The 72,089-nt window shown below is 40.7% G+C and overlaps 3 protein-coding genes across 8 annotated transcripts in view; 2 read left to right on the top strand and 1 right to left on the bottom strand.

The window, feature by feature from the left end:
* The window catches only part of NFYB (nuclear transcription factor Y subunit beta), a 21,429-nt gene extending 4,539 nt beyond the window's left edge, over positions 1-16,890 (top strand). For all 4 annotated transcript variants that reach the window (XM_030544698.1, XM_030544692.1, XM_030544683.1 and 1 more), the window contains exons 2-7: positions 6,445-6,538; positions 7,446-7,576; positions 10,521-10,718; positions 12,708-12,789; positions 15,481-15,560; positions 15,766-16,890. In XM_030544698.1, the coding sequence (XP_030400558.1) occupies positions 6,445-6,538; positions 7,446-7,576; positions 10,521-10,718; positions 12,708-12,789; positions 15,481-15,560; positions 15,766-15,798 (618 nt within the window). In that variant the 3' untranslated portion in view covers positions 15,799-16,890. The remainder of the gene's footprint in view (positions 1-6,444; positions 6,539-7,445; positions 7,577-10,520; positions 10,719-12,707; positions 12,790-15,480; positions 15,561-15,765) is intronic.
* An 11,659-nt stretch (positions 16,891-28,549) lies between these two features.
* On the bottom strand, positions 28,550-49,112 carry HCFC2 (host cell factor C2). Its single transcript, XM_030544662.1, is given in 16 exon segments — positions 28,550-28,982; positions 29,837-30,122; positions 31,107-31,292; positions 31,472-31,612; positions 32,432-32,508; positions 34,072-34,272; positions 35,021-35,180; positions 36,257-36,306; positions 37,016-37,195; positions 38,136-38,324; positions 40,692-40,795; positions 43,071-43,155; positions 43,754-43,854; positions 43,856-43,960; positions 46,278-46,438; positions 46,796-49,112. Coding segments are annotated over 16 exon segments (2,271 nt in total). The 5' UTR covers positions 47,015-49,112; the 3' UTR covers positions 28,550-28,956.
* A 6,531-nt stretch (positions 49,113-55,643) lies between these two features.
* LOC115641452 (C-type lectin domain family 2 member L-like) lies at positions 55,644-69,776 on the top strand. 3 transcript variants are annotated; one of them, XM_030544644.1, is made up of 8 exons: positions 55,644-55,940; positions 58,838-58,921; positions 62,568-62,728; positions 65,574-65,677; positions 65,974-66,122; positions 67,750-67,938; positions 69,232-69,396; positions 69,607-69,776. In XM_030544644.1, exons 1-6 carry the CDS (start codon positions 55,646-55,648, stop codon positions 67,881-67,883), a joined length of 927 nt encoding a protein of 308 aa, XP_030400504.1. In that variant the 5' UTR covers positions 55,644-55,645; the 3' UTR covers positions 67,884-67,938; positions 69,232-69,396; positions 69,607-69,776. The 3 variants fall into 3 exon arrangements, 1 of the variants encoding a protein (XP_030400504.1); XR_003998075.1 differs by lacking the exons at positions 65,574-65,677; positions 65,974-66,122; positions 67,750-67,938; positions 69,232-69,396; positions 69,607-69,776 and adding an exon at positions 56,441-56,593 and having other exon boundaries at positions 55,856-55,940; positions 60,971-62,654; XR_003998079.1 differs by lacking the exons at positions 65,574-65,677; positions 65,974-66,122; positions 67,750-67,938; positions 69,232-69,396; positions 69,607-69,776 and adding an exon at positions 56,441-56,593 and having other exon boundaries at positions 55,863-55,924; positions 60,971-62,654.
* Positions 69,777-72,089: the final 2,313 nt, after the last annotated feature.

Raw genomic sequence — 72,089 nt, 5'->3', positions numbered from 1 at the left:
CTTCAGATGCAGGAAGAACACAGGGCATCCGTTCACAAGCTGCAAATGTATAAAGACTTTAAACATTTTAATAAAGTAATTCTGTAGAAATTGATGGAATAATGTCCTCTCTCCCCATCCCATGCACATGCTTGTTAGGCAAAGTTTTTTACTCTAAATTGATTGAGTGGACTATTCAAGCTCTTGTCTAGTGGTTATATTACTAAGACTCTATGGTTTTCAAAATACAGTGAATAAAGATAAAGGGAAACCTCAGGATTTGGGTTAAATCAAGTACAGCAACTGAAAAAGATAAAGAAAGCTCAACAAACTTATTCTAGTCCCTTCCCTTCCAGTGCAGGATTATTGCCTATATTGTTTATTTTATTTTTTCTAGTTTAGTTTTAAATGTCATACAAGGCCTGCTGCTTAACTTCCTGTGGGAGATCATTCCAATCTTACAAATCACACTGCTAGGGAGTGTTCCCTGTTTTTAAGGCAGATTTTTCATTTCCTGTTATTCTTAGTTATGCATCTTTTATTGTACTGTGCTAAATTTCCTCTCCCCTCCTTGGTATTCACACTTCTCTAAAGCTTGTAGGTTTATGTCCACTGGGCCAAGGCACAAATATTCCTTACTCTTTCCTTCCAAGTAAATCCTATATCCCATTTAAGTTTTTATGATATTGAGGTGTTCTGAACTGAGTTTAGTATTCTAGGTGCAGTCTCAATAGGGCATTGCTGACAAGGAAATAATGCATATTGCTCCAGAACATCTTTATGTGCAGCCCAGAACCTCATTTTTTTTTAATGCAATATGATACTATAAGTTCACATCTAAACTAATTTGCTGTCCACTATTACCCTTGAGTCTCATTTAGTACAATTCTGAATGCCTGCCTGCCTTGCCTCCTTTTCTTGAATTGTCTTCTTCAGGTATTTTAATCTCCATTTTCCCCAGCAATTTCACTTAACTCCTGCTATTTTTAACTCTTTAAGATCTCTTTGCAATATTTCTGTCTTCAGTGGTGTTTGCAAAACATCCCTGACTATTTACATGCAAATTACTGTACTGTTTACTTCCAAATCATTGACAATCTCAAATCAGAATGGAACTAACCTGACCACTTCAAATTCCCAATTCATGACTCTCAGTTTGATACATTATCCCACATTATCTTTATTTGTGCTCGCTCCATTTGCTTGTGTTGCTGTCCAAGCCAGTCCGTTTTTTCAAGTCATTTTTCAAACAGGCTCTAGAAATGTCGAATGTAGCTGTATTTTTATTGCATAGGTATGCAATCCATTATACTAATTAAACAAGGAGTCTGATGGCACCTTAAAGGCTAACAAATTTATTTGGGCATAAGCTTTTATGGGTAAAAAAACCCATTTCAGATGTGAAGAAGAGGGTTTTTACCCACGAAAGCTTATGCCCAAATAAATTTGTTAGTCTTTAAGGTGCCACCAGACTCGTCATCGTTGTGGATGCAGACTAGCACGACTACCCCTCATACTAAATTCAGTGTTTTTGAGGCTCCATGTATGATGCCATTATTTGACCACACAAACAGGGAAACAGGCTCCTTTTTATTAAAAAGGATATCATATAATCCCACCTTGGTAGGAACACAGTAGAATTCCCCTTGTGCAGGATTTGAGTCCTTGAAGTCAGGACAGAGTTTTCAAAGATGCCAAGTCCCATTTTCAAAAAGAATTTAAATGCATAAGTAATCTTTGAAAGCGGGATATAGGCTCCTAACTTGCATAGGCACTCTTAAAATTATTAACCAAGGTCTAGTTCTCCTTTTAGAGGCTTATTGATGTTCTGAAAATTAGTACCCACTTGCAGCAATGGCATAGTTGCATTGTTGTTACCAGAAGTATCAGTCTGACAGGAGTCACTGCCCTTCTCCACCACACTTTGTCAATGAGTCAGATTGCTGTATGCTGGGGACATTTCTCTGGTACGTTGAACTCTGGTGCATTTTTAGAATAATTTCAGTTTAAAACTGGATGCTTTTGAATTATTTTGTAGCCGGTTAACATAGCTGTATACTGCAGTGCTTTATTGTTGCATAAATCAGGTCATGCTGTATAGAATACGAGTCTTGTACTGAGCTGACTTTGAGCGTGTTAAGTAAACACTTATGGTGATCTTAACCCCAATGACAGATTATTGTAAATTTAAATGATAATTTTAAACAAGTCTTGAATTTAAAACTCCAGTATTTTATTCTGACTATCCACTGTGACCGAACTGTTAGTAGCAGCCATCTTTAAACAGGCTCATGTTAATGTCAGGAACAGAACCAAAAGAAACATTAGTAGGGTGTCATGTTAGTGTAGTATCTCTTCTCTGGATACCTGGATCCAGATGGCTTAAGCAACAATTGAAATTTAGTTTTTCTTTCCCTCTACACCTCAAAACCATGAAACAAATAGTGTTTACTCCAGAAAGGTTTAGGAATGGATTAAGACAGGATAATGAAAGTCCCAGTTGAACTATGAGGGAAAATTCGAGAGCCTATGTCTGCTGTTCATCTAACTCTTATAAAAGTGAAGATACAAGGCCCTTAGCATAAAAATTCATCCATGAATAAGGAATATTCTTTAAAAAATTTTCTGTTGAAATGAGAACTATGAGAAGCACTCTTGATGTATTTGGGTAGAGCATCTAATTTAAAAGTCCAAATTCCACCAGTTCCAACCAATGGAATAAATTATCTTCTTGGGTCTTATCTACACTTTGACTTTTTTCTCAGAATTTCCTCCCCCCATTACTACCAAAAGTCAGTTGTACTAATCATATAATCAGTAAAATCATTTGTATAGGCACTGACATTTTATCCACTGTGTCCAAAAGACCTTGTTCTGAGCAGAGTTAGGCAACACTGCCTCAAATGTTGATGGCTTTCTTGTGCCCTTTCTATATGTTAATGCTTGCATCATTACCACAAGTGGGGTCATACAGGTGGTAGCAAGAGTAAGGTGGGGATTTTTTCCCCTGTGCAGGTTGGGGGAGGAGGAGGAGGAGAGTCTGTCATCATAAACTCCATCTTGTTTTGTGTGAATTCCACTTTTCAGGGACTCCACTTTTTATTGTTATCTTCACTTTGGAGTGTGACCTTCATGTGGTATTGCATCCTCTTATGTGGACTAGAGCATCAATGTTTGTAGTACAGACTTGACACAAATTGAATGACTGTCTGTGAAGATGGCACAGAGCAATCTTCAACAATCAGCCCATCCAGAAGAACAATGAACTCTACGCAGAAGCCTAGCTGGAAAAGTGGCTGATGATCCTTAACCTAGGCACATGGCCAAAGGGGTCAGAGACTTTATTCAAGAGGGAATGCTGTCTGTGAAAGGGGCGGGGGATGTCAGACTAGTGCCACACTCAAGAAGACCAGGCTAAGGAGAGAAGAGGCAAGAAGGGCTGCCCAGTCTAAGGATGCTGATCAAACCAGGAGTCGCAGGAGGGATGAGATCAGACTGGGCAATGTATTCAGTACTGTTGTTTTTCAAAGATCTGTAACTCAAGTGATTTTTTTAAGAGTAAAGTGTCTATGGTTAAGACATTCCTTTACTAAGTCTGTATTCCTTGCTTGCCTGCCTGCCACATTGTCTTGGAAAGGGTTGATACAGTGTGGTGGAACTCTGAGGAGCATATATAAGCACCTGAGGCATAGGTGGGCTGGGGTGTGAGGTCACTGGGGTGTGGTGGCAAAGTGCCCAAAAGAGGTGTCAGACAAGTATCTTCACCTTGGAGTGTCTGAAGACCCAGGCTAGGAACAGTAACCAGTCACTGTCCAGACCCAAATTGCTTAGAAACATGTTGTATCCAGTAGTTGTGTTCACTCACAATGCTCCCTGCCCAGAGAGAGGGACTCGGCCAGGTTGCGATAGACACAATCTTCATGTGGTTAAACTAGCAACATTATTAATCTTGTAATTCCTATCAACATAGTTACAAGGTTGCTTCTTCGTTTCAGGTTGGATTCATCCACAGTAGATATACTAGCACCCCTGTTACTATAACAGCCAGCACTGGTGCAGTTTGACCTTTCTAAGCTGCCGATGTAGACAGGTCTCAAACATTTTCATCTTGATTGCTATCACTAGTGAGAGTTATCAAGTATCTGCAATATTGCTGGTGGTTGCAGTAAGATGAGTACTCAGTCTGGTATAGAATATATACTTGAAGAAAATCCTTTCTGTGGACATAAAGATCCATGATGTGGATCCCTCTGTAGGATCAGTTGTAAGACTGCTTTTCATTCTCATTAAGGAGAAATCCAGATGTGAATGGTTGGGTTTGTTAGCCAATGACTATGTAAGATTAAACAAGAAACAACAGAAAAAAACCACAACAAACAAGATTAATTAAACTCCTGAAGGTAGGAAGCATTTACTTTAATTCCCAGATATGGAAATTGTGATATAGCGTGTATCTTGCTGAACATTAAATAACTGGAATTAATTTTTAAGTGAATATCATAGACAGCATCCCAGCTATCACACTTTGTCTAAAATGGTTGCCTGGAACTCAGCTATTCCTCCGTAACAAGGTGATGACAGATGAGTGTTTCTGCTTCCCTACAGTGAAAGCAATGAAGAAGTCCTAGTACACCAGTGTTACTCAATTGACCACCTGTGCACTCTACTAAAGTGGATTCCTTGAAATAATGCCAAATTAAATTTTAGAATTTCATACATTTTATTAATATTGATTAAAATTACCATACATTGTTTGCAGTGTAAGTCATATTACAGATGTAATCTTACTGTCATGGCTGCTAGCATATACTAACAGCCAGAACTGCTTGACATTTTTCAAATGAATTTTTCATTGAAATCAGCCTTTTATGCAAAGAGCATTTTTTCATGAAAACAGTTTCAAAATGTTTCATTTTTTTTTAAAAAGCTTCTGATGGAAACTTTTAAGTGAAAAGACTTTCTGCTTGTTTTGAGAAACTTTCATTTTGGCATGTTTTCCGGGGAAAGGTGGGAGGGAATCACCAGTGTTGCCCAGGCAAATTTTAATTCCATGATGGGTGGTGGGTTTTTTTTTTTTGTTCCCTCCTGCCCCCCCCCCAAAATGAAAAAACATACAAAAAATTTTAAAATAGTTCTGCAGAAAAATCAAACCATTACAACAAACAGAATGAAAGGCGCTTCTGAATTTGCAGAAATTTCAATTACTTTATTTGGTAAGCTCATGACAGAAATTAAGGTGAAACCATTTGGTCTGCATACAGCCCAGAGCTGCTGGTCTGTGTCTGCTTCAGAATTAAGCCAGCGGTCATTGAGACCAGGAAGCATACATGGTGCAGACAGAACATCCAGAAAATTATAAGCAAACGTCAAATCTGGACGTATTTTCATGGGGACAGCAAAAGAAACCTCTGTAGCCCCAGGACTAACTCCCAATCAAATTTTGAGTTCTTGCTCCATACCAATGAGGCTTTACAGGATTTCTCAACCAGTGGGTTGCAGCCCAAAACTGGGTTGCCCGTATGTGTCAAAGGATGGCAAGGGGGCCAGGTCCTGCTTCTGGGGGGAGGAAGAGGGTGAGAGATACTGGGGTAAGAAGTTGCAGATTTTTGCCCTGCTCTCACTCTGCAGGGTTGCATCCTACCGCTCTCGTCCTGCAGGGCCAGCTGAGCTCAGGTTCTAGCATTGAGTGTTGTGACTTAGTATGAAGGGCCACAGCATCACTCAGGTTTGCCCCAGCTGCTGCTCCACCATGATGATGGGCAAGCCAGGCCAAATTTGAGCAAGTGGTGCTGTGATCCTTTGCATCATTCACAAATTTGGCCTGGCTAGACCTGAATAGCACTGCAACCCCAGAGATTGCAATACCCAGAGCAGGGAGCTGAGTCCAGATAGCTCTGCAGGACAGGAGCTACTGCTGTGGTATACAGAGTGTATTTATTTAGTACTTAATATATATACTATATATCGTTAGTAAGAAATGTTTTAGTAAGCCAGATGGTTTTTGCACTAAAACTATTTACTGGGTCATGACAGGCCATAAAGATTTACAAATGGGTCCTGAGTTCAAAGGATAGAGAACCACTGCTTTAGAATTCCTTTTTAAAAGTTGGCAAAATTACCTATGTTTCCCTATTCTCATTCTCAACTGGTTGCAGAGTTTTTGCTGAAGCTTTCCTCCAGAAACTAGCCTGAGACAGAGGCCAAACATGGAAAACTTCAGCCCACACAGTTAAAAGTAGCTTCCTATAAGTTTAAATGTGAACAAGCTACCGAAGCCAAAGCATCTCAGATCAAATTCAGCCTTAATTGAAGAGCAATGGACACTGTTTTTAATAGGAAAGTGCTTGTTTATGCCAGGGCTGAATTTGGCCCCTTACTTTCAAGGTAACTTAAATGAATCTACTGCTAAGCAGTAGCATTTGTGGTATACTAGAGTACATGATTTTTTTGTTTGTTTTGTTATAGATGGACGGTGACAGTTCTACAACAGATGCTTCTCAGTTAGGAATTGCTGGAGATTACATTGGTGGTAGTCACTTTGTAATACAGCCTCATGATGGTAAGAAACCTACCAGTTAAAGTGGAAGTTTGTCTGTCTTAGCATAATACTATTGAGTATTATAATGTCCTGTCACTTCTTGTCTAGCTCGTCCATTAATTCTCCATCGTTCGTGAAGCTAAGCATTGGTATTTATCTGCATTCATGATGACTCCCTGCATATAATTCAGTCTTGATCAATTTGAAAATGGGTTTGCAACTTTCAATGTTAGCATTGGAGCCCCTTTGAAAGCAATCTAGTGTTCTGGGAAAAAGAAGTAATCCACAGGAACATGCTCTACATTGACCTGTAATGGGGTGGTGTGTGTGAAATATCAGAGGATGTTGCTTGCCTCTTTGCTGGAAGAGGAATGTCTCTTTTTTAAAAAAAAAATTAAAAAAAAATTTATAACATTGTTCAACAAACAAATTAAATCTTAGTGTTTGTGAAGTTGGTATCCAGAAGAACAATATTGGATGTGTCCATGTGTAATATATAAAAATAATACATATGGGTGAGGTGTTATAGAAAACAACCTTCCTAGGCACCACAATGTCATGGAAGCATGTGTTGATTTTTTTAACAACTCTGGACCTTTCAGGGCTGTAAGCAAGTGTGGTACTCACTTGGAAGTTGGGAATCTCCCATGTTAACTCTTGTTAAATCTTAAACCTCACTGAATATTGCTAGTCATCTATTTCAGACCAGTATCATTTTCTTTTGCTGTTGCAGATGAGGTTTGAAATTTCACTTTTGGGGGATGATAAGAGGGAACACTTCAAATAGCTGCCATTAAAAAAAGCTTGCTACAGAAGTTGATCAGAGGTTTGGAATATTAATAATCCTGGATTAATAAGTAGAACACAGTAAGATGATAGAAGGTGCTTGACAAATGCACCCAATACTAACTTTTCTTTATTTTGCTAGACACGGAGGACAGTATGAATGATCATGAAGACACAAATGGCTCAAAAGAGAGTTTTAGAGAACAAGATATATATCTTCCAATTGCAAATGTGGCAAGGATAATGAAAAATGCCATACCCCAGACAGGAAAGGTAATATCCATGCCTAAATCCAACAGGGCTGTTCTGCTAATGAGAACAGATTCATGTATTACGTTCATTCTTCGGTTAGGCAAACGTGGGTTCCAGTACAACATCTCCATCTTCAGTTGCTGAAACTGTACACTTGCTCTTTGAGAGCAATTTTTTTTGGCCAGGTTTCCCAAAATTTATTTTGAACTATATTTGAGTTACAGGAATCCAACAATTAAAAGATTAAAACTGCTCTTTTGCATAAAAAATATAAACTACTTATTTATTCATCCATATTATGAAGTCTATAGCGGTGATGTTTGGTAGTATTTTTTTAGACACGCAGATTGTATATAACGTCACATAAGAGCGGATTTATTTGGTCAAAAATAGAGGCTAATATTTGAGCTGGCTTGCTTAGACCTTATCTAAACACAAAGGGCAGGTGTCTAAATCAGTTTAAACTGGTGCAAACCCCGGCGTGGACACACTTAAACAGGCTAATGAGATTGCTAAATTGTATGACAAACGTAAATTACTGGAGTAGCCAGGTCCAAAGTAGGTTTTGTGTTTTATCTAGTATCTACAGTGCTTTACGTAGACTAAGAATATTTTTAAAATAGCCACCAGATGTTCACTCATAAAAGTTTTCAGGCATGATGGCAATCAAATATTAAGAACTGTTAAACTTGTAGGAAAGAGTTTTTTTTTTTTTTATTGGAGTGCAGGGAAATTGGAATGAGTGAGCCAGTTTGGATGAAATAAGAACTTCCTTCTCAATCATCTGAGGAAAAATCTACTTTTTCATCTTTGAACTTCTGTATTTCCAGAAGCAAGATGCCAAAATGCCATTACGTAGGATTTGGAGTATAGCTTATTGCTCTTGTCTTGCTGCAGAAGCTTTCCTTTTCATTGGTACAGCTTACAAAATAATCAGATAGCTTGCAAGACATTAAAGTATAACCTGGCATAGGCAAGCCATGGCAGTCATGGATGCTTTCAAAACCGCTGTGTGTTCCAGCGTAAGATAGTTATATTCATTAATCTTTTCTTTATGCCAGATTTTCAGAAGTGCTCAGCACCCGCAATTGAGGTCAGGTTTTCAAAAGAAGTTGGCACATTGAGTGCTAAGCTATCTTGAAAATCTGGCCATAAATATCACAGTGGGAGCTGCTGACACCAAGGTCTAGATGCTTGAAAATTATGTCAGAGAGAATATGGGGTTCTGAATAAAGATTACTCTGAGATACAAAGGTTTCTTCTACATATTCCAGCTGGAATAGATTTGTCACATATGAACAAGCATCAAATAAGGATAATCCTTCAGTGGATTCTTGCTTATTTACTTTTTTAAATACTCGGCTATAGCACCCCTCTGCTATTCTAAATCACACAATTTATTTTTAATGGGTTAAAAACTTTGACTCACTCAATTTATTCTTGGCAGGAGCATATCTGTTTATTCACTTGAATGCTTGTTTAGAAACCTTAAGAATATTAAAAACCACTACAGAGGCTTGCTGCCGAGCAAACTGAGTAAGCACAAGTTATGAATCTGATTAGGATAAAATATCCCTGGCTGAGCTGCAGAAACTTACTTCTGGAAGGCCTGAGATACAGACTCAATGGCAAAGTGAGCAAATTAAAGGAGAATAGAAATTCGGGAAGATGCTTTGTCCCACAAGACATCATAAAGTGCAGTCCAATCAGATTCATCGTAACTCCAATTTCATACCTTTCTTAGTTTCCCTTTCCAGAGGGCAGGGGCGGCTCTAGGTATTTTGCCGCTCCAAGCACGGCAGGCAGGCTGCCTTCGGCGGCTTGCCTGCTGGAGGTCCCTGGTTCCGCGGATTCAGCGGCGCGCCTGTGGGAGGTCTGCCAAAGCCGTGGGACCAGCGGACTCTCCGCAGGCATGCCGCCGAAGTCAGCCTGCCTGCCGCCCTCATGGCGACCGGCAGAGTGCCCAGGGCTGGCGCTTCCATTTAGGCGACCTAGGCAGTCGCCATGGGCACCAGGATTTGGGAGGGCGGCATTTTGCCACCCTCGGCAGCAATTCGGCGGTGAGGGGTCGTCGTCGGCAATTCTGCTGTGGGTCCTTCACTTGCTCCGGGACCTGACGCCGAAGTGCCCCGAAGACCGGGAGTGCGGAAGGACACCCCCCGCCCTCCCGCCGCAGAATTGCCGCCAATGACCGGGAGTGTGGAAGGACTCCCGCCTAGGGCGCCAAAAACCCTGGTGCCGCTCCTGAGAGCGCCCCCCGTGGCTTGCCATGCTGATGCCTGGAGCCACCCCTACCAGAGGGTTATAATACCATGAGATTCACTTTCACTTATAACTTATGAATTCAGATCTGACTGTGAATATAATGGCTTGTGTCCAAAGAGAAGAAAGGGAAGCATGCAACCCACTAGTGTCTCTAAACTGTGTGCATATATAACAGCTTGTACAGAATGCAGCTGTGAAATATTACAGAAGTTGTAGAGGTCTGTAGTGTCACCTGAAAGAGTAAAGACTATTATGTTACTACATTTAAAATGCTATTTTATCTGCATTTTACCTGGAAAAGTGGTGACATCCAGTGGCTGTTTTGCATATGCACACCAGTTTTGTTCATATATGCATATCACTTGTGGATAATTATTATGGAGATGTCCCCACATCTTCTAGTTTATCATTCTGATACTAAGAATTGGGGTACTACAGGTTTTTAGTGTAATTTTGCAAGACTCTCTGGACTAGTGAGCCTAAGAGCTTTAACCCACAAGCCTGATTCTGAGAGGGGCTCGACACCTCTAACTTCCAGTGAAGTCAAGGGCGGTTGTGGCTGGCCAGCGCCTTTCAGGTTCAGATCTCTGAATTGAGCTTTGGGAACAGGTTTAGTAAGTAGAGCTTTAATTTGCAGTTCATTAACATGGTGAAGCTTAAGCAAACTTCAGGTGACTTTAGTAATGGTTTTTCTTACCAGATTGCTAAAGATGCAAAGGAGTGTGTGCAAGAGTGTGTAAGTGAATTCATCAGCTTTATAACATCTGAAGCAAGTGAGAGGTGTCATCAAGAGAAACGAAAGACTATCAATGGAGAGGATATTCTCTTTGCCATGTCTACCTTGGGATTTGATAGTTATGTTGAACCTTTGAAGCTGTATCTCCAAAAATTCAGAGAGGTTGGTAGCCTATCTTTCCACACAGGTTTAGACAAACTTACTGTGTTCAGTGTTGGCTCTTTTTTATCTCCATATACAGCTGAAAATGGTTCATTTGCACCATACCCCAGAATCTTCTGTCCAGTGACTGATGGCTTTTATCCCATGTCATGTTCTATTCTGATGTAGACATGGATGTTACATATCAGAATAGAACATGACATGGGATAAAAACATAATTAAGAGTACTGGCAAACTTGCTGTTCCAAAGTAACTAAATTGTTCAACTGATTTTTGAAGAACCTTTCAAACATTATGGTAAAAATCAGTTTTTGTGCTCCTGTTAAGAACTCCGCCAGATCCTCAGTGCATTCAGTGGAGCTACACTTACTCACACCAGCTGAGGAGCTAGCCCACTACATTTTGTCAGATTTCATTTCTAATCTGGGAAGTGGAAAGGTATATTTTAACGTTACTTTGGTGACATGAAAATTTGTCAACTACATGCTTGTTTGAGCATATTTTGCTTAGGTTGTCAAGTACTTTCCAGTACCCTGTTTTGGCATTAAGATTTGCAGTTCTAATTGCAGAAGATACTTGAAGATTCAGCATATCCTCTAGTCTTCTCAGAATTTAGCATGAACTTCCTTACTTCCAGCAACCTAAATTTCATGCAAAATAGAGCTGTCCTCTGCCTTTTTCCACTTTTTTTGGGGGGGGGGGGTTGGGGGGGGATCTGAACAGATTAATGTGTATTCTATTCCTTCACCCACCATCCCTCTGTGGCAGTTTATGCCAAAAGGTGGGGAGTTTTCCTATGAGACTGTGGCATGAGACATTGACTCAAGAACTGAGTCTGTCCAAACAAGTTATAGGGACTTTCAGCTAATAAGATGCTTCTCCCTTCCTCAGCATCCCACCATTCTTCCCGCACACCCACACAGTATACAGAACACCCCATACGCTAACCCTCTTCCATGTGTTCATGTAGTGCTGTCTGAATGCTGGGTTAGCTTGTATCTTGCAGTAGCGCTTAAGAAAATTTTTAAGCCTGTTTGGCTTCAAACATACTTCTTTACAGTGACATTGATTACCCTATCAACTGTGTCAATAGGCTAATGGAGCTAGCATTTAAAATCTGGATTTGTTGGCTCTGGGTTTGCCTGTCAACTATAAATGATGTTCCCAGTCTCGTCTTCAGAATACTATATAAAGGAAACTGCCCCAACTTTTTTTTTTTCCATTAAACGCATGGACATTTTGTCATTTATGTTAGTACTTGCCTTGATGTTTTCACAAAAAGCCTGGCTGATGAAACAGCATATAGTTCATTGGGTGCCTTAACTCATCATGCTGACCTCAGGTTCTGATTATATTGGATACTATGGGGAAGAAATCCAGTATCTTGGGTTTTAAAGTGACCTTCCTATTGTATGACATTGGCACTGTACATAATCACTTCCCACAGCTATTAGAAAAGGCATTAAAGCTATAGCATACAAATTAGTGGAACAACCCAACACTGCATCTTGTCTCTTTTCCACTCCATATCCCAAGAACTGTTCTAGAAAGTGTGTATATCCATGTATAAAGTGCAACAAATAAGCTTATGTAACCAGCATATGTTTGCCACATTTTGAGTACTCCTGGAATTCTGCAGTCTGCTGTGAATTCTAGGTGCAAAATGTAGACCTAATTATTCCTTGTGAGTTACCACAGAACTCTTACTTTTGCAGAATTTGAAGGATCTCCTGTAAAAGTGCAGTCTTTGTACAAATCTCTTATGTAAGGAGTATAGCAAATGTTTAAACCAACTCTTCGGAAGCTCACTTGTGTATTAATATTTTAAAGAAACATTATAGTTGCAGTCCTTGGATGTTAGTGTCACACTTCTCATTACTGCATACAGGCTCTGTTAGTAGTTGTAAAAGTTCCCATTTTAGGAAACTAGGATGATGAGCAATCTAAGGTAACTATTATAATGCAAACATTTTCTGTATTTCATTCAAGGCAATGAAAGGAGAGAAAGGAATTGGAGGAACAGTTACAACTGCAGATGGTCTTAGTGAGGAGCTCACAGAAGAAGCATTTAGTAAGTAAACTTTTAAATTGCTAATTCAGAGCTCATTACTACTTTTATTTGTAGATCCTTAAAGGTTTCAGATTTGAGGAAATGTTAATCATCAGAATTTTCTTCTTAGTCTGACTCAGGCTCAGTTACTATCTGGGTGGGATCTAAAATAATCCAAATTTTCATTTGGGAAGTGTTGGGGATAACCTGCACTTAGATGCATTCATTGGAGTCAACAGAAGCTTTGTGTGCCTAGGACCAGAATTTATTCATCATTCATTTGATATTAACTTTGCAGTTGGTAATCATATCCAGTGGCACTAGGTTTAAATTCTAGTTCTAATGTGAAGTGCTTTGAGAGCATGAACTAGTGCTGTAATTTTTCATTAGATTTTAAAGAATATCAATTTTAAAGTTTTCTTATTTCCATAGTAGCCCATTCAAGCCCATATTCAATCTTCCTGCAAAAATGCATGGGAGGGAAGAAAGAAAATCACATTTTGTGGTGTAGAGTCTGCCAAAATGAAATTGAGGCTCCTCTCTGGTTCCTGTCCTTCTGAAACTCTTACTGTAAATAGAATGCACAGACTTTGTGGACATGGGGGAAAAAAAGACAGCTGTGGTCGAGGGAAGAAGAATCTTGTGAAACTGTTCTTTTCCTTTATGGCTCCATTGTAGCTTACTTCTCCATATCGTGCAGTGGGGCCTGAAGGTTCATAGGGGTCCCTCAATTTTTTTTTAAATTTGGAACTAAGGCCTTGATAACAGTGGACCCCCCCCCCCAGTTCATGAAACATTGACATTCACGGTTTAACATCAGAGGTCAGCAAATATAAAGGGTAACTTTCCAACAGCAACATTAAAGCCATTTTGTGCCTTCTGTATATTTTCTGTCATACATTTAAAGACAAACAGTAATGTGTATATCTGTACATTTAGCAAGGTAAACAGGAATAGAAAATACTGTGTGCACAATGCCTTAACATTGCTATAGAAACCTCAACTCTTGCAGGGCCTGATGGTTTGTTTGAATCTAAACTTTAGGCTTTTTAATCCTACCACTGTTGCCTGCAGTAGCAGAGGACTGGACTCGATGATCCAGGGGTCATACGTAATTTCCCAAGGGCTCATGTAAAGAAAAATGAGTGGAGGAGAGAAAGCTAACTCAACCGCATGAATGAGCCCTTTATGCAGGCACTGATGTAGTACTCACAGGAAACATTCCTATGCTTCTAGGAAGCTTGTGCTCCTAACAGCACCATTAGTGTGTGCGCTTACTAGAAGTACTGGCATAGCGCTTTCAAGAACTGGTGTGAAGACAAGATACACCTGTCAACTGTGTGAGTCTGCTGTCTGCTTCCCAAGTCTCTGCAAGATGCTCCCTAATCTGGAAGTAGAAGGCTGAAGAAATGCCTTGACACCTGCTCACCAATCATATTTCAGATTTCCCAGGCTCTGGAGGCTTCAGGACATTCTATGATGCAAAGCTTGAGTGGTTGGGAACGTTACTGCACACGTGATTTAATGCCAGCATTAAAAATGGCAGTTTTGAAAGAGAATAGTAGGACTCGGCAGGGAGTAGGAAGCCCCTGGCTAAGAACCAGCAGAGGCAGGACTAGGAGACAGAACCACTATCTCTTATAAAAAGTCACGTATGTTTGTGTAGGATTATCTTGTCTGAAGAGTTTAACTTTAGACTTAGTGTCTTTTGCATGTAACTTTTAGTTTGGGCACAACTTAATTCAATGAAAATCAATTTTTTTTTACCAAATATGGTAAAGACCAAATTTAATCTCTCAAATGTAAGATGTTCAGCTCTGTCAAACATTTGGTTAAACTTTTTTTAAATGGGAAACTGATTTAGGGTTGTTCTCTTTTTGTCTCTTATCCTTATGTAGAAATGGCTGGACTTCCAAACCAGCCCCTCACTTATTCTCTCCAAATGCAGAATATCAAAGTTATAACTGAATGTTTAGCCTTTTGTTTCCTAATGACTTCTGTAATAATTCTACCCTTTGATTGTCACAGGGCTTAGACCCACAAAACGATAATGTTTACCTAACAGGTTCTCCATTTAGTCTCTTGACTTCCACACCACATTTAGTCAGTTTAATAGTCAAAAACTTTTACTTCACTGGCTTCCTGTAGGTCACTCTGTGTTAAGTCCAAGCTCTTTGTCATGTCCTTCAGAGCACTGCACGATTCCATCCAAGCCTGGATCACAATTCTAATTGCAACCATTACCCTTACCACTGCCCCCATTTTCTCCACTAACAAATCCCATCTCCGCCAGGGCAGGGATAGTCTCATTGTGTCTTGGAAAGCATGGACTCCGTGCTCTAACAGTTTTTTTTTCTTAGAATTCAAGTGGCCAGTATGGTAAAGTCCACGTCACATTGGAAAGTAAAGCTGGTTTTTGCCTTCATACATCATCAGCAGTAAAAATTTTGCAAGCTGACTTCAGATCATGATTTGATGCAGAATAAAATCAGTTTCAGCTCTGCAGTGCTAATGGGAGCTAACTTGTTTTTGTCAGTAAACAGGTGTGAGTTTATAGTGCTCAGAGAGTAGATATGAGAAGGAAGGTTATGCCATAGTCCCTCTTACCATAACTGAACTTTCTGTTGTGAATGATTATATATACTTGAAACAAGCTTCTATGTATCCTGCAGTTTTGTCTAACTACCTTAACTAAAATGCTCTTTCTTTTAGCTAACCAGTTGCCAGCAGGTTTAATAACTACAGATGGCCAGCAGCAAAATGTTATGGTTTATACAACATCTTATCAACAGGTACAGTATCCTCTCATCCACTCTCTGTTGCTAAAATTCAAGGCCCTATTTCAGACCCCCCCAGTCTGAAAGAGATGACAATAACTTGTATTTAGACCTTTGTCATGACTTTCTGACACTACGAACTGCAAGATTACTAAATGTGATACAGCTTCCGAGGACAGAAACTTGAAAGTAAGCTTTCATTCTTTTTCCCCCTCTCTAGATCTCTGGTGTTCAACAAATTCAGTTCTCGTGATTTGAAGAAGGCTTTTTGGGAATGGAAGAGAGACAAGAAAGCTGTACAACTTGTGAAGGGAGACGTTAGTTTAAAATGACAGAGGAGAGAGTTGTCTCTTTGTACATTAAATAGCTGTAATGTAGCTACCTGAGGCTTGACTAATGGAGGTGTGAATTCTGACTCAAATCTTTTTTTCATGAATTTTTAAATAAATTGGATATTAAGGGTATTAAAGTATTTTTGTTTTGTACAAGAGTTTGTTGCTCTGTATAACTCCTGTATGCATTGTATATTGCAATTTATTACTGTCAGATTTGTAGACAGTTTCTTATTTTCATATTGAATCATGTTACTTTTGTAATTCAGGTAAACAGCTGAGTTTAATTCATGTTTACCCTTTAAATAAAATAAGGGTAAAGTTCATTTTGAATGCAAGTTGCCTTTATTATAAAATTTGAATTGTTCTTGGTTATGTAAATTGTCTTGCATGTCTTAACTAGATTTTTAATGTTGACATATTTATTGAAAACTTGAAAGGGTTTTTTTTATGAAACTCTAGCAGCTCAAAAGAATTGTTAGAATTGTTTTTTAATGTTAATCCAGAAGCAAACAATTGTTAGATCTGTTGAAATTTAGATATCTGGTGCCCATCAACAGTGTTCACTATAATGCAATAGTTATTTGAGATAGCTACTACAGGCATTCATTAGGCTACTTTTACAATTATATTAACTTAACTCTGTACAGACTTCTGAAGAACAATTTGTTAAATTTAAAGTAGTCTTAGAGCTATTGAAATGCATGGTTTTTGGAAAGCCAAATCCCAAAATGTAACTGTTTCCTTGAGTATTATAGGAGGATTTTATAGTCCTGTGGTAAATGACCTCAATTTAACTTTTTAAACTGAAATATAAGGTTTGGTTTCCTGTAAGACTGTGGGAACTCTCAAATGTTTCAGAAATAGTGTGTACAATGTGTGTGTGTGCACATGTGTACATGCATATGCATGTGTGAGTGACTGAAATATGAATAGATGATAAATCTGAAATGAAAGACAAACATCTAGTTTGTTGTCTCCTTCCTGATTTTACAATAAACTGTACCTAGATAATGTAATTTTTGTATATTTAGTGAGCTGTTTAGTAACCTTGCTGGTTGGTCTGTTTTTTAAATAATTGGGTGAATAATCTTGTTAGATACTTCAGTGTCCTAGACTGTGTTGGTGTAAGGGTGGTAGTGTACTAGCATCCCTGTTATTCAGGCTGAGTTTGGAGACTTAATATTTCTATTTGCATTTCAGTGAGCTGAAAGTTAGTATAACCCTCACTCTGCCACTCATCTCTTTTTTAACTTAAAAACAAAAACAAACCTTTGGCCTGGTGCCATAGTTTTCCTGGAGGCTATTTTGGAAATGTGATATGTAAAACCTTAATGGACTAGATAACCTGGCTTAAAACAAAACTCCTCAAAAAAATTAAATTTCAGAATTATGTGCTATATGTAGCCAGAAGTCTTGGTGTATCTTTCTTTGGTAACTGAAATAATGTCATAATTTAAATGTAGGTTAACAATATGCCAAGGCAAGTCTCTGGACAAGGTCCACTGTATTCTGTGGTGAAATGGACGTATCTTCTGTAGCGAGATGGACGTATCTTCTGTAGCAGTGTTCTCAGGTGCTGTGGCAGTCTGGTGTCATTTTTGCAGCAACAATGGCTAAACTTAAGTTTTTCATTAAATAAGAGATTAACACAACACAAGCAGTACAGGAGCCCTGTATGTTTTATGTTCAACTTATTTTAGACCAGTCCCATATTTCCAGTTCTTGATGTGCAGAATTTTTTACTGAAAAAGGGTAACGTTTAAAGTGTGAGGGACAAGCCAGAGGTTTTTGGCAGCTGGGGAGTACACAGAAGGGATCTTGGACTTCTAGGGAAAGCTCATTAGTTGGATAGTGTTGCTTACATATTTCAATGCTGATATTTAATCTCTTTAACTTTACTCTGAAACCTAAGATGACAAGTGTTTTTGAGATGAATGGAGCAGTTCACACACGTGTGCTATTCTTTCTGAAGTCAAGACGACAACACTGCAGCATTGCACACAGGCTGCATATTTTCAGAGTTAAGTCTTCAAACATGAGGGATGGATTTTATTTATTTTAAATTAAATCTTAGATTCTAGAGCACAGCTCTGGCAAGAGATGAATTCAATGGTGTTGAAATACATGGGACCCTTCCTCTAGAGAGAGGTTCTCTCTCTCTTCCCCAGCCCCCTTCCATTTAAAACAATCAATCAATCCCTAAAATGACATCAATTGGATCATATCTAATGCTTTAGCCCAAGTGTAATTCTGTAATAACGCCTTATCTTTTAATGTTTTTTCTGAAGTAATGTAACCAATTCTTTCCACAGACATCTAGCTTGTTAACCAATTTTACCTCAAAATAGCACTAGTGTACAAAAGATCACTTCATGCAACATATACAATAGTTTTATTGTAGCTGAAAGCATGTAGTGACACCCTAATATTAATCCACCCAATACTGGAATTCTTGGTTAAAACTTCTACTTCACTTAAATCTTTTTGGCCCTTTTTACACATAAAAGAAGAGTTAAACTACTGTGGCCAAAGTTGTCAAAGGTGCTTAAAGTTTCCTGCCCCCCCACCCACAAGGGGCTTGACTTGTAGGGCTCTAACTCCCATTTTCATTACTGGTAACTGCAAGGAACTTAGGCTGATACTCGGCTCTTTCACACATCACCCCACTTAGTTAGGTGTCGAACATGAAGTACACGTGTTTTGATAGTTTTAGCTTGTACCTTTACTCCCCTTGTTCTGGTCTCTGTGTATTGAATTATGTGGTGTAGCAAAAGTGTATAGAGTGGACTTTTGGTATGTATGGAAACAGATTGTAAAATGCCACTGACCTGTGCTTGTGTGTCTACCTGCATGTAGTATGGATTAGTCAGTCTCCAGACAACTTTCCTTGAGGTTTACAGGTCTCCCTGCTTCCTCAGTAGCTGTGTTGCCCCTCAGGGATGAATGCTTTGATGGGATTCACAGAGTGTACGGTGAGTAGTTAATAGTATTCTGCACAGCATTAACATATTTTAGGCAAATAACTGCTGTGGGAGGGAGGGGGAAATGGTGTGACTTGTCAACTACATGGACAGGTAAATGGGTGCTAGCAACTGAGAGAACAGTGGCTTTTCTATCCCAAACCCACCATCTTAATTTCTGCATGGTCTTACTCATTTTGCTCCCCTTTCTCCAGTGGAACAGAGTATATGGTTCATCGTACCTAAGCAGTGCAACATATCCCTCTGCAAGCCACTTGTGCTGTATACCTTAACAGGCTGATGTATAACAACACGGGGAGGGAGGGGGGACTTATTTCACCAACATCTATCTGTTAAAAATGGCATTATCCTCGTTTAGGGTTGTGGAATTCTTGGCATGCTAGCAACTTTAAAAGGGAATAAAGTTCCATTTCATCTTTTTTTTTTAATAATCCGGTATCTGTTTTTAGACTGAATCCCTCAGGCTCTCTTTGTGCAGGGTAAAATGTGGGCAAGAAGGGGGCTGGCTTTTCTTAATAGATTTCAGTTTACTTGGAATATTAGCTGTCACTTTCCGGCTCTGGTGAAGAATTACCATTAAGTAAATTTCTGGCATTAATCATGGAAAGAGGAAAAATAAATGAATTTAACTGTTAATCTTACTAGTCTCTACATTACTTTCATCTTAAAAACTGCATCTAAATGTAATTTTGAGGCCTAAATACTTTGTAAAATATAGAGTTTTTAATATTCCCGTCGGGGGGGAAAAATAGGTTCTCCTCACCCCTGCTGTTTTTAGACTAGCTGGGTTAAGTGAACCAGGATGGATGCAACTAGCATAGTAAAGTAGGAATTTCACACATTCAAACCACTGCATACCGTTACAGTAGAGGAATGCATGGTTTCTTCTCTCTTTCAGAGGAAAGGCCTTTTTTCAGAAATAGCTTGCATTTTTCAAAGGGTGCAACCATTCAGAACTTGCACACTGCAAGAGGCTTGCAAATTATATACATCCTAGGCAGCTGCATGTTGATCAACTTATTTGCAAGGCCAGCATGAAACTGACTAGCATGCTGCATTTGATCAGTGGCCAGTAAAGGTAATGGAAAGCCAGTGCTAGTTCAAGGTACAGCTTCCTAAAGCCATGGGCCTGGGGGGGGGGGGAAGCATAATCTGCTCCTATACATACTGTAGTTTTGAAATTTGGTGCCTGGTACATATAAACTAAATTACTGTCTCCAACTCATGGCTGCAGTGCAGTTAGAAGAAAAAAAAGACATATCCATGTTTAGAGTGATTCTGCTACGCACTTTCTCTGAAACCCTGTCAGGCAAATTGCCAGGATCAATTTCTGGAATATACTCTTACAATACAGCAGGCTGTGTACTGCACTTATCAGAAGTGATGCTATGTGGTTTGCCATTGTATGAAACAATACTCTCAGGGGGCTAAAGTCTATTTTTCAAAGGAAACAGCTTGCACATTGACAATTTAACCCTTGCAGCCCTAGTAATGACTGGGCCATCCCCCACAAAATATCAGATTTTAGATTACTTATGGTAAAGTATTAACTGTTGAAAGCTTACAATTGTGTTTTGCATATAAATTATTCCCCCCTCACGTGCCCCAGAGATTTATGCTTCAGTACTTGTGACCACAAGACCGTAATAGTCCAGTGCTGGATGAAGTCTCTACCTATTCATTTCCACTCAGAAATTCATCTCCAAGCGCTCTGGTAATGTACAATGCAGGAGTCACCTTCATATCCCCAATCATTGAGATCATCACCCATTTAGGGGTAAATGTTCTAATTCTTGTGGATCTAAGTCAGGTTCCCTGGTTAAGTCATGGAAAGCAAGAACCCTGTTTTCTCCAATTAATATCCCAGTTCTTGCTCTTAGGGGTCAGCATGAGCAACTAATTTCATGGAGGAGCAAACCAGCTATTATTTGGGGGCTTAACTTGAATGACTTCAGAGGGACTGCTTGTGCTATTGCCTCATTTTCTTTAGGTAGACTGAGCCATGAACAGCTAGGTCCTCATTTACTCAAGATAGTATTATACCTGCTGATTTGCTCAACCCTAGGCATTTCATTATTACATAATGGGAGGGGGAATTACAGCCCAGTTCTAGCAGTTTCATTTACTTAAGGCTATCAGCAAGCCCTTTCTTCTCTGATCTGCCACTTTTAGTCTCTCTTCTGATTTTATAGTGGAGCTGACTAAGCTAGGGGTTTAGGTTTTCCTACAAATCTCTTCAGTTTCTGCCTTAGTAATTCTCCCAGTAAGTTTGAAAGGAAACCATACCACATCACAACTGCTCTTGCATCAGCTAGAGATGGGGACAGCAGTAAACTGTGAGAGGATCATCAGCTATACTCACAAGACACACCACAGTAGTTATGTCTTGCCCTCCTCTAGGAATAATCAGATCACATTGTAGAATGGCATTGCTTAGTCAACCTGGAGCAACAAGGAATCTTTTAAATCATAGACTTAACACAAAGAAGTTCCTAGCAATAGAACAAATCCTCCTCATGATTAGGAACATAGTTTGGGACAGTTCAATGGCTGGCAGCCAGCCTGCTTCTAGGGCTTCTACACTAGACATGTCACTGATAGCTCTCAACACTACTTACTTCCTCAGAATTGCATCTTCAGAGGATTAAACAGCTGCAGGGAGGTAAGTCAACCCAAACTCTTACATCACAGGCAGTTGGTACATGTCTGTAATTTAATTTTCTATAAGGTTAATATACCTCAGATATTTCTCTTCAAAGTAACTGAGGATTGGGGTTAGGCCAGTGTAGACAAGATTATAACATTTCATATATTTCATATATTTCTGACTGCTTTGTCTTTTATTAACAAGGCCCTCCAATAAAGGTGGTGATACTGAAAACAAAAGGAGTAAGCAGTAATTGGCCTCAGAATTCAGGTCCATCAGTACACAGTCAGTCAGTTTTCCACTAGATATCCCTATCATCTGCCTCATTCTTCTATCTAGGCCTGGGGTAGGCAACCTCTGGCACATGTGCGGAAGGCAGCACGTGAGCCGATTTTCAGTTGCATTCACACTGCCCGGATCCTGGCCACTGGTCTAGGAGGCTCTGCATTTTAATTTAATTTTAAATGAAGCGTCTTAAATATTTTAAAAACCTTATTTACTTTACATACAACAATAGCTTAGTTATATATTATAGACTTATAGAAAGAGACCTAAAAGGTTAAAATGTATTACTGGCACGCAAAACCTTAAATCAGAGTGAATAAATGAAGACTCAGCAAACCACTTCTGAAAGGTTGCCAACCCTGATCTAGGCACAGGTTATTGCTACATTGTTTAGGGCAACCAACGTTCTTGTTCTTATTTCTAAATTCTTAATTTTACAGAAACTTTCCTACCATAATTTTTCTTGGTAAAAAAGCCAGGAGTAAACATTTTCAAGATTTTATACTATACTAGTTGTAGCTACACCACTGCCTCCCCTTAGCCAAGATATGATTTATATCAAGGCAGCTTACCCTCAGTTCAAATAAACCACACTTCATTGGTGTAAACTGTAGCTACACAGGAGGTTGCAGAGGCAGCTAAATCCCATTGTACACAAGACCTATGTATTCACAATCTAAAATCAGAATACCAGATACTGAAATGTTACCATAACATGAATAAACTGCAACCAAAGACAGGTTTTCCACTTTTCACAACAATTGAAAGGAACAACTGGAAGAGAACAAGCACTCAGTTTGTGTATTTTCAAAAAACAGTTTGAAAGTTCTTACACTGACCGCTTATACACGTGACATGCAATATTTTCACATTTTTATTGTTAGTTAGAAAAATAACCATCAAAACCGCTGTCAGTAACTCACTACAGCTCACAGGTTTTAATGTTTCCCCTTTTATTTTGAAAACACATTTGAGCCTTACATTTTTTTTTTATTTGGGTTTTAAAAAGCAGCCACACTGTCTTTAAAATTGTACATGCTCACTAAGAAAGCAGATACTTGAGAGAAAGGGAAAAACGAACAAAACATTGAATGCAAACCCAGGCTGGCCCTTCTAGTTGTCTTTCCCTCCAACAGGCAAGTTTTGGAATCAATTCTCCTGTCTATCCAAGAACCACGCTGCTGGTGTGAGAAAAAGGATATTCTTAGTTTCAGAAACTTCTGTTCATGAGTAAGTGCCTCAATCCGCAATCCCTGGGAAAGAGTTCTCCCATCATTTTATTCTACCTCATAGCACTCCTTCTGGAAGGCTTCCCCAAATTGGCATTCCTAACATGCTAAAGATACATCTCAAGCATATGGAGAGTACATAGACTCATAGACTTTAGGGTCAGAAGGGACCAATGTGATCATCTAGTCTGACCTCCTGCACAAAGCAGGCCACAGAACCCTACCCATCCACTTCTATAACAAACCCCTAACCTATGTCCGAGTTACTGAAGTCTTCAAATTGTGGTTTGAAGACCTCAAACTGCAGAGAATCCACCAGCAAGTGACCCATGCCCCATGCTGCAGAGGAAGGCGAAAAACCTCCAGGGCCTCTCCCAATCTACCCCGGAGGAAAATTCCTTCCTGACCCCAAATATGGTGATCAGCTAAACCCTGAGCATGTGGGCAAGACTCACTAGCCAGCACTCAGGAAAGAATTCTCTGCAGTAACTCAGATCCCATCCCATCCCACATCCCATCACCGACCACTGGGCATACTTATCTGCTGGTAATCAAACATCAATTTCCAAAATTAAGCTATCCCATCATACCATCCCTTCCATAAACTTATCAAGCTTAGTCTTAAAGCCAGATGTCTTTTGCCCCCACTACTCCGCTTGGAAGGCTGTTCCAGAACTTCACTCCTCTAATGGTTAGAAACCTTCATCTAATTTCAAGTCTAAACTTCCTAGTGTCCAGTTTATACCCATTCGTTCTTGTGTCCACAGTGGTACTAAGCTTAAATAATTCCTCTCCCTCCCTAATATTAATCCCTCATATGCCAACTGTACCCTGTTCATCTCATTCTATCCAAAATGCCAAGGCCTGATGGCTGAAAAGTTGTTGCAGGCAAGATGTTAAGAACTCCACTGATTGGCATGCTAGGCATCTGGGAAATTATTCACAGAGGTCCCTAGCGCAGGGATGAGCAAACTTTTTGGCCTGAGGGCCATATCAGGGTTCCAAAATTATATGGAGGGCCAGTGTAGTGTATTAAATTGCTCCACAAAGGAATGTGCTAATTATGGTGTACCACTTGCTGAGTGCCAGGACTGGCAGCTGTAAGTAGCACATTCCTACAGGGAGCAATTTAATATGCTACACCTGGCAGGAGCTCACAGCCCCACCAGCCAGAGCACTGCCAGCATGGTGAGCTGAGGCTGTGGGGGAGGGGATGGGGACTAGTTTCCCGAAGGCCAGGCAGGACAGTCCCATGGGCCAGGTGTGGCCCACGGGCTGTAGTTTGCCCACCTCTGCCCTAGAGGCATTGAGGAAAGCGTAAGAACCTCATCTGAAGAACGAGTACATTTTCATTCCTCTGCAGCAGCAGCCGCCTTTGGCAGGAACATGCTTCTGGGCTGGTTACCACAATTCCTTGCTTTATACAGAGGGAGGGGAGAACTTCCATTCCTGCCTATTGTTCTGCTATAATTAAACCTTCTTATCCTTTCCTCCTACTTCTGTGATTCACTGCTGGCTACTTCCCATTAATGATGAATGAGGAGAGAAGTTGGGCAACAGACTAAGAAACTTCTTACCTGGTAATTTTTTAGAAGTTTTTCTCCTCATTAAGCTCCCCCCAGTAGACTGATAAATGATGCAAACCAAATACTGCCCTTGAATGGAAGCCAGAGAAACACAAGAAGACAGGAAGACTGCAAAGAACATGGAAACGAACAGTTCTGAACATCAAGCACCTCAACATGAAATGGGAAGATCTGAAAAGAAGGGCAGTTGACAGGCAAGGATGGCAAATATGGGTAGCCCAATGTGCAGCAAAGCACGGGATGGACTAAGGTCTAAGATAATAAATACTATACAAAACAAACTCATAATGGGTATTGACCAGGAGAAATTAAGTTCCGTGATAACCTAACCACTCATGGGTTTGGAGAACATCTAGTGAGTAGAACTGAGTCACATACACATGGTCAATGCAATTATTGGGATGAGTCCCCCATGAACATCTTTTCTCACTGTGATGTGTCAATCTTTCAGTGTTTTGTTGTTTTTTTACAAACTGGCAGTTAAAATATGCAATTCAAACAACTTCTGAATGTCAGTGTCAAAACAACTTTTCTACACAATCTTCAAAGTGTCTTAGAACCATCCAAGTAGAACAATCTTGAATAACTGGCAATACTAAGATACTGACACATCAAAACAAGGCTGATTGACAGATTAGTACTGTCAAGTGAACTGAAGCAACCAGCTCAAATCTGGCAAGAAATTGTAGATATTTTTACCACTGAATTTTTTTTTTAAAAGGACATTGCTGCTAGTGCTTCCAAGTCAGAATTAGATGACCTTGAGAATCATTCCCAATTCTTGATCATAACACCTAAGGTTTGTTAATCAAAAATAAAGGTATTTTAATCTTAATTGCAAAATGTGCACTTATTGAACATCTGCTGTTCATTAGGAAACAAATGTTTCTTATATAAGAATGAAGAATTCTAATTTGGTAGTATTTTGTGAAGTATTTTGCTTTCAATAAATGACAACCTCAGACTTTTTTTTTTAAAAAAGGTTATTTCAGTCATGACTAGAAAGAGGAAACAAAGACTTTTTAATTTACTCACATTTGATCAGTCTTTCCTTATCCATCCAATTTTCGTTGGGACAGGCAGAAGAGATGTATTTGAATAGTCCAGAAATTTCTTAATTTAAAATTGTTCTGGGGAAAGGTACTGTTAACATTCATGTCTGTATCATGAAAGTGCCCTCCCTTCCCTGTACCGCTTAAAGCAAATTCTTAAGTTTAAAAATTAAAAGAACAAAATCTTTAAGAAGCCTCTAACCTTTGAAATTTGTACACAAGTAGTTCTCAATTTAAAGTATGACACACAACTCATTTTATAGGACAACCACTTTATTACAAAGAATAAACAATACTTTGAAATAAGATATATTCACCCTTTTTTCATCATACAAAACATCAATTTTCTTTGTAGAGTTCACTGAAGTAACAGGCCATAAAACTATAACCACCTCAAATCAACCACCCTGAAATATCTATTAACAACAGTATCGTTAACTATATCTCCAAAGTTTCTGGCTTGGTCATCATGTGCTCTACTTCAAACTATATTAGAAGATATTGCTATAATTAATTTAAACACCAAATGTAGGTTCTCATTCTTTTTTTCAAAATTTCACAAAAACATTCTTAAGTTGTTGCAATATCTGCCACAGCTAGCATAAAAAACTTTTCTACTTATATAGTCAGAACTTTCATGAAAAGTCTATCAAACCCCTTGAAATTTCTACAAAACTGATATTATATTCTGATTAATGTGGGTGTTTCGTTTACATGTATTTTAACAATGACAAATATGGAATAATGAGGACTTCTGATGCAGTTTCTCAACTAGCTAATTTCAACTGTATTTCAAATAAGTTTAAAAACTGGAACAGACATCTCAGTATATTTGTCCAATATCTGGTTTATAAACAAATAAAATGTTTCTCTAAGATGAAACTTAAGTGGGATTTAGACATTTTGCAAGTACAGTTCTGAGAAGCAGACCTCAATGTGCATTTTCACAGTGTATAACGTAATTTAATTTTAAAGTAAAACTGCAGAGCATGGAACAGGAGATTTGCATATGTTCACTATTCAAACATTACTCAACTGGGATAACGGAAGAGAGTGAAAACTTACATAATGCCAGCTGTAAGTACACTTACACAGAAATCATATTTTGATTGAAAACACCACAGTTTTACCTTTGGTCATCGTGACACACTCTTTAAAAAATAAAATGTGCAAAGTATATGAAACCAAGTGCAAAAACTCCATCCATGGACGTACCCAACAGATTTTATTCTTAAATAATATCACTACAATCACAGCTACCAACCAACAAAAACCATAAATGTCCTCTAAAGGCATCTTTTACAGTACTAATAAGAAAAGCAAAGTTATACTTTTCTAGTTACAGCCTGCATGTAAGTGGAGATTTTAGTTACTGGGTAGTGTCAAGGTCATAACTGATGATGTAGACCGTTATACTAATGTTTTAAAGCCCATTTTACTTTGTCTGCAGGAAAAAACCCTATATAAAAATTAATGATGTGAATACTCAGCTTCAAATGAATCTGTTGAAATCAACACTATATGCACACTTTTTTTCTTGTCAGGTTTTCTATTGTTATGAGTAGAACTATTTATACTACACTCTTATGTCACAATCAATTCTACAACGAAGATTTGTAAAGTCCCCAGTGCTTTTACATGGCATCACAGATTGTGGCTGTGTTAAGGCTGTATCAGCACTTCCATTATAAACCCTGACTTTTAGAAGTCTAAAGTTTGGCCATAAAATCTACTTCAGCATATTTGGGTTAGCCAATCTTTCTTGAGAATCTTTCACCAAATATCTATGCCCCCATTAATAACCAAACCAAAACAAACAGGCAAATCTATTCTTAATTTTTAAGATTACATATTTACAGTGCATATTCTTAACACAAATATAAAGGGAAAAGGCAAGTAATTCCACCTTGATGTATATTCTTTTGGCATTGAGGGAAAAATGTAAAGTGCAAAGTATAAACTTCATTGCACATGTGCAGTAACTCATTTTATAAACATTCTTATAAGATGCCTCAAAATCTATTCACCTCGTGGCCTCACACAATACAGCCATTTTACTCTATACTTTGGTAAACAAATGATTTTTAAAAAATAAATAGCATCAAAATGCTTATATTTGTTCTAATACTGTGAACAAACATTTTCTTTAGCACAGGAATGGATCAACCTATTCCTAACAGCAGTGCTTTTTGAGCTAAATAGCTATCTAATTAATGAAAAATGACTGATAAGTAAATGGGAGTATTGAACTGATTGGTAGAATTTACAGGTAAAGCAATCAAGCAGTTACGAAGACTAACTGGAATAAATATGTAATAAGAATTAGCATACAATATGTGCAAAACTGCTTACCATGTATTCTAACTTTGGTTAAATTTTTAGACTAAAATATTACAGAAATGTTATGGAAGCAACACGAGCGATTAAACATAAGAATGAGGTACATTAAATTCTTATTAGTGCAAAAAGCAAGTATATGCTGGAAGCAAAGCATATGGGTTTAAAAAAAACGGATGAATCCTCATGAAGGGTTTAATAGTAGACCAGAGAGAGGTCTCTTTGTAAACATTAAGAATATTTACAGATTTAAGATTTGTACAACTTCAAAAGGATAATCCCAACTAATAGTAGTGCATTTACATTACATTTATATTTTTCATAACAGAAGTGACTAAGTTTCCTAGTATTTGTATATCTTCAAGGAATGCCTTTAAAGATTAAAACATTTGTTACAAATAGTAGAAAAATCTTTTCTTTACAAAAAGTATATATATTAAAATATTCTATACATTTTAAGATACCATAATAAATGGAAATATTCGCCTTGCACTCAGCTACCACAGTGATGAATGTGGTTTAAGAACTTCAACTGAACAGAGATCATGAGGCTTTACAAAGTTCTCTGTGCAATAACATTTCAGCACAGGCAATCTCCACGAAATCTTTGAAAACTGGCACACGTGGTAGATAATCTTGTGCACCTGCAATTGTAACAAATTTTCATTCTGCTTCAAGTGTCAATTTCAGATTTAAAAGACAGTGATAGTTAAATCTTTAATTATCAAAATGGTTGTTGATAGAAGATAGTATCTAATTATTTATCTTCACTATATGAATTTCCATATATGGTAGTTCAACCTGAGCAAGGCTGCATAATGCTGATGTTCAAAATGTAAAAAAAAGTGTTTATATAAATTTAAGATAAAAACAATGCAAAAATAAAATATTTGGAGCATTTACAAAATATTACAAATGTTAAACACTACATTCATCACTTGACTTATATTATGGTGCTTCTATTTTGAACTTGATGTTTTCATTTCTGTGAAAAGAAGGAGACACTATTATCTATATGAAGTCATGGAACGTTTAAGTGGTCTGACACGTTCAAACAGACCATATTCTTGAGATTTCAGTATATAGATTGAGGGTTTTGGCAATAAAGTACGGCTGGAATAGTAAACACCAAACTGAACTCTTCTACACTGTCTTCCCCCATATTAGAGAAACAGTTTTCAAGTGTGGACGATCATGTTTTCTAATTGCTCACCTTTGGTTTGAGCCCTGCAATTGTTTTACTGGTTTAAATGTAAAGGCTAGAAAGCAATAACAAGTGGCTCACTGTCCTAATAAGCCAAGACACTAACACAATTTCAGAAATCTTAAGAGAAAGCAGTGATTTCACTGCCCTTACCGGAAGTGAACAAAATCAGGGCACCTCATACAGAGGCAACAAATAACTCTCTGATTAAAAAAGAGAAAAAAGGACAGAAGGAACCAATCAAAACAGTGGATGCTACTAGGTTAGTTGGCAGTATCAGCAGGAAAAAAATGTTGAAGTTGAAATGAAGCTACTTAGAATTTAAAGTTTGGCTGGGTTCTGTTAACATATACCTGTGAGGTGAACCAGTATCCTGATTCAGTTTTTTTTTTGTTTTTTACTTTTCAGCTTTTACTTGCATCCAAATTAATAGAACAAGTTGTCTGAAAGTTTTAAGCAGAACTTAAATTAATGACCAAGTGTTTTTAGAAACTGTACAGATCATTCAGGCAGAAGAGACTTCCTCATGCCTGCTGCTGAGGAAAAATTGACTCAACAACAGAAAAATGGTTTGAGAAATAGTTCTCATAGTGCAGATAAATCCCATTTAACGCTAAATTTGGTATCCACTTTACCTTGAAGCCATCGAACTTGTGTGGCTGGTCCGTATCCTCTTTCATTCTTTGCAGAAATCCTGAACACTATAGCAGGTCTGGAGGTGTAATCAACATGGGCATTTGAAAGCTGTGCAGCAGTCACTATACATGATGTTTTAAGACCACAGTATATTTTCATAAATACAAGCTGATTTGGGTTTTCGTGTACTTGTGTGGTACGAATAGCTAAGTAGGCTGAATATTCCAAGATATTCCCAGAAGGTGAAACAGGTGGCTCCCATGAAAGATGAATACAGTCTACACTCTGGAGAAAAATTTGAAACATTATAGTATCACAATGTGTTGACACTCAACTGTAAATTAAGCTCATTACATAAAGTTCCATTACCATTTAAGTGTGTTTATACTCTACAGAGAGTGAAGAGGCCCATTCTTACTCAGACTACCAGTCCTTATGTTTGTTCTGAGTCACAGCTGCTTACCTTACTTACAAAAGAATTTGCTACCTTTTACTCTTGATAGCAAGTCTGAGCTAAAACAGGTACAGAATACAGAAAACTTCTACTTTGGCTTATGCAAAACAAAGCAGAACAAACACTGTGATTCCAGATGTACAAACAGATATCTTGGAGGAAGTGAGGTTGTGTAAGTGTAAATAATGGAAGAAACTATTTATAATGTACTAGTGGTAATATAACATGAGCCAGAAAAAGCAGAGCCTGATTTTCAGATCCCGAGTTGAATTTGCTGGGCTGGCAGTTTAACAAACAAACAAAACAAAAAAAACCCATTTTTATTTGTAAATGAACAAATTTAACAGAGTCATTGAGACACAAATTTCAACGTCATTTTAAGAACTTCTGAGTGACCAACATTTTGACATGATTACTGCCTGATTTATAAAAAACATTCTAAATCACCACCACTCTTTGGATCTTTTAACATCTTGTTGTCAGGCCTTTTCTTTTAGGCTGCAAGCACCTCAGGACAGTGACAGTTTAACACAACACTAGACAAAGCCTGTACTGCAAAGTATTTGTTACCTGGTAATATTTTCATCAACATCTCTCTCTCAATGTTAAGTGTCTGAATGTGGTTCTCAACAAGAAGGCCACACACACACACACACAAAAAAGCGTTACAACACACAGAATTTAACCATCAACTTTTGATGCTATATGTTAGGACAGTTTTGTTTTTTTTAAAGTAAAAATCCCAGAAATTACCAGATTAGGTTTGGGAGAAAACACAACACTACACAAACTGAAATCCTAACCAGCTCTCTCACCTTGGTGATTCTGACTGTTGAAGGTGCCCCAGGAAAACCCGGAATGCAGGTTTTAAATTCACTGACTTTACTGAAAGGACCGACACCACAGCCATTAATTGCAGCAACCCTGAACCTGTATACAGTGCCTGGAAAGAAATCCTGTTTCTTAAGTAAACTGTAGTCTGGGACATCTGCATTTTCCACCTGAAAATTTAAATAATGCAAAATTCAAGTAAATAAGTTTACCTGTAAAACACTAAAAAAAAAAAATTCACACCTAACCTAATAGATTAGCAGGTGGAAATTCCCAAACCTTTAGTCTCAACCCGTTAATATACATGGGCAAGACATTCCAAAATTAAGAACACACAAATAGCACTTACCTTGTTGGAGAGGCCTGATTTTTCTTCCGGCAACAAATAGTACTGGCTCACCAAAGCAGTGTTGCTTTTAAAAATTCCCACATCGTACCACTGCCGTTCTCTTGTTTTCACTGTTGCAATCTGCCTTAGTGGAGTAGTTTTCTAATGTTTGAGGAACACATTATATAGATCACCCATACTTTCACATAACATAAAAAAGTCTCATTTCACAAAACTAAAACGTATGAAAAAAAGAACTCCAGTCACTCCAGTAAGTTACACTTTGTTGAACTTCAAAACAACAAATTATACATTTACTACTCAAATGCAGTTAAAATACTGAGTGGTTAAACTTGTTAAAAACATTGATACTTCCAAACACGTAAGGTGGAAGGTATGCAGATAGCATGTGCCAAGATGTTAGTAAAATATCTATTCGAAATACAAATTGACTGATGTTCTGATGCCATTTCTAAGAGTACTGCCCCAGAAAAGAGGTTCTTCTAGGAAGGACATTAGAATTTTTGTCACCTCTAAAGGGGCAAGTAGTTCTATATTAGCTCATCTTAATTCAAGAGGAACTTAAATTATCTATAGGTTTGAAACTATGCAGTATGCAAGACTACATACGTCTATTTTAATCAAAGTACTAATTACAGAATGCATTTATTACACATACCAGCTATATGCACATAGTTGTACTATGCTGAATGATAAGAAACTACACTTGAAATGTAGTTAAATTTCCTTCCACCTTTCCTGAGTAGTTGTTTCATTTACACTCTCTCAAACCAAACTGTTCGCAACACAGCTCATTTTCTGAGAGACTGGATACAATGTATAGTTTTCATATTCACTGCAACCTACTAAGCAATGCATCATGTTTTTCTTTCAAACAAAATATAACTAACTACTGGGAGGGGCCTGAGACTAAGAACAGATGTAATTATTCATTTTTATTATGCAACGTCACATACTTACAGATAAGTGCATAGTCGAGTTATTTGTGTGACCAGTGCTGACCTTGGTTGAAGGCATTATAAAAGTAGTTTCAGCAACTAGAAACAAGAATTATATTAAAAAAGTTAGTTGACATAAAACAATTGACATGTAAAGACAAACTCCACAGCTTATAAAATTTGTAAATGGATTTCAGTGAGAAGTGTCTCTTGAAAAAGTCTATTTAGTATTTCAGACAGTTTGGTAAGTTTTACATGCAGTGCTATTTACAACCTGACAATTTTAATAGCTTTTTTAAACTAACTGTTGGTTTTAAATTTACAGAACAACTCTTAAGAGTGGACCTACACAATTCTAAGGCAGTGGCATTATTAACAGTTATGGCTTAAAGTCGTATATAAATTCTGTTTACACCAGTACTGAACTGTACACAAACAAATCAGACTGGGGCAGAAATTTCCCTCCCAGTATGTACCACCTAAATTTTAAACCTGGGCAATGAATAATTTTAAATGTATTGTTCATGTATAAGGCTAAGATTTTGTCATGGTTATTTTTAGTAAAGTCACAGAGGGGTCACAGGCAATAAAAATTCACGGAAGCCTGTAACCTGTCCCTGACTTTTTACTAAAAATAACTGTGACAAAATGGGGAGGGAGGAGGTCCAGCACCCACAGCTGCTGCGGCTCCGGGGTCCCTCCCGCTGCTCCTGAGCGCGCCAGGGTTCCCCCAGGCTGGTGGACAGTGTTAGAGTCCCCCCCACCGGCTAACAGCTCCAGCTGTTACCCTGGGTCTGAAGTGGAAAATGTCACAGAAGTCTTTGGAAGTCACATAACCTGAGCCTCACTCATGCATATCTGTACAGATCATGCGAGAACTCTAAACAAGGAATACAGAAAAATAATACATTTTTTAAATAACCCACCAATTGGAAGAGAAAAAAACAAACTAATTCACTATGTTATAATAATTTTATTCAAGATTCAGACAAATCAAATTATTCCATTTGTATTCTGTGCTTACATGTCAAATTTTTAGAATAGTGCTTGTGTATGCAAGACAACACCAGGAAAGGGTCAGCCAGTAATTACTGCTCCTAGGCGATAGCAAATATTGCATATTCGCTTCCATCAATTGTATCGGCATTATTTATATATTGAGTTTACATATCCTGCTCATTTCAGACATTTCAATCATACATTATGAGATGGTCAGTCTAAAATAATAAATTTGGTTAATTTAATTTAATCTGTGGTATGAGACTTCCAATTTGGAAAGAAATTAAGATGATCTGAGGTCACCATTTGAATATACTGCCTTTGTAGCCAGAAAAAAAAACACTGGAGAGAGCAAATGTGCACTGCACAAACGTTGGTGGCTACCATTATCTAAAAGGTGGATATCTGTCAATTTATAATGAACATCTGCAGCACTTTACACCCACACAAATCAAAATGGTTTACAAAAGGTGTGTAAGGATTATCCTCATTTTAAAATAAGACCAGGGCAGAGCTCTTTCAGCTTGCCCAATATCATCAATGCCTGAACCATTATTTCAATCCCAGCCACTATTCAAAGATGACAAATTCCCACCACACTAGAAGTTGGATGGCCTTAGATAAATATGGCTCAAAATACAGTATGTGAAACACATTTCAAACCTTCAGATTTTGAACTGAATGTTGTTAGTGAAGTTTCATCTTTAACAACTGCCCCATTTGTACTTGATGACTCAGTTTTAACAGCCTGCTGGGTTACCATAGTTTGTGTGCTGGAGACAGTACTGGATACAGAAGCATCAGGATTTACAGTTCGTATGTCCAAGTCATGTAATTCAGCTACATTTGCTGAAGTCTGAGGACCTGCAATACAGAATGGAAAATATTAATTTGACTTCAACGTTGAGGTCAACTGATAAGTATCAGCTTAATCTAGTTGGTTTTTAGTCCGATATATGAATTGATGCTAGCCAGAGTCACACTAGAACAAGTCTGGTTAGATCCCTGCCATACACCAACTGTGGTATTATTTAATGAATATCAATTTCTCTCCCATAACAGTTGATATATTTAAACAAAACACAAAAATACCTAACTACAGACAGGTACATGAAATGCTTCTTAGTTCCTTGATTGATAAAAAAGGCCCATCTGATTAAGTTCTGTTATTCTGCTAAGCATTAAATCTGGGAGGTAAAAATTTTAACACTGATCAGAAAGCAACTGCTAGCAACCTTGAAATCCTAAATTTTCGCCAGTGCATGCAATTTAAGTGACTAGGAATATTATAAACTGTAGAAGTTAGTTTCTAGGTTGATACTTTGTATGCCAATTTTCAACCTGTAGCAACAGATCTCTCTCTTGTAGAAAGCTGTTTATAGCCAGTATTTGTCATCATAATGACAGAACCGAAAAAACTTTATTCCTCTTAAAGCACAATAAACAAGGGACAAATTATGGTTTCATCTTTCCCCACTGTTATAAATATGTACAGTAACAAATACTTTGTGAAAGGCTTAACTTTTTAAAAACACTCAAATATTCTCACTTTGCTATATTTGCAAGATTTTAACTCCAACTTTTCTTTAGTCTCTACTGAATAAACTCTTACCTAAAGTGCACACTGGCAAAAGTGAAGGGGCATTTGACTCTTTGAATCCCTTAGAATCTAGATGGTTTTTCTTTGTAGCTTCTTGTGTAGCAACGTTTTCAGGTTCAGTAATATTTTCTTTAGCTTCTAGTTTTAGTAATGAATTAGATGTAACTTGTACCTAGCCAAAAAGAAAGCAATTGTTTGTTTATAATAAAATTGTTAAAAAGTTTACAATTTGAGCTGCAAATATTGCAAGGACATGTTTGTTCATAAAACGTTTCCACTGGAATTTCAAATAAAGATAGAAGTAATTAAACTTGTAAAACAAGCTTTTCACAAAGTCTAAATTTGATCTGATAGTGTCCTTGTAACATTCAACGCTCTGTTTTGGAGACCGCTGGTATTCTTAAACAGAAGTGCACATTAAAAGTTATCATGTACATTTAGTTTATTTGCAAATAATCACATAAAGTACAATTATGCAGGCTCGACTATATTCCAAAAAAGATTAAAGAAATTTTATTAGAAATCCCACTTCCATACTCATATCAACAGGCTTCCTGCAAGAAACTATAGCATTATTAAAGAAAACTTGTATTTCATTAAGATCCCCATTTAGTCTTGAGGAACAAGTTGTAGTCTTTAAGTGTCTTCAATTTTTGATTCCACACAAGTTTGTCTTGTTTTAAGAGGCCTTAAACAGTTCTGACCGAATCTAGATTTTTGAAAGTTTAAGTCTTTTTAACTAGAATCTCTCTTTTAATGACCCTTCTTTTCCTGGTAACAGGGCATATGGGAAGTCAGCTATACACACACATTGTTTTTCACATATTTCCAATGGCCATATTAGGAGCCAGCTGCTACTGACAGGCTTCCAAACACCATATTAGGAGCCTGCTACAAAGAAAGGAATTTCACCAAGGCTCTAAATAAAGTAGCATATCCTCTCTCCATCCCTGTACCCATTTTGCTGGGGCTTTGATGATGGAGATTTTCTTCTTGATATCAGGCTCCCAGCTACCATAAAGTACTCAATGCAACTGCAGCTTCCCTCTTGTATAATCAGCAATGGCCTTTCAAGATGCTTCATTCAATCAGGAAGTGAGGTAGCATCATTAGAACAAAAGTAATGTAACTAAGCAGTAAATTTAAGCTTAAAAATATTTCAGACTCTTAAAATTGGCAAGTTAGGGTGGGAAGTGAGACCATCACTAAAACATTGTCCTGATTTGAAAATCTTCAGTTTACACTTACATTATTAGGAACCATGTGATTTGTTTGGCTGTGAAGATCCAGCTTGATTCCTGGAGGAAGGATGATAGTCAATGATTATAGAGACTTTGCTGTTGAGTAGAACCACCTTACAGGTAAACAAAACCAAACCACCCATTGATTCTATGAAGCATTAAAATGCTTTATATGGAGCTTATTTTATCCCAGTGAGCGAGCGCCAGAGCAGTATGAAGGCGCTTTTGTGTAAATGAGAATCAGGCCCTTTGTCTTACTGTCAAAATCCCTGTTTCTAGTTACAGTTTCATTTCAGACTTAGTGCTACTGTAAGAGCAAACAAAATCAATGGAAATCCTTTTCCCACTATCTTCTCCTTCGAGTCACATACAAATAGGATTTTAAACTTACCTTTGAACTCATTTCTCACTACTTCATGTACTGGCCAAAGTTGCAGCTAGGTTTCAGGATATCAGATAGCAAAGTACAAAATCCATTCAGAGCATTGTATTTTCCAGCCTCATATCAAGGCTCATGAAGTACTAGCTTACATCAAGGAATCACTCCACCATTCAGCCAACTCAGGGTCAGGAAGCACAAGGGCAGTTTAAAACAAGATTTTCAACTCTTGAGTTGCAGTGTGTGCACTCCCTAGGCATTGCCAAGGATTTGGGTCTCTATCTTACATATTTAATTTTAAAATGGATAGTTAATGTATCTATGTAAATATCTACAGGAACCTCTGTAGGAATGTAGTTTCATCTAAGGGAAATACTGCAGTATTACCTTGTGAATTCAGCAGAGCAGTCTCAGGAACCACAATTCCACCAGTCACTGTAGGTGCTGGGGAGTCAGCATTTAACTGAAGAAGATACCCTTCAACCGTAGAAACTTCATCCCATTTTACTTGAAAAGAATTAGTTGTAGCTCTGATCAGCTGTACCTGTGATGGTGCTGGCGGTTTCTCTGAAAGACATCAATTAAATACAACTGCAAAGTTTAAAGTTGCTCTTTCATTGCAGTTCAAATGATTTGAGTAATGACCGTACATCAAAGGTTCTAATTTCTCTAAAATACATATGGCAGAGGCCACATGACAAAAATCATTTTTCAAAAAGGTTATAAAATAAAGCCAGAAAACACTAAAATTGTCTCTCGAGTGCCATACAAGGCACATTTTTTCCAAGTCTCATGCCTTTTCTTACTTATTTGGCAGCACAAGAACAAATGAGGTTTTAGGCTGCATATGCAGAAGCATCACTTCAAAGATTTTGGAAAACAGAGGCTCCCTAGACAGCTTTATTGAGAGTGCACCCAGAAGACTGGTCTAAGTATCTCTAGCACTGAATGCAATTGTACAGAATTCAATGAAAATGGCTAAGCAGCAGATGACGACCCATGAGAAAATGTGAGAATATTATGGTTTCATTAAGCAACTGAGGGTGGAACACAACCTTTTACAAGTATCTGAATTGTGCAAACATCAAATATAGCAATTGTTTAGCGTGGTGAACACAGTAGGAGCAACAATAAAGTGAAATTAAGGCAAATTTAAGTGCACATCAGAAAAAAAAGAAATCTTACAATGTTTAGATAATATGCCCTCTAGCATCTTGTACTCAAGAATCTTAGGGGTGTTTTACTGAATTTAGCCTCATAAACCTCTTTGCAGGCCTGTGGAATTTGAGGACTGTGGAATAGATCGTTTTTAGCAGAAAACCGTAATAATAATAATAATCTTTAAATTGCAACAACACTGAAGCAATGTTTACTAGAAAAATCTGAGATTTAAAAGTTCAATGAATTTGCTACAGACTAAAACTTCTGAGCAGGTATGATGCCAAGTTTCTATACTGTAATAAAGATGTAGAACATATTATAGTACTTTTATTATGTTCTTACACACCTGTATCTAAATACCAAAGATCCTTGCAGCAAACTTGATTGTTCCAAGCTTTCCTGTAACCATCTCTACCACTCCAGATGTACAGACGAGTGCCGACAGCCACAGCACAGTGTCCAGCTCTTGGCCCAGGTAACAAGTTCTTTCTGTCTTCCTGACAATCTGAGTTTAGAGCTATCCATTCCATGGTATCTAGTAAGTGAAACTTGAAATAATCAGTACCATTCAATAAGTGTTTTCAAAACAAGAAATACAGATAATAATCCACCGAACTAGTCAAAGGGAAAGTGATCATCTATGAGAATATACATATGTTATAATTACTCAGTTGAATCATTAATGTTTCCAATATTCTCTAACCTCAGAAGTTTAAACCAGATATCATCTACATTGCAGGCAAGTCATTTGATCCCACACTCAAACTGATTTGTATCATATATGATCAATTAAATTTTTTTGCCAGAAGACAATTTGTAGAAGCCATTTTCCCCGATCTTTGGTTGCATCATGTGGAAACGCAGAGTAAAAAGGTATGGGTCCTAAGGTAGTTCAGTGTACATAACTAAAAGGATCCTGGCAAAAACCTGGTCTTATACTACAGGAATATAATAGAATACATAACCTAATGTGGAGTTACCCTGGCATTGTTCTACATTTACAATCCTGCTGAATGTTTATAACTAGGGCTGTGATTGATCGCAGTTAACTCACCTGATTAACTCAAAAAATAACTGCAATTAAAAAAATAATGATTAATTGCAATTTTAATTGCACTGTAAAATAACAGAATGCCAATTGAAATTTATTAAATATTTTGGATTTTTTCTTCATTTTCATATATATTGTATTCTGTCGTAATTTAAATCAAAGTGTATATTTTTGCTTACAAATATTTGCACTGTGAAAATAACAAAAGAAATAATATTTTTCAATTCACCTCATACAAGTACTGTAGTGCAATCTTTGTCATGAAAGTGCAACTTACAGTTGTAGATTTTTTTTTTTGTTACATAACAGCACTCAAACAGAACAATGTAAAACTTCAGATCCTACAAGTCCATTGAGTCCTATTTCTTGTTCAGCCAATCGCTAAAACAAGTTTTTACACATTTAAGGGAGATAATGCTGCCCTCGTATTTACAATGTCACCAGAAAGTGAGAACAGGCATTTGCATGACTCTTTTGTAGCCAGCATTGCAAGGTATTTATGTGTCATATATGCTAAACATTCGTATGCACCTTCATGCTTCGGCACCATTCCTGAGGACATGCTTCCATACTGATGACACTCATTAAAAAAATAAGTGTTAATTACATTTACGACTGAACGCCTTGGGGGAGAATTGCATGTCCCCTGCTCTGTTTTACCCGCATTCTGCTATATATTTCCTGTTACAGCAGTCTCAGATGATGACCTAGCACATGTTGTTCATTTTAAGAACCCTTTCACTGCAGATTTCACAAAACGCAAAGAATGTACCAATGTGCCATTTCTACAGATAGCTACAGCACTCACCCAAGGTTTAAGAATCTGATGTGCCTTCCAAATCTGAGAGGGACTACGTGTGGCACATGCTTTCAGAAGCCTTAAAACAGTAACACTGATGTGGAAACTACAGACTCCATCCACCAAAAATAATCAGTCTTCTGCTTGTGGCATGATAATGAACATGTGTCAGTCCACACTGCTTTGGATTGTTATTGAGCAGAACCCATCATCAGCATGGACACATCTTCAGGAATGGTGGATGACGCATGAAAGGACATATGAATTTTTAGCACATCTGGCATGTAAATACCTTACAATGCCAGCTACAACAGTGCCATGAGAACACCTGTTCTCACTTTCAGGTAACATTGTAAACAAGAAGCAGGCAGCCTTATCTTCTGCAAATGTAAAAAAACTTGTTTGTCTAAGTGAGTGGCTGAGCAAGAAGCAGGACTGAGTGGACTTACATGTGCTAAAATTTTTTACATTGTTTTATTTTTGAATGCAAGTTTTTGTGTACATAATTCTACATTTGTAAGTTTAACTTTTATGATCACGAGACTGGACTACAGTACCCATATTAGGTGAACTGAAAAATACTATTTCTTTTGTTTTTTTACAGTGCAAACACCTGTAATCAAAAATAAATATTAAGTGAGCACTATACACTTTGTATTGTGTTGTAATTGAAATCAGTATATTTGAAAATGTAGAAAACATCCAAAAATGTTTAAATAAATGGCATTCTATTGTTTAACAATGCAATTAATCGTGCAACTAATTTTTTTAAAATCGCACACTTAATTGCAATTAATTTTTTTTTAATCGCTTGACAGCCCTATTTACAACATGACATCTATTATCCAGAAAGTATTTTTCCTGAATTAAATGTGCATCCAGATCAATGGGGAGCTTGAGCGTAAAACATGTGCCAGGTGGGATGTGAAACTCGTGTCCAGTTCTAAAGTCACCTGAAAAAAATATTTTTTTCAGACTTTACTCATAGGTTTACATCTGTTAAAACAAGTGTGCAGTGTATCATTATCAACAAGAAGGGCAGAAATACTAACCCAAATTTAGATAAGAAAATGAACTGGTGCACTTCCATTCACCATCACGAGCAGAAATCTCATCCTCCATTGTCTGTGGAACCCAGCCACCAAAAACATACATTCTAAAAATAAGGGAAGAGGGATGGGGAAAAAAAGACAAAAGCTAATTAACAACATTCCCAGGCCTGTTACATTATTCTATCTCATTATATACTCTACGACAAAACAGAATATTTACAGGATTTTAGCGTCTCAGTCATAGTTTACAAGAGTTTGTTTATGTCCCACGTCTCTTTCTAATCGGTGCTGTTACAGGTCTACAGCTATCAAGCTGTGAGCAAAATAACTACGAGAAATATTTCACATTATGCACCAGGACACTTCAGAAATATGCCAGAGGTGTATTAATTTTGTATTCTCAATAAAGGCATCTGAAACTGCTAGATATTTAGAAGTTAAACATTTACACAGAACTTCTACAGCCCTTCCATGTATTATTCACAACAGACCATTTTAAAAGACTGTCAGATATCAGAATTAGAAATGTGTCATATGAAATACAATATGATAACATTTTTTAGGAATAATAAAAATCAGAAGTCGTGATCTTGTCTCAGAGGGCACTCTTCTTCTTCCCCCACCCCATATATACAACCTATAAGGTGATTAAATTGGAAGCAAGTGTATTTACTTTGTTAAAGCTATCTGACAGACTGAGTTATGCTAGCTGGAAGAAGAGTAATCTAGAGCAGCGGTTCTCAATCAGGGCTACACAGACCCCTGGGAGTACTCAGAGGTCTTCTGGGGGTACAGCAACTCATCTACATATTGGTCTAGTTTTACACACACAACATAAAAAGAACTGGTGAGGTCAGTACAAACTAAAATTTCATACAACTTGTTTATACTGCTATATATACACACACTATACACTGAAATGCAAGTACGATATTTATATTCCAATTGATTTATTTTATAATTTAATGGTCAAAATGAGAAAGTAAGCAATGTGTCAGTAATAGTGGCTGTGACACTTTCATATTTTTATAATTGATTTTGTAAGCAAGTAGTTTTTAAGTGAGATGAAACTTGGGGTATGCAAGACAAATCCGACTCCTGAAAGGGGTACAGTAGTCTGGAAAGGTTGAGAGCCACTGATCTAAAGAGTAATACACAGCAATTTTCCAGGTTTTAGGGGTTATTTTGTATAGTTAATCAAAGGGACTAGGGAAAGAATTAGATACATGCATGACTCAGTCTAATTAAATGATTCAGGACACAGAATTCAGTTTTGCTGACGGAAGTTTATGGGTCTGGGGGGAGGGTGCGTGTGTGGGTGCATGCGTATATTTCCACAGCACTTTGATGGCCTATGAAATTAAAGGGTACAAGTAATGATCAAGCTCTACCTCTCCCCCTAAATTGTTAGCAGCAGTATTGCCTGGAAAAATCTATCCAAGCTAAAAGTTATTTATACTACTAAGTAACATTTTTTTTTAAAATATCACTTTAAAGTTTACCATTTCAATATACACTTCCTCCCCTTCCTTACTCTAACTCAGTATCTGGAATGTTTCTCTCTCCCTTTTTTCTTCAACTCCAGTATATTACAATATCGAAGACCCTACAAAGCTATAGAATGACCAATCTTTCAGATGACTGTACGTGTTACCATATGTTCAAATATTACACGACCCTGTTATATGGATTATCATTATGCAATTTCAAAAGCGCATGGGTGGTTATTTACATGTATTAAAAGCTGTCTATTTTCATGAGTTTTTGAAATTTGTTAAATGTTATGGCTTGAGGTGAAAAGCTGTGAATACAGAAGACTATGTACCTACTACTATCTATCAACAAAGATCTGAGAAATTACCAACCAGCAGCTCGTCTCCACTAGAATTAGAAGGATGCGTTGGGCATATTTGGGGCATGTACTCCGGATGCCAATATGCAGGCTCCCACATGATGCTGTTAAGTGGAAGCCAACAGGTGTGAGGAAACGAGGGTGGCCAAAAGAAACCTTAAGACCACCCTTTAGCAGGGAGGGCAGAAGAGTTGATTTCAACACCACAGAGCAGATGGAAACAGCAGCTAATGACAGAGAGGAATGGAAGAGACTGGTTTCTGCCCTGTGCGCCAACATTGGTGTGAGAAGAATGTAATAATAATAGTAATAATATTAAAATTCACTAACAGTCTTAATTTAGACGATGGCATATTGCTATCTCCATAGATTCCACAAAGACACAACATCTGAAAGAGCATTCCACAAAGCCAAAACTGTTTATGTTGTACAGTGGCGGGTAAGGGTAATCCAATACAGAAACACTATATCATCATTCTCCTTCTAGGTGTACCTTTCTATAGTTGAGCTTTTAACAACAGACATACTTGTTTCCTATTACATTGGCTGTATGGAGACTGCGAGGAAGTGGAACCATCCCCTTAGTTTCTGGTCTTGACCAGGTCATTGTTTCTTTAAAAAAAAAAAAAAATAAGATGATAGCATTTCAGTAGAGTAATAAATATATCCTATATATCTATTTGTGCATATCACTTCCTAGATTTCAGGTATTACTGTGCATGTACCTACTATTAATTAGACTTTAACAAAGCAGGAAGGTAGCCCCTCCCTTTCAAGCTAATATCTATATTCATATTTACACAGTTTAAGAACTTCACACTAAAATGATGTTTATGTTGACTGTCCTTTTCAGATGTATATAATAGATTGACAAACCTCTTTACCAATTTGAATTGAGATTATAATCCCAATTTCACTAAAGCTAATCAGTTTTTAATTATTTTGGTAAGATTATTTAAGATATCCTAGTAAAACCAAAGATCTCAGTGTGCAAGTGAATGTTGCAGCATGTTAGTGGTAAAGGCAATACAGTCACAGAAATCAGACACATCTTGTCCCACTGAATAAAATGACATTAAGACTATACAGTGGATGGTCATTAAATTGTGTGTTAACTGCGCATATATTTATTATAAATGATTGTCATAGGGTTTCACTTTTCCTCAACATCAGATATGCACTTAAGCTGATTCACACTGACTGAACTCACCTATGTTAAGTTCCCAAAGGTCATTAAGTCGACAGCCACACATCCCTCCAAAAATATACATCTTTGGATTTCCCAAATCTTTTCTGCAATACACAATGGCTGTGGGATTCTCGAGGAGAAGGCAAGATCCCTTTGGTCATTGGAATGCTCCAGCCTACGACTCCAGAACCATGTTGCAGCTCCAGTTCATAGAAATCATTTAAATATCTAGTGTAGTATTAGGAAGATATTGAAAAATATAACCGAAGGATTATAAAAAGGGAACATTGCTGAGGGTCTAAAATTCACCTCTAAGTTGTTGTTTTTGGTTTTTTTTCCCCTCAAAAGGTTATCACAGCAGAGGGCTATAATGATTTTATTTTTACAGTACCCATCAAACATTTGATGGCAGGGGCTCTACAAACAGAATAAAAAACTCCACAAAATAGCATTCTTTTCAAACACAAGCAAACAGGAGGAAGACCCAATTTATAAAAGGGAAGCTAAACATAGGACTAATATTCATCCTAAAAATAGGTTTTAAAAATACTGAGATATTTAAATATAACAAGGAACAAAATATGGAACGGTATCAGGCACAAACTGTACATCGAATAAAGTCTGCTTTCATACCACCTTTGACATATGGCATTCCACAGAAAAAACATATTCAAAAGTGACACCAAAATTCTTAGCAAGATTCACTACATCTGAACAAATTTCCTCAGCAACGGAAGAGCTGCTTGCTAAACTGTAAATGATAAATACACTATGGTATGGTGCATCAGCAGAATATGAGCAGAATGCCCTCGTGTTGGACAGTGAAGGGGGAATTCACCACTTATTGTTGAATTAAATAAAATCCACTTATTGTAAAATATCAGAGGGGTAGCCGTATTAGTCTGGATCTGTAAAAAGCAACGAGTCCTGTGGCACCTTAAAGACTAACAGATGTATCAGAGCATAAGCTTTCATGGGTGAATACCCACTTCATCAGACACATCTGACGAAGTGGGTATTCACCCACGAAAGCTTATGTTCCAATACATCCGTTAGCCTTTAAGGTGCCACAGGACTCATTGTTGCTTTCCACTTATAGTAAGTTACTTTTAGAGAACTGTGAGTTCCGATACTTGTTTCGGTCAAATCTTGTTTAATAGGGAGAACAGAGTTTTGGCACTTTACTGCAGTTAGCCAGTAGCTAGCTGGGGGGAAAGAGGGGAGTGTTTTCAGCTTTGATATCCTATGTGTGTTGATTTAAAATGAACTGTACTTTGAAGTGTTTCTAAATGCAGCACATTCCATGGTTCTCTGCAACATCCTAGTGAACAAATCTTCCAACCCAAATCCACTGAAGCAGGAAGAGTCATGTGAACTTCAATTACTTTAAATGAAAAATACTAATAGCATGCCAAAGCACTGTACAAAGGTATATATGGGTATGTCTATTTTGAAAGTAAACACCTGTGGCTGGCCCATATCAGCTGAATCGTGCTCGTGGGTATCAGGCTAAGGGATTGTTTAACTGCAGTGTAGACATTTGGGCTTGGGCTGGAGCTCAGGCTTTGGAATCCCCCCAGCTTGCAGGGTGCCAGAGCCCAAGCTCCAGTCTGAGCCCAGGCACCTATATCACAATTAAACAGCCCTGAGCCTGAGCCCCAGTCAGTTGATGTGAGTGTTTAATTGCAGTGTGTAGACGTACCCAATAAGGTCATCTGATGTTTCTCCAACAGGAGATTGAAGAAAAGAGACTACTGTCCAGAAATTTAGTAGCTAATCCTGGAATTCTGCAAAACGGCAGTCTATTTATTCAGGTTCCACTGCAAATATGTCAGAGCTTCTAGCCCAGGGGTGGGCAAACTTTTTGGCCTTAGGGCCACAGCGGGGTTTCGAAACTATATGGAGGGCAGGTGTAGTATTAAATTGCTCCCCGTAGGAATGTGCTACTTACGGTGCCTCAGGACTGGCAGCCATAAGTAGTACACTGTAAGTAGCACATTCCTACGGGGAGCAATTTAATACACTACAACTCTCATGCCTACCCAACTACCTTACCCCCTGACTGCCCGCAAGGACCCCCTGCCCCTTATCCAACCTCAGGACTGGCAGCCATAAGTAGCACATTCCTATGGGAAGCAATTTAATACACTACATCTGGTGGCTCCCACAGCTGCGCTGCCTGGCAGGAGCTCTCAGGCTTGCCACCCAAAGCGCTGGTGGCACAGCGATCTGAGGCTGCAGGGGAGGGGCCGGGGGCTAGCCTCCCTAGCAGAGAACTCAAGGGCTAGGCAGGACTGTCCCGCGGGTCATAGTTTGCCCACTTCTGTTCTAGCCAGTTCTTCCTGCAAACAAACCTAATGGGAAGACTATAGCAAAGCCCCTTTAGTGTACAAAGGCTATCTAACATGCATTTCTAGTAATTCCATCACTTTACCATCTTGGATATGAAAAAAAATTCTTCTTCATTGAACAGTTTGGAAGCTTTTTTGTTTGTGGCATGTTACAGCTATTATTTATATATTTTGATTAAACCCAATCAGCATACCTGGGAATGTTATTGTTTGAATCTTCACTTTCATTTGCCAGGCCACCAAATAAATAACACTTGTTACCATACAAAGAAAAGCTATGGCCAAGTCGAGGACAAGGTAGTGAACCAATAGATGGAGGCTGAGGTTTTACTTTTTTCCACAGCCATCGACTTGCCTTAAAGGGGAGGAAAAAAGACAATCAATAAATGTAATTTGAGAGTCAAGATAACAACATCATGGACTATTCTTTGCATATTTTCTGTATAATCTTCAGTGGAATATTAATTTATTGACTATTTCCTGATACCCTCCTAAATCAAACAGGAATAAAGCTACGTAACAATTGATAATAAATTAATGATGAAGTAAAACCTAATTACAACGCTCATCTACGCCAGCTTTCTAAGAGTCGCAGTCTGTTAGATCATTCCAAACTCAAAGCATTATTTTACTTAAATAAAAGCGGAATCTTTTAGAAAAATAGATAAATGCAGCAATCTTTAAAACTGAAAGGTTTTCGTGTGTTTCTTACCTGTAATTCATATAAATCATTACTGTATCTTCCATATTCAACCATTCCTCCAAACACTAATATTCTGGTACCATCACAGACAAACCCATGTGCTGCACAGCCTGGAGGAATATCGCCTCTAACAGCAGGAAGAAACCACTGATTTGTAGCTATAGTATAAAAAAAAAAAAAATTTAACACCCACAGAATGAATTGATGCTCCTTTAACAACTCTGCCATCAAAAGAGGGACACATAAGAGAGACTTTTTATTCTTTACTTAGACTGTAGGTGGCTCTGAATGGGAAAGGAAACAATAAAGAGGTTATAAAATAAAAAGCAAGTCAATTGATGGAAACAACAACACATCAATCACTGCTCTGTGAAACAGATATTATTGAACATAAACTCTGGCAAGTCAAGTGTAAAAGTATAACTAGTCAGGCCAAAATACAAACTGCAGAGCAACTAGCAAACAGTAAAATTTTTTAAGCACATCAGAAACAGGAAGCCAGCCAAACAATCAGTGGAGCTACTGGATGATCGAGGTGCTAAAGAAGCACTCAAGGAAAACGACGCCATTGCGGACAAGTTAAATTAATTCTTTGGATCAGACTTCACTGTAGAGGATGTGAGGGAGATTCCCATATCTAAGACATTCTTTTTGGTGACAAATCTGTGGAACTGTCCCAGATCAAGCATACAAGGTCAAAGTGGGTAACTGTCATGCCCAAGCTCACACAACAGTCGTAGTTCTGGCTTCCTGTACAGTTATACTAAGTTCTGGATCACACCCTCTATGCCCCCATCGACACTAGAGAACCTTTTGAAAAAAAATTCCCCTTATTGCCAACACCAGTTCAGATTAATCGAATTTAGCAATACTCAGAGTTTTAGTGAAGATGTGGTTTCTGTTACTAACACTGTTTTCAGCACTATGTCATCTAACCCTGCTATCACAAAGTTTAACTAGATTGGTGCAGAAACTGAATTAATGTTAACAACTGCAGGGAATTCTTCACAATTATCCCTAGAGAAGACATGGCCCAGGTACCTAGTGAAAGTCCCTCGCACTAGTCAGACTCACTGACTTCCACAGACTCTTTCCAAAGAAGACATCTTTCTACTGTCAATTAAAGTCAAAGTCACATACACTTTTACTACCACACAGTGTTTTAAAGGGACACAGTAAATTTGACATCTAGTAAGTGTTAAAAAGTTTCATTATATTTACCCCTATCAGTAATACATGTACATTTGAATTTTCTAATTGTAAATATTTCTCTCCCTTTTGGCTATCGGATTCCCTCCTCCCCCATACACACACACTCACACACAATAGGGGAAACTATTAAACGAATTCTACAAGAAATACAGTAAATACACAAAGTAAAATGTAAATAACACATTCCCCAATCTCTTGTATTATTTATAACAATATAGTAGATTAGGACATTTTAAAAAGTGGGGGGTTTAAACTGACTGCATATATTAAAGTGTAGCAAAGTCCTATCTGCAAGCTGGTATGGCAAAATTTTGCTCAGAAGAGAACCTAACTTTTCTCTTAATGAGCTACCTTCAAAATCTTTTCACAATCCCTGACCAGCTTAAATGCTTTCACAAAAATCATACCACCATTTATTTATTTATTTATTTTTTTGCTATTTGTATATGTTTCTAGAGTACTTGCATTTGGAGAAGTAAATTATGGTATAGCTCTCATTTTCTCAACTTGTATGTCCTTTAATTCTTATCGCAACCAGCAGCAGCAAAAATTGATTCGTACAGAACAGCCTATTTATTCCCCATCTTACGTCACATACTGAAATTCTACACAACTACCCCAGCTGGATGGGATTCTGTGCAGTAAATGTTCCAGCATTTAATCTTTCATGAATAAAATTAGTCTTCAGGAGCGGCTATCTGGAAAAACTCCCAATGCAGCCACATTCACTTTTCTAACCCAGATCTCTCTCTCTTCATATGCAGCGCCTTGGGCTGCGGCCAGAGGGAACAAGTGGAACTTGGAGGATGAAGGAGAGACAAGAGGAATAAGCTGCTCTCCAGCTGCTCAACAGGCACCTTCTCGGTCAATTCCATCCAACCCTCCCAAGCTAAACAGGAGGGTGTGACTCTGTCACACCTGGGGACTTAACTTCCTTTGCCTTAGAAGGGGGAGTAAATCCAGTCTCGGCGTTCAAATAATGTCACAACGCCAGCGGGACCCAAATCTAAGGAAGATTTTTCTCTCAGCGGCCTGCAGCCCACACAACAGCAGCTGCCGCCAGACACCCAGGGCTACAAACCGGAGTCCCACGGACATCAGCGGAGCAGAGACAGGAAACATCCCTCCCGCCCCGTCACCGGCATCCGCCCCCTCACACGCGCGCACCCCCACGCGCCCCCTGCACCCGCGCTTATGGCTCCCTTGGGAGCTCCGCTCAGCCCCAGCGCGCCCGACCCGGCCCCGGCCCCGCCCGCAGCCGGCCGCGCCCCGTACCCGTGTTGTAGACATGCAGCTCGTCGGCGATGCCCTCGTTGCCGCCCCCGAAGATGATCACCAGCTCGCGGATGGCCACGGCGCGGTGCCCGTGGCGGGAGCGGGGCACCGGCCCGGTGGAGGAAGGGACCCGCCTCCAGTTCTGGGCAGCAGCGGCGGCCGCCGCCGCCATCTTGGCGCCACTCCCACAATGCACCGCGCGGGCAAAGGGTGGCCGCGTGCGTGAGAAGAGGCTGGGCTTGGACTGCGCGCGCAGCAGCAGCCCTAAGGGAACGTGCCTTGGATTAGGTCAGACACTGGCCAGCGAAGCGTGTGGGGCGGGAAACTGCTTCCTGTAGCAGTTACTGATAGGTTGTGGGCTGTAAGACACCCCTATTGTAAAATATCGCTACCTGCAGTAGCAAATTCCGATAGAGAGCAACTTGTCCCTTGCACTCAGGGCAGGGGAAAGTATTATCATTAGCAAGCCTGGATAACAATCTTGGTAGAGCATTAGGCTCTTAATCTGTTGTCTCCCTCGTGAGCTAATGGTTAAAAATTGGCATGCTCACTGCTGTGGCCTGGATTTGATTCCCAGTTAGGGAAAGGTGACTTTATATTTTAAAAAACCACCTTAATTGCAGAAAGGGATAGTTCAGTGGTTTGAGCCTTGGCTTGCTAAAAAAGCAGGGTTGTGAGCTCAATCCTTGAGGAGGCCATTTAGGGATCTGGGGCAAAAATCTGCCTGGGGATTGGTCCTGCTTTGAGCAGAGAGTTAGACTAGATGACATCCTGAGGTCCCTGACATTCTATGGTCATAGTGCTAGTGCAAGGATATTTTTCACCCCAGGCAAAACTTCCACCTTACACCCCACCCCCTTGCACATCAGTTAACTGAAGGGCAAATCTCAACAAGCCTTTATAGACTCCAGGGGCAAATCATGCCCAGCGGCTACTCCCCAGACCAGGTTCCCCACTCCCCTGGAGAGTAAGCAGTCCCCCCACCAAGCATATCTTTCCTATGCAGTGGTATAGTTTGCTCATGCTGTTAATCTCTTTGAAAAACTGCCAACTGTCTTCAATTGCTTTTCCCCATAGGCTTGCTTCCCATGGGATGTTACCTACCAACTTCCTGAGTTTGCTAGTCTGCCTCCTTGAAATCCATTATCTTTATTGTACTGTTCTCCCTTCTATCATTCCTTAGAATCATGAACTCTACCATTTCATGATCACTTCCACCAAAGCTGCCTTCCACTATCAAATTCTCAACCAGTTCCTCCCTATTTGTCAAAAATCAAATCTAGAGCAGCCTCTCCCCTCGTAGCTTTCTCCACCTTCTGAAATAAAAAATGGACTCCAATACATTCCAAGAACTTGTTGGATAATCTGTGCCCTGCTGTGTTATTTTCCCAACAGATGTCTGGGTAGTTGAACTCCCCCATCACCACCAAGAACATAAAGTTGTTCTTATTTGCTGACTTGTCCTAATTTGCAAAAATTGCTATGTAAGGTAGCCAGTGGTGAGCTGGGGCTGGTTCGCACCGGTTCACAAGAACTGGTTGTTAAATTTAGAAGCTGGTGTAGAACTGGTTATTAAACGGGACGGTGGGTGGGTAAACTCCGGTCCACGGGCCACATCCAGCCCGCGGGTCCATCCTGTCCCAGGACCTTTAAAATGCCAACAAAGCCCCACTGCTGGAGCCCTGGCGCTATTTAAAAAGTCCAGGGCTCTGGCTGCTTCTACCGCCCCGGCCTTTTAAAGAGCCACCGGAGCCCCACCGCCACTACTCCAGGGCTCTGGCAGCTGTTTAAAGGGTCGGGGGCGGGGATAGAAGCAGGCCCCGCCCCTTCTGGGAGCTGGAGTTGGCCCCAGCATACAAGTAAGTCACTGGACTTACTTTCACCCCTGATCTCAGGAGGGAGTGGTCAGGGGACAAGAAGTGGGGGGGGAGGGAAGGGTTGATGGGTTGCAGGTTCTGAGGGGGGCAGTCAGGGACAGGACGTGGGTTGGGTTGGGGTTCGATGCAGGGGAAACAGGCACGTGGGGCTTGTACTCACCGCGTGGTTCCCTACTGGGTCTTCGGCAGCACGGGTGTGTGTGTCTTCACTCGCTCTGGGTGAAGGACCCGCTGCCGAAATGCCACCGAAACCTGGAACAAGTGAAGAGACACACAAACACCCCCGCTGCTGCCGAAGTGCCGCTGAGGACCTGGTAGGGAACCGGTTATTAGGATTTTGGGAGCTCATCACTGAATGTAGCTAATTCCTACAGCTAGCAGTTGCACACAGCCAATAGTGTAAGAAACTGCTATCTGTAGGAATGTGCTACCAGTAGTGGTGCTATATGATAGCTAATTCCTACTGTTAGTTTCTTACTCTATAGGGTGCTTGAAATCATTATTTGTAGGAATTTGCTACCTGTAGCAGTAACAGGTCCTACTTTGCTAAAAACTGCTATCTGATGTAGTTTCTCATATTCTGGAGTGTGTTAAATTGCTATCGCTATGAATTTGCTACCTGTAGCAGGGAGAGGTAGTGAATTGTTACCATTAGCAGTTACTGATACATATGGTTGTTCTTATGTGCTGTCTTGTCCTAATTTTCTAAAACTTGACAGTGGATGGACGGAAGCAGAAAGCATTCAGCTTCCACACTACCCTGCCTGGATTCATGTTAGTGGAGCACAGGACATGTGGAGGATAGTTTAAACTCTTAATTTCATTATAGTTTGCATTCAATATACTGCTATGCTGGTGTGATCTCTGAACATTACAGTTCATCAACTCAGCTGGCAGGTACAGGCAGCAATGCACTTGTCCTGTTGCCTTGACTGAGAAAGGTTTCTAATCAAAGAGAGTGTAGATTCCAGCAAGCTCCTGGAATAATATCTCATTGGAGATTAAAGGGTTTGTTCAGAAGGATTTTGAAGTCTGTAGGGTCATGATGGGGTTGGGACTCACCACCACAGTGTCTCCCACTGGCACATCTGGGAATTAGCTCTGTCCTCTGCAGGGCACCCTCTGCCAGTGGTGTCCCGTCCATCATCTGCTCCCCCACTAGTCCCCAGACCCATGTTGCTTCCTGCTCAGCGATGTCCATTTCTGGTCACTGGCCTCCGGCAGTGCCCCTTAGTCTGTCCTCATCCCCTTCGGGGACAGGGGGGGGGGAGAGGAAATGGGAGGTTCTTTTAATGACAGTCTTTCTACTTGCTCCTGCCACATGGAGCAACTGCAGCCCAAAGTCTTGCCCCTCATGTCTAGCACATGTTGCAGTCTCACACAGCTGCTCTTTGTCTGTCAGGTGCACTGCAAGGGGAAAAAACCCAGGCCTGCCTACCACTCTGGGTCCTGCCCCAAGGACTCTCTAGCAGCAGCCTTCCTGCCCTCCTTCTGTCCTCTCACTCATCTATATTCCCTGGACTAACTCCCCTTTAGACCCTTCCAGTCATGGCCTGCAGCCCAGCAGGTATTAGGCTGGAGTTCTCCTCCGCTCCAGCCTAGCAAGGGCCGGGCCGGGCCGGGCCGGGCCAGCCCAGCCCAGCCCAGCCCAGCCCAGCCCATCTCCTTCACTCAGGAGACAGACCTTCTCCCATGAAGATCTGGAAATGATTGCCTGTGCCTCTTTTGGGCAGCCTTTATATAGGGCTGAGCCTAGCCCTGATTGGCTGCCTTCTGCTCAGCCCTGATTGGCTCTCCTGCAGACCCTCCCAATTGGCTGCCTGTCTGCAGAGCCGCTCTGGCCTGCCCTAGCCCCATCTCTCATAGGGGTGGGACAGCCACCCCACCACAAGGGTAAGGATGAGCCAGATGGGTTTGTCTCCATGCAGCTATATTTTATTCTTTTGGGGGCTGGATAGAAAGGAGAGAGAAGTATTTTGGATTTCCTATTTCTCTTACTGAGGACTATCTATGCTCAACTGAAAGTTTTCCTGGCAGAAGCAGTTCCTATCTATTTATTACAGGGTCAAAATATGGCTGCTATCCCACAGAGGCATTAGTGGTGATGGAGGTGAGAAAGGGGCTAAAAAGTCCTTTCCCTCCCCCAAACACTCCCATGCATGTGGAAGCTATAATGTTGCTGCTGCCTAAAGTGTGTATTAATGTTTCAATTTCAATTCAAATCTCCAACCAATGACAAAATTGGCAACACTGTTGTAACTAGTAAATGTTGCTGCTGCCTAAATACCCTGATGGCAAATGGGTAGGGGCAGTAACTAGTTGACCACTAGAGGGTGTTGGGTGTACAGCCCCCTGGGGGAGTGTAGGGAATGCCTAATTTCACTCAGTCTCCTGCTGCAGCACCTCAGTAGGTTACATCAAAGAGGACCTGCACTGACTAGGCATTCGGGAAGCCCATGCTGAGAGGTACTGTCTGTGGGAGGGGAAATGAAAAAGCCCCTCTGCTCCCCCAACCAGGGCCGGCGCTTGCATTTAGGCGGCCGAGACAATCGCCTAGGGCGCCAGAATTATTGGTGGGTGGCATTTTGCCGGAGGGGGCCGCAGGTGGCTCCGGTGGACCTGCCGCACTGGTGCCTGCGGAGGATCTGCTGGTCCTCGGCTCTGGTGGAGCTGCCGCAGTCGTGCCTGCGGACGGTTGGCTTCTCGCACTGCTCCGGTGGGACCGCCCGCAGGCACCACTGCGGCAGCTCCACTGGAGCCGCAGGAGCAGCTACCGCCCGCAGGCACGACTGCGGCAGCTCCATCGGAGCCGCTGGACCAGCACATGGGGCGGCGAAATTGCCGTGTGCCTAGGGCGCTCAAACCCCTAGTGCCGGTCCTGCCCCCAACCCTATTTTTTGCCAAACACTGGTGTCTCAGTGCACCGGGTATTACCCCCTTTGCCCCTGCCTGTGCTGGGGTTTTGCCTTCTGTCACCCTCTGGCAGCACTCTTCCCAGGGCTTAACTCCATCTCCTTTCCCACGATATCCCTTCTTTTGCCTTCAGTCCCTATCCTAAACCTGCCTCCAGCTGCTTGACCTCCCGACTAGTCAGTTTTTGCCCCCTGCTCAGACCCTGGCCATCCCCCTCCTTTGATTTGACCTTTTTAACCCCTGCAAAAAGCAGTCAGCAGAATCTTAAGGCTAATAAGGACAGGGTGAAGAGTAGCAGCTTCAGCAGATGTTTCTGAGCATGCTCAGTTTGTGTGACCATGCAAAAAAGCCCCTCTGATCAAAGAAAAAAACACCCCTCTGCTCCCCACACCCAGTGATGAGCTCCCAAAATCCTAATAACCGGTTCCCTACCAGGTCCTCGGCGGCACTTCAGCAGCGGGGTGTGTGTGTGTGTGTGTGTGTGTGTGTCTTCACTCACTCCAGCTTTCAGTGGCATTTCGGCAGCGGGTCCTTCACCTGGAGCGAGTGAAGACACACACACCCATGCTGCCGAAGACCCACTAGGGAACCACGCGGTGAGTACAAGCCCCACATGCCTGTCTCCCCCGCATCCAACCCCAACCCAACCCACGTCCTGTCCCTGACTGCCCCCCCCCCGAACCTGCAACCCATCAACCCCGCTCTCCCCCCCCCCCGTTTCTTGTCCCCTGACCACCCCCTCCTGAGACCAGGGGTGAAAGTAAGTCCAGTGACTTACTTGTACGCTGGAGCCAACTCCAGCTCCCAGAAGGGGCGGGGCCTGCTTCTACCCCTGATCCCGACCCTTTAAACAGCCGCCAGAGCCCTGGAGTAGTGGCGGTGGGGCTCCAGTGGCTCTTTAAAGGGCCGGGGCGGTAGAAGCAGCCAGAGCCCTGGACTTTTTAAATAGTGCCAGGGCTCCAGCAGTGGGGCTCTGATGGCATTTTAAAGGTCCTGGGACAGGACGGTCCCAGAGGCTCGATGTGGCCCGTGGACTGGAGTTTGCCCACCCACCATCCCATTTAGTAACCGGTTCTACACCAGCTTCTAAATTTAACAACTGGTTCTTGTGAATCGGTGCGAACCGGCTCCAGCTCACCACTGCCCACACCCTATTTTTTTGGCAAATATTGTTGTCTCATTTGCCGGGGTAACTGATACCCCCTCTGCCCCTCCTTGTGCCAGGGTTTTACCCTCTGACAATGCCTCACCCCTGGGCTTAACTCCGTCTCCCTTCGCTCCCTCTTCCCCTCATCCCTGATTTTGCCTTCAGCCCCTATCTTAACCCTGCTTCCAGCTGCTTGACCTCCCGACCAGTCAATTTCTGCCCCCTGCTCAGACTCTGTCCACCCCTCGCTCCGATTTGTCCCCTTTGCCCCTTATTAACCACTGTAAAAAGCAGTCAGCAGAATCTTACACCTAATACGGGCAGGGTGAAGGGCAGCGGCTTCAGCAGCTGCTACTGAGCATGCGCATACACCACACTGTTATAGGCCGGGGCAAGGCGCGAGAGAAATTTGACTCCCCCCATCCCCCATCTCTGATGGAGGCGGCTCTGCAGCTGGAATCGCGGACGTTTGTGCAAGGACCGAAGCACTGGGAAAGGCCGGGCTTGGACTCGGGTTATGGCTCCAGCATCCACCGACGTCCGCAGCGTCTGCTGGACTCGCCCAATAGCCCCGCAGCGGCCGCGCTCGCAGACGCATCCAGCTGCAGCCTCCTGCAGGAGGACGAGGAGTCGGTGCGACAGGGACGGGCGGCTTCCCCGGAACAGCGAGGCGCAGCGACAGACTCGGAGCTCCCAGCGTCTGCCCGTGCGCCGGTGAAGCGCCCTTGCGGTGAGAGGAGGGGGAAGGCAGCAGCTCCTTGGGGGTGACTTTCCGGCCGCTCCCCTCCTGGTGGTGGCGGGTCTGTGGGTGGGTGTCCCGCGTGGGGAGGGCATGAGGTTTCGTACAGGGACCGTCCCAGGTTAAATGGCTGGGAGATCAATAGCTTTAAAAACCCTAGTTCTAGGAGGAGCTGTCCCTTGAAATGCCTTTAAATCTTTTCTACTTCAAACAAGGAGATTCTCTGCTCCTGGCTTGGAGCCTATTGCACTATGGGTATAGCTACACAGGAACACTTCTCACCCTCCAGCATCTCCTCTTAAAGCTTCAGTTAACTGACTCAGGCTTGCTCAGCTCACACGGTGGGGCCAAAAATAGCAGAATTCCTGGCTCCCAGACCCTCCCCACTTGCTGGGTTTCAGCCTGAGCCCAAACTTCTACACTGTTATTTTTAGCCCTAGGCTCTTAGACTTACTGCCTTTTTCTTTCCTTTTTTTTTTTTTTCTGTGTAGATGTACCCATGCAGACCTTCTGACTCAGGTCCATGGCCTGACCTGTATCCACATTGCAAAATGACAGGACCTCAGCCCAAGCCACAGAGGGACTTGGGCTAAGACCCACCCCCTGGATGAGTCCCAGAACTCAGGTCCTGAGTGCTTGCTGAGGTGGGTGAGTCAGACAGGTGTGTGTGTAGATGGTAGGGAGGCTTGGGTTCAAACCTGAGTTTGCACCCTGGTTTACAGTGGAGTGTGTGTATATTATATAAGATCTCATCAGCAAGGGAGAAACACTGTCAGAGGAGATATGTACAAAGTTATGGCAAATGCTCAAAAAAATCTGAAAAAATAAGGGTTTTTCTTCTAATTTCTCAATTCTAGTAGTTCTAATAGTAGACGAAATAATTCAGAGATGTATGAAACTCCAGTCCTGTAAATTGTTCCTTGCACACATGGAACTTGGCCAACTAGTAACTAATAGCTGAATCTACTTTTTAACTTTTTAAAATGACCAGATTTCAACTAATGGTGTCCCTTTTTAAACAACAAAAAGACTGGTTTAGTGCTTCAATCTGGGAATTTATGCTTACAAGGCCCATGTTCTGTTCCTGACTCTGCTGCTGACTGAGGCCTTGTCTATACTGCAAATGCTTTGCCAATATAACTGTTCTTGAATAGACTGGCAGAGCCTGCTACTGTAGATGCAGGATATGCCAATAGAACATTTTTTTTGCCCCTACTACAGTGGCACCTCCTTGCATGATGTTAGCTCTCTTCTGTCAGCACAGCTGGGTCTATAATGGGGTTTTTGCTGGAATAGTTGTGTCTGCTGGGGAGGAGGATTCACGTCCCTGACCTCATAGCTAGGCTGACAAAACCTTGTAGTGTAGGGGTGGCCTCACAGTAGTGATCTTGGGAAAGTGACTACAGATATGTCTATACTGCAATCAGGAGATGTGATTGCAGCACTTCTTACTCAAGCTAGCTTTGATCTAGCTACAATGATATAGCATGGCGGCTCAAAGCCAAGTACTCTCTGATCTGGAGGAGTGATATGGAAGAAGTTTCTTATAGAAGAAGCAGCTTGTTCCCATTCTGCACATTGCAGTGTGATATCAACAGCTATGCAGATAGTTGATAACATAGTGCAGATTGGTCTTCTGCTGATGTGTTGTGGTGAGGCACCTCCCATATATTTAAATCTCCATATCTCTCAGTTTACCTATATTTGCTTCACATGGATGTTGTAGGCCTTAAAGAGAGACACCTCTACCCCGATATAACACGACCCGATATAACATGAATTTGGATATAACATGGTAAAGCAGTGCTCCGGGGCGGGAGGGGGACTGCGCACTCAGGCGGATCAAAGCAAGTTTGCTATAACGTGGTTTCACCTATAACACTGTTGGTGTCACTAGGCATAAATCTAGGCCTTAGTGAACCAAAGCTCCTTCATGTTGAACTTTACTTGATTTAGAAAGCTAGCAGCTGTAAAATTCAATGTGTAACAGTAAGTTATCAGTTGCAGCGCAGCTCAAACCGGTATAAAGCAGTAGTGATAAGGCCTGTGCACTTTTAGCAGAAGGACAAGATAACTTGCAGAAGGAAAACTTACTAATGAGCTGCCGCGGCCAAGATTACTTAATGCACCTGCGCTTACGTAACTGCTACAGGGGGAGGAAGGAGGAGGAGGAGAGAGGGGAAAGAAAGAAGAAAGAGGAAAAAAAAAACTTATAAAAAGGGAAAAGCTGCGTGTGTAGGTGTGCATGATTTGAGGCGTTAGTCTCCTTGCACCGCTTTGAGATCTCAAATAAACTTTGTTTGCCTCTCCACCCTGGTGTGTGTTCATTGGCACTTCGCACTCTGGGCAACGAGCCACTGTTGCTTGCCTCGGGCACCCTCTGTGTCAGCAACAACACGGTAAGATTTTTTTGGCTCCCAAGGACAGCATTATATCGGGGTAGAGGTGTACTGTCAACCTGAAACTTAGTTGGTTTAAAAAAAAATTACTTTAAAAGTCGTTTCTGGTCCCACACTTAATCTTGAGTCCCCGTGATGATGTATCTAACTTTACAGTTATAGTTTTCTGTTTTTAAAAATGTTTTCTTTTCTCTTGCTCTCTGAAAGTAACACAGAAACTGACTGACAATGAAGAGTGCTATCACATGAATAAAATAAATTGAAAAATAGAAGTAACTAAATTTTTCTTAAATTTTTCACTTATAATCATCATTGGGATTACTTGTTACAGTGTTCAGACAATAATGTCACTGTTCTAAAGTAAATGTAGTCATTTTAATTCCTTAAGTGCTTTGAGAACCTCCAATGGAAAGTAATGTAGAAAGGCAAGGCATTCATAAGCATTATATTCAGTATAATAAGACTGGGTGCTGACTCTTCTGATTTCAGGTCAGTGCTCCAACATCGTCTGGAAAGTAATAGCTGGTGCCGCTGTGGCTGTGGCTGTGGTTGAGGCTGTGGTTATTTTGACAGGTAAGGGCTTTAGAACAAGGAGAGAACATCTCCTTGGACACTTTCATCTTCTGGCTTGTTTCTAGAACTGAGTAAAACTAATGCAAATGCTCACAATATGCAGAAGACTTAGATTCTCCCTTGCATCCCTGGCCAAAACTCTTTATGGTACATTAAGTAATATATTGCACTTGCATGATACTTCATGGTTATCGGGTACACATTTAAAATCTAAACACCTATCTCATGTTAAGTATCGGTATTTCCATTTTATTCAAGCTTCCCAGCCTTATCTTTGTTCCACCCCATACTCAATTCACTAAAATATGTTGTTTTTTGATACCACTAAATTTTTATTGTAGCAGCTTCCTGTTAATTAATTTGTAATGTGTGCTCACTCTTAGGAGAGTTCAAATTTGGCCCTTTCTTTTGCATACTCCTTTCTAAACATCAGCAGAATTCAAATTGGTTTATCAGTTCATGATCCAAAATATTTAAAGTATTCTAGATCCAACTTGAATTACTATATTTTCTTTCTCTGAAATTCCCCTCATCAGTTTAATTGGATTCAGTAGTTGTTTTGTCCCCTCAAACTGTTTTATAGTGTTCTTTGTGCAGCTAACCAGAAAGGATTGAAAACTACAAAGTTACAAGGTCTGGTAACTGATATAAAATCCTGAATCAATGCCTAGAAAACAGTGATAGTCTAAGAAGCCAATCAAGTCACAGTTCTGAGGTCTGATACCTTAGAAAACCAGCAGGGCTAGTGAGTTCTGCTATGTATTTTAAAGTAGTTCCCATTATTAGCAAATGCATAAATGGTACAATAAAGATGGGAAAAGGTTCAAAATATAAAGGAGAGAGAGAGAAAACAGAAATGTATTCATAAAAAAAAATGTCAAGGGCTAGGTAGACATGACACATTTTAGCCATTCGATAGCTTTGGGGTCATCAATATGAAGTATGAAAAGTCCTCCTGATAGATCAGCAGATGAGCAGCCATTCAGCAGATGTATGGCGTCTCCAGGTGCACCTCATCTACACAGACGGCTGTTCCTGAGTCCCCAGAACTGGTCGTTTCCTGCACTTCACCCCACATCTGAACTGATTGAGCTTGCCCTTGAGCAGGGGTAGGCAACCTATGGCACGTGTGCCAAAGGCAGCACGCGAGCTGATTTTCAATGTCACACTGCACGGGTCCTAGACACCAGTCCGAGGGGCTCTGCATTTTAATTTAATTTTAAATGAAACTTCTTAAACATTTTGAAACCTTATTTACTTTATATAACTAAACTATTGTTGTATGTATTATAGACTTATAGAAAGAGACCTTCTAAAACCATTACAATGTATTACTGGCATGCGAAACCTTAAATTGGAGTGAATAAATGAAGACTCGGCAAACCACTTCTGAAAGGTTGCCGACCCCTGCCCTAGAGAGAGCATGGCAGCTCAAAGCCAGGCAGTGTCTGATCTGGATGTATGATGTGGAAGGAGTTTCTTACAAAGGGAGTAACTTGTTTCCATTCTGCTCACCACAGTGTGATAGCATCTGCTATGGAAATGGTTGATGATGTAGTACAGATTAGTGTTCTGCTGATGAGTTGTAGTGAGATGCCTCCCACATCTTTGAAAAGTGGCAGTTGTGGTGTCAAAGAGGTTTTTGCTGCAATATAATGCCTGAATTAGGTGATGGGATATTTGAAAGGACTGGCAGCCACTCTGTACTGGTTGGTCTCATAGGGTACGTCCACACTACCCGATGGATTGGTGGGTAGCAATTGATCTATCGGGGATTGATTTATTGCGTCTTGTCCGCCCTCCCTCCCCCTCCCCGCCAGACCAGCCCATAGCTCTTTTTTGTTCTCGTTGTCTGATTTAATTGCACATCAACTAGTGTTGTACAGGGAGAGCTTAACCTTCTCCAACTGAGTAGCAGAGAGCTACATCACTGTACTATATAAACAGCATATGCCAATGCAAAGCCAGAAACAAATGTTTTGTATCATCACTGTAGTTACAAGCCTTTAAATCACACAATTCATTAATATCATCCCTTTTTCTTTCTAGTGCTCAATTCCAAACTGATTTTGGTAGCTGCTATGTCAAATTATTGGAGCTGGTAACCAAAGCTTATGCTACATGAAAGCAACTCGGAATTGCACTGGGGGTACCTGGGTATGACTGAGATCGGAATTTGGTCCCTGTCTCTTGCTTCATTTTCTTCAGTGTATTCACTTTTCTGTCCCATCTGATGCTTTCTTTTGTACCACTTTTTTTCTTTTCTTTCCCTTTCATTAGCTACTTTCTTTCTCTCTCACGTTACTCTTTACTCTCCACTCTGCTGCTTCATTTTCTTTTTCCTTCTAGTTTTAGAAGTAAACTGCAAAAGGAAAATAAGGGGCATGGGCACTTTATTCCCTGCTGCATTATGATTTATAAAGAATGACTGAGATTATTTTTAAATGGGTTTGTTCTGGGTTTTTTTTTTTGTTTGTTTAAATTAAAACTTCAGATCTTGCCTTCTCGGTAAAACACTGTAAACTCTGTGCACAAGATATGTTGCCAGAGGAATAACTTAAAAAAATGTTGTTGTTTTTTTTCTGGGTTTTTGCTTTTTTCTGGGTTTTTGTATGTCATAAGAAACTAAAGACAACTTCCCCGCCCTTTTCTTTGCATGTCACCTTTAACCAGTATTTCCTGTCCCTTCTTCCTCACTCCATGCTCCCTCCTCCTCCTCTGCTGTAAATGTTGTGTTCAGAGGAAAACCAAAAGCTACTTTCCTTCTCCTTTAGTCTGTGAGAAGACAAATCAAGACTTAACTGCAGCTCCAAGTTGCCAAATGCAGCATTTTGTTCTTTCTGCATCCTGTGTGCAGCGCAGAGGGAATGACTGTCACTTCAACCGCCTGCAGAGAGCAGCACTGCTACTAGCTTCAGAAGAAGAGGGAGCACCATGCCATTGACTTGCTGTCTTCTGGCCTTAGGGAAAATGACTTGCCCTTCTGTCTAAATTTCCCCATCTACAAAATGGAGATAATATTCGCCCGCCTTCTGAGGGTTGTGAGGATTAATAGCATTTTTTTATAAATAGTGCTTTATAAGTATTCTGAAAAATCAGGCACTGTTATTCTGGAATAAGAACATCCGTACATGGAGTTAATCAGGAATAGCTATTTTGGAATAACTCCCTGTGAAGACAAGCTCTTACTTGGATTTTTGAAGCTATCACACACTAGTGCTTTACACCCTATAGAAAGAGGAATCACTTCTCCCACCAGTGAAATGCAGCTATCACTGTAAGTAGTATGTGGCAGCTGTTTAACAGAACACAACAACATTGCAGAAAATTCGGGACAGAAAGTGGGTCTATCTTTTTATGTTTTTCATACCACAACTTATCACTGGGGTAGCAGAGCCCCTTGTGAAGATCATTGTGTCCTTTTGAATCTAGAAAGGTAAGCTGATTGCACCAGGTGCTTATTCCAGTTTAGTTTGTCCAGGAAAACTGGCATTCTAAAACTTCAGCTGGAATTTCAATGACACTCAGATTGAGGTTTAGTGATATTCAGCTGTTCTGCTCTATCTCAGCAGCCTGTAATCTAATGGCTAAGGAGAATGTAACATGTCTTAGAATGTGACTTGGCTGTTTGACTTATGTCTCCCAGGAACTTTCTCTCCAAAGGTCAGGCAGTGTCCAGAAGAATGGATATGTTTTGGAGGGAACGGGTATTCTTTTTCCACCGATACAAAGAGCTGGGATGACAGTAAGGAGTACTGCGCCTCACATGGCGCAACGCTTCCTATGATAAAAGAGAAACTTCAACTGGTGAGAATGTGAAACTATTTTACCTCTTTTTCACAAACATCCCATTACTGACTTATCTTATATAGTCTGTTCTCGAGGTTTCCTATATTGATTATTTATACAGCAATATAAATGTCTGTGGGAGAACTATAGCCAAGATAATACTGCACCCACAGTCGAATGGTAAAATATTACATTATCATCCTCTAGAGACAGAGCGGGTGGAGAATGTTTGTTTTTCAGAAAGTCAGTGTAGTGGCAGGTCAGAGAGAGGCTAAATAGGTAATGGGGATGGACCATTTATCTTCAGTCACTTTATAAAATAATGGAACAAATATTCAAAGGAGAAAATATGCTAAGCTGGGGCCCTCTTCTTCCACTGCAGGATATAAATAATTCCAGTTGAAATCAATGACTTATGGGACAATCGGGGCTCAGAGTGGAGCCACTAATAATGGAATGAACATAAAAAAGAAAGTGGAGACTGAATATGAGGATATGGGGTATAACAGGATATGAAGTAGTTTTTCCCCAAGGGAAATGATGGCAACCTCATTGCTTGGGAACCTCAAAACTAAAGTTGACAAAACACTAGAAAATGAACTGTAGGGAATAGTCCTTCACTGACTCTTTGGAGATGCAGTAAATGACCTAATAGTGTTATGGGATCAGTCAACCAAGAAACTCTGTTTATTTAAAGGGTGAGTGCCTGCTGAAAAACTGTTCTTAAATACATGGAAAAGCCCAGTGGCTATCTCCTTCCCATCCATGGGTGATAAAATGACAATCAGGTCTTGGCTACACTGAAGAGTTGCAGCGCTGGTAGTGGCTTTACAGTGCTGCAATTTACTCCCCGTCCACACTGACAAGGAACATACAGCACTGTATCTCCCTGGCTACAGCACCGGTTGTACTGCACATGGACGAGAGGAATAAAGAGAACAGCACTGGTGCTGCAGCACTGCAGTGCCAGTGTAAACAGTGATTAATCTTATTACGCTGTAACTGACCTCTGGAATTTTCCCATAATGCTTTTAACTAAAGAACTCCCTTTGTTTTGTTATGATGCCTCTCTTTGTTTTGTTGTGAACTCCCGGAGCTGCTTATCTAAAAAACAAACATAACAAACAAAAACAGGCAGGCAGGGAATGTCCATGGCTAGTGTTTGTTTGAGGAGAGAAACAGCACGGCGGGGGAGGGGGAGTCCTTCGGAGCAGCTGCCTATCTGGTCTGAAAGCTATTTGCATTTGAGAGTGAATGAGAGAGGGGTGGGGGAAATGGTCGAAATTTGCAAGGCAGGGTTCTGACACAGTGTCAGCTCCAAAAATCCACTCTGTCTCTCTCCCACGCTCCCTGTCACACTCCACCCCACTCCCCTCTTTTGAAAAGCACGTTGCAGCCACTTGAACGCTGGGATAGCTGCCCATAATGCACGACTCCCAACACTGCTGCGAATGTGGCCACGCTGCAGCGCTGATAGCTGTCAGTGTGGCCACACTGCAGGGCTTTCCCTACACGGCTGTACGAAGACAGCTTTAACTCCCAGCGCTGTACAGCTGCAAGCGTAGCCAAACCCTCAGTTTATTGTGCAGACAAGAGATAAGTATGGGCAATGGGATGCAAATTTAGGAATAATGGCAGTTGAATAGGGTAAGAGGAATTTGTGATGTGCAGAAAAGAATGGTGGTGAGAGACCTGGAGCTGGGCTTTCTGAGGACTTTTAGAATAAACTGGTGACTATGTGGAAACAATCTCATTAGCCTCTGCTGTTGATGGAAATGACGTGCATTTTTGTGAATTAGGGTGGAAGTTTTTCCATATTGTGCAAGTCTTCTGCTTCAAAATAGATCTTTTTAATTCCATCTGTAGAGACAATGGCAGCCTTTAGAGACTGCATTTATCCCTAGTTGAACTGACATGTTTTTATCTACAAGCCCTATAAAAATACTGAAAAGAGTAAGGAGGAAGCAAATGGATTTCAATAGAAATCTCTTTAGACCTAAGATTAGGAACAGAAAGAAGTTAATCCCCTCTCTTTTTTAATAAGTAGACTACTTTGTTTGAAATACCACTTCTTCAAGTCATAATGCCAATAATCAATACATAATGAATAAGGCTGTGAGTCTTTCATGGAGGTCATGGATTCCATGAATTTCCGGGACCTCTGTGACTTCTGCAGTAGCTGGTGTGGCTGATCCCAGAGCCACTGGCCCCAGGGACTGCCTGAGCAGCGATCCCAGAAGCCTCAGAGTAGTGGGTGGCTGGTGGCAGTAAGTCTCTGCTGCCAGAGCAGGGGCCAGCCATTGGCCCCCAGGACCCCCCAGAGCAGCTACGGTTTAGTCATGGGTATATATAGTAAAAGTCATGGACAGGTCACAGGCCGTGAATTTTTGTTTATTGCCCGTGACTTGTCCATGGTTTTTACAAAAAATACCCATGTTGACAGTGCCTTCTTGAATGATGGAATAGTATCCAGTGATGTTTTTTGCTGCCTTAGTTGACACTTTCCCCCCTCTTTCCCCCCCACCCCCCTGATACCTAGTAAAAGTAGTACGTTTATTAGCAGCTTGCATATGGAAATGCAGAGACTAAAGTTGGTATTGGATGACTGCTGCTTTGTAAATGTTCATGCACGTCTTTTTGTCAACTGCCTGGAATGTAGTTTTCTTAAGTATATTCATATATTGAGGCCTGGGATCCCTTTTTCCCCAAGGAATAATTGTTTTGATGGAAATGGGTAAGTTTTTTGTTTTTTGTTTTAAATTCAGATCAACAGTGAAAGCTTCTATTCCTGTCCTGTGTAGAGCAAATTGCATAAGAGGGAAGGTTCAGTTTAGGATCTATTTTCTGCTATTCTCAATTACAGGAGAACATCAAACGCTTGAGACAGAACCATTACTACTGGATTGGGCTAAGAAAGGAAGCAGCAGGATTGCAGTGGGACGATGGATCTCCATTTACTAATGATGTGTGTGTTTTTCAGCTGTAACTAGAAACTTGGTGTGGGGTATTGGCATATGTCTGAAATCAGAAAGAAAATGAGTTGCTGTCAAAGCAGAGTGGAGAGAAATTGTATGTGATTATTTTTAATTCACTAAGACATTTAACTTCTGCAACAGCAAAAAATAGGTTGTTTGCTGATTCCCTCTGTCTTTAGATGCATAAATCTAGAGCTGTAGTAATTATTGGTGATCCTGGCTTTTCACAAACATTCATCTTCAGAATGAAAGTGATTCATTCCCATTTTATTTTTTTCTTCTCCCTGGCATCCAATTGGAAAATGAAGATGCAAAGCTGAAGTGTTCCTTCCTAAACAGTGACAAAATTGTTACTGTAGATTGCACATCTTCAAGACGCTGGATCTGTCAGAGTCCAAATGAGTCTTCTTCATCTCCAGTGAAGTTAGTAGTGCAAGGTAAAAACATAATCTGATTTTTTCCCCCCACCCCCCAGTGGAGTTTGTTACAACTTGCTATAAATTCTAACAAGAGTTTTTAGAGAAATGTAGTAGATAGAGCTCTCCTGAACCATAAGATTTAAGGTGCTGGGACTGGAGGCCTGTTGCAAGGTGCAACGGGGTATGCCTGTAGCTAATGTGCCATGGCAAGCAAAATCCAGCTCCTATGGACATCTGTGCTTATTTGTGTGTGTATATATATACGTACGTACGTATTATGATAGTGTTCAAAGTCAAGATCTGGATTATGCTAGATGCTGTGTAAACTCATATGAAGATATTGTCCTGAAGAGTCAGCACCCAAATGTGTGTGTATGTGTATAATATATGTACACGTACACACACATTGTGATTGATTCATATATCCATGTAATATGCTATAGGTCATTGAGGCCTGGTATGAATGACGTACACTTGACAAATGCATGCGTTGCAAGTTAGCAGCTGAAGCAAGAATTTATGGTCAAGGACTATTAGAACTCTTTGTGCAAAAACAATCTTATGCTCTGAGAAAAACATGGAAAATCATCATAAAAGGAAATCAGTCCAGATGGTGTTATAAAATTGTGTAAGAATTGGAGGAAATGGCACACCTTGGATCATGGCGGCCCACCCAGGATTGTCTCTTTGGAGTTGTGTGGGTAGAAGGCCTAATAAACAAAGGCAAAGACCTGATGATGTAATGGAATGGACTATGAATGGATGCCTATTTTTTCTGCAAATCGGAGTCGTTTATTGATCCAGTCTACCGTGTGGATATAGATGTGATTTTTGCTGGTTCCCCACATCCTATGATCTTATCCTGATGATGGAAGGAATCTTGACTGGCCATCAGGAGGATTCTGACCTTTGGAATCTGGTATAGAATGTTTGGACTGTGAATGTGGAGTGAGTAAGGTTTGTTTTGTATTCACTGAAGAGCAGTTAGAGTATTATATACCAACACTGTGTCCGGTATAACTTTTTGTATTGTGAACAGCATTTTATGTAAATTAATTTTGACTTTTTCCCAGCAATTTGTGTGAATTTTTCTGACAGCAACAGGGAGAAGAACTTAACTTTTTTTTTTTTTTTTAAATTGACTAGATTTCAAGTTCCTGTTATCCACTTCAATTCAGGACATTTCAGAGGTTTGATTTTTTTTTTTTTTTTTTTCCTTAAATGTACTTGAATCTACAGCAGGATTCCCAATTTACCACAGACACAAGAGAGTCTTGTTGCAGTAAACAGCTCCCACTTGCTGGGCCTTCCTTCAGTTATAATTGGCTTTCTGGAGCATTTCATGTTAAATGCTATATCATGACTGTTTTAAGGCAGTGATTCTAAACTTCTTCTATACAGTTATCCTATGTGAAACCAGAAACAATTTTCAAGATCCTCTTCCCATCTAGTCGTAAAGAAGGGGAAGGTGGTTGCCTGAAACTTGTTTGTGGCCTGACAAGAGTTACAGCTCCCAGGTTGAAAATCCATTATCTCAGATATCTGCCATTATCAGTCTATGTAGCCAGGGGTGAGTTCCAGTGCCATAGCAAGATACCTTGAATCTATTGTTATAATTTTTACTAATTGTTTGTTCTTTGTTCAGCGTTAGATTTCTGGGTTATTCGCCAGACACACTTCAGAAGCCATGATCACGCTCCTCTGACAAGCTGGAAAATCAGTCTTAAATCTGAAAAGCCTACAATTCTAACCTGCCTAAAATCCCAAATTGCACATTAAGGCTACCTGAGAATAGATGTAGTAAGGTGTTGAGGACCCTCATGTCCCACTGAAGGTACTTGGCAGTATTAGACACTTCTAAACAGTTAGATACTTTAAGTTTGTATATTGTAGTGTAACTATTTTTTAAACTAGATCATGTACAAGTTTTTCATTGTATTAATTTTTAATTCAGAATGTGAAGTGTCTTTCAGAACAGAGATCAACAAATGGCATTATTTTAATCAAGGATTATCAGTCAGATTAATACAGGAAAAGACATATTTTACCACCTCTTGTACTACACGATAGATAAGCTAAAGTGAGTTCTAATGTGGTCATAATTAATAACATCTGTGACAACAGCAGCTCTTAATGAGTGAAACATCTTTTAATGGGCCATTAATTTCAGTCATTACAAAAAACATTTGCTATAACAAGTACCTCTTATTAATCACAGAACATAATTTGAGCATAGACATCCCTTATTAGTTACCCAGTCTTATTTGTAACATACTTTTAGTAGACACTTATTACTTTGAGGGGTCTTTTCCTTAGACATTTAGATTCCCACAAGCTTGGAGACACCAGCAATAATGAGGTACAGCCCAATACTCAATCGCTGGAAATTCCTGGACACAAGTCACTCACAGGCTAAGAACCAATAGTCTTTGTTAAGTCCCAGAGTATCTTTGAATTCTAATATAAAAGATTCTGGGGAAATAGTTAATATGCAAATGAATTAATATACAAAAAAAAAGGGAACTAAAAAGATTAATATTTACCAACAAGTAGTTGTATATAAAACTCAGCTATACAATGTCTTTGTATATATTTTTTTGTCTGTCTGTGCTTGTGGCTCTTGCTCTCTATATGTTTTTATCATAACTGACTGAGATATTAACACATCTTCAGTTATTCTGATCCTATTCATGCTTTCTTGGAGGGCATCTGTGCCTTGAGGGAACACCCTAAACCCTCATGTTCATCTTTATAAAATGATTGTGCAATATCCAATGCAAAGTTTGTCATACTGAGTGTCTTCAGAAGGCTCATGATGCATGGAGCATGGTTGTTATAGTAATTGTTGCAGTAATGTTACATGAAATTATAACCCAGGGGTTGGCAACCTTTCAGCAGTGGTGTGCCAAGTTTTCATGTATACACTCTAATTTAAGGCTTCGCATGCCGGTAATACATTTTAACGTTTTTTAGAAGATCTCTCTATAAGTCTATAATATATAACCAAACTATTATATGTAAAGAAACAAAGCTTTCAAAATGTTTCAGAAGCTTTATTTAAAATTTAAATTAAAATGCAGATCTTATTAGTTTGGTGTGATTCTTGCCCTTGCTTTTCCTTGCTAAGTTTTCCAGTGTCTGGTGGCTCACATTTGGATACGTTAAGCTGCACACAGGCTTCTGAGTGATCAGTTGTTTACCGGCTGGAACCCCAAATCGGCAGCTGAGATGAGCGGAGCTGGCGGCTGGAAGGGCTGGACCCTGTCTTGCAAGGGGTCTGTGCTGAAGCAAGGTGAGTGGGGCTGCGGTGGGGACCCTGGCTGGCAAGGGGCCAGCAGCCAGAACCCCAGAGTGGCAGCAGGCTGAGCAGGTCAGCCCGCCCAGCTCTGGGATTTCAGTAGTGGCTGGAGAGTCTCTGCCAGCCCCTGCTCTGGGGTTTCAACTGTTGGCTCCTGCCAGCCGGTGTTCCAGCCCACTGCTAACTTGGGGTTCCTTCCCCTAGGCCAGCAGTGGATGCTGAATGGGACAAGTCGCAGGATCCCAGCTAGCAAGGGACCAGCAGCAGGAACACCAGAGTGCACTCAGCCCGCCCTCTCTGAGGTATTGGCCACCGGCTCCTGCCAGCTGGGGTCTCAGCCCACCACCAGCCTGAGATTCCTTCCTCCAGGCCAGCAGCGGGTGCTGAGTGGGACCGGTGGCAGGATTCTGGCTGGCAAGGGGCCAGCAACAGGAACACCAGAGCAGTGGCGGGCTGAGTGGGTCAGCCCATCTTGCGTGCCATCAAAACTCGGCTCGCGTGCCGTAGGTTGCTGACTCGTTATAACCTATACGTAGTTATGAGACTGAAAATATATTTCCTGTGTACTGCCAATGTATGGTTTTTCCATTCAGCCTGCCAGCAGCCCGCACATATTTACAAAGTGCATGGCAGCCATAGCAGCAAGGGGTTCAGGTTTACCCTTACTTCATGACTAGTTGGTCCGGGGCCAGACCAGGGCTCAAGAGGAGGCCAGCCAGGGGTGAAAATAACTTAAAGGACTTACTAGTACGCTGTAGTCCTGAGCAGGGGGCAGGCCCTCAAATGGAAGAGGCAGGCCCTTTAAATCGAGATTTAAAGGGCCTGGGGCTCTGGCTGCAGTAGTGGAGGCTAGGAGCCGCGAGCCCCTTAAATCACTGCCAAAGGAGTAGCGGCTGAGAGCCCTGGGGCTCCCGTGGTGATTTAAAGGGCCCTGGGCTCTGCTGTGGTAGTGGTGGCCGGAACCTGGGCCCTTTAAATTGCCACCAGAGCCTCGCTGCCAGAGCCCTGGAGTAGTGGCAGTGGATGGGAGCCCTAGGGTTCTGACTGCGATTTAAAAGGCTAGGGGCTCCGCTGCAGTAGTGGCAGCTGGGAGCCCTGAGCCCTTTAAATCACCACTGGAGTCCCAGGGCTCCCGGCTGCCACCGCTACCCTGGGGCTCCAGCAGCAGGGCTCTGCGGCAATTTAAAGGACCCAGGGCTCCGGCCGCTGCTATGAGCCCCAAGTCCTTTAAATCGCTGGCTCGGGGAAGCTGCCCCCGGCCGGTCCGGTCAGTGGTGTACTGGCTTTTGCTGGTACATGTCACAGAGGAAGAGCATGGCTTGTACCCTGCTGGTCAGTGCAGTGGTCTCCACCCCTGAGGGTACCTGAAAGAAACTGGAACAAAGGATAGTAACTACAGGGGGTGCGATTGATTTGCTGGACCAGACTAGAAGGAGGCTGGTCTGTAAAAGGAAGCTTACTGGAATTCCTCTAAGGATGAGATTTTTATCTGTATTCAGTTTTCTTAGACATATACTTGCGTGTTTTATTTTGTTTTACTTGGTAATCCACTTTGTTCTGTCTGCTATTACTCGGAACCACTTAAATCCCCTTTCTGTATTTCATAAAATCACTTTTTTTACTTAACCTAGAATATGTATTAATACCTGGGGGGCAAACAGCTGTGCATATCTCTCTATCAGTGTTATAGAGGGTGAACAATTTATGAGTTTACCCTGCATAAATCCGTTTTACCCTGTATAAAGCTTATTTGGATTTAGACCCCATTGGGAGTTAGGCATCTGGGTGTTAAAGACAGGAACACTTCTGTAAGCTGCTTTCAGATAAACCTGCAGCTTTGGGGCACGTAGACCTAGGCCCTGGCCAATGGGAGCTGCGGGGACAGCACTGTACTGTACTGCCTTGGGGCTCAAGGCTTCAGCTGCAAGGTGGTGGGGGGGCTGTCAGGGCTCCAGGCTTCTGAATCTCAGGAACACCAGGGTTCAGCACTTCAGAGGCGGGGAGTGCTGGGGCTCGGGGCTTCAGCCCTGTGACTCCATTTCTGGTTTCAGCCCCACAAGGGGTGCCGGGGTTCAAGGATTCAGCCCCGCAGCTCTGTTCCTGCCTTTAGCCCTGCAGGGGGCACCAGGGTTTGGGGCTTCAGCTATGAGGGGAGTGATAGTTTCAGTCCCAGCATTCCCCAACAGCTAAACCCCTGAGCCCTGCCCACTACCCCCCAAAGTAGGGAGTGGAGCCATGGGGAGCCCTGAGCCCTGACAATCCCCACAAGGCTGAAACTGGGAGTGGAGCTGCGGTGCTGGCACTCCCTTCACATCTCAAGTGCTGAGCCCCGGTGCTCCCGCAGGGCAGAAGCCCTGAGCCCGGGTGCCCAAGAGTCAGAGGCCCCAACTCCTGCTGCTCCATGGCCTGGAGCCCTGACTGCACCCTGCAGCTGTAGCCCCCCCACCCCACCCCAATGTGGCTGAAGTCCATAACCTCTTCTTCAGTTACGGAACATTTCAGAGTTACGGACAAGCTCCATTCCCAAGGTATCTGTAACTATGAGGTTCTCACTGTATTCACTTTTTACCCACTTTTAACTTTTAGGCACCCCTAGAACGCCAGGACCCCTAGGCACATGCCTCCTGTGCCTAAATGGAAATCCATCCCTCTGTCTAGCCTGGCTAAGGGCTTGATCCTCTACAAAG

The sequence above is a fragment of the Gopherus evgoodei genome, chromosome 1 (genome assembly GCF_007399415.2).
Source record: "Gopherus evgoodei ecotype Sinaloan lineage chromosome 1, rGopEvg1_v1.p, whole genome shotgun sequence".
Lineage (NCBI taxonomy): Eukaryota > Metazoa > Chordata > Testudines > Testudinidae > Gopherus > Gopherus evgoodei.
Note: the sequence above shows the minus strand (reverse complement) of the source record. Positions and strands in the feature narration are given on the sequence as shown.

Bases quoted from the DNA above. Each gene is read 5' to 3' on its own strand.
- LOC115641452 (XM_030544644.1), top strand. From the start codon at position 55,646: ATGGAGGCGGCTCTGCAGCTGGAATCGCGGACGTTTGTGCAAGGACCG. The intron at 58,922-62,567 runs GTAAGGGCTTTA...TATGTCTCCCAG, and splicing joins GGCTGTGGTTATTTTGACAG to GAACTTTCTCTCCAAAGGTC. The intron at 65,678-65,973 runs GTGTGTTTTTCA...TCTTCTCCCTGG, and splicing joins TCTCCATTTACTAATGATGT to CATCCAATTGGAAAATGAAG.